General features: G+C 33.8%; 2 protein-coding genes across 2 annotated transcripts; one reads left to right on the forward strand and one right to left on the reverse strand.

Moving 5' to 3' along the window:
- Positions 1 to 12,681: 12,681 nt before the first annotated feature.
- Positions 12,682 to 16,798, reverse strand: LOC132748521 (thymidylate kinase-like). Its single transcript, XM_060738169.1, has 5 exons — positions 16,381 to 16,798; positions 15,563 to 15,671; positions 14,441 to 14,531; positions 13,505 to 13,693; positions 12,682 to 13,243 (listed from the first exon to the last, which is right to left on the reverse strand). The coding sequence occupies exons 1-5, from the start codon at positions 16,637 to 16,639 to the stop codon at positions 13,103 to 13,105; spliced, it is 789 nt and encodes a 262-aa protein (XP_060594152.1). The 5' UTR covers positions 16,640 to 16,798; the 3' UTR covers positions 12,682 to 13,102.
- A 2,621-nt stretch (positions 16,799 to 19,419) lies between these two features.
- Positions 19,420 to 30,080, forward strand: LOC132748410 (E3 ubiquitin-protein ligase RNF169-like; the record flags this gene model as incomplete). The annotated part of the gene is made up of 8 exons (XM_060738021.1): positions 19,420 to 19,640; positions 21,311 to 21,456; positions 22,257 to 22,327; positions 22,717 to 22,866; positions 23,716 to 24,088; positions 24,753 to 24,938; positions 27,201 to 27,478; positions 28,755 to 30,080. Coding segments are annotated over 8 exons (2,556 nt in total), but the record flags the coding sequence as incomplete, so codon positions are not given.
- Positions 30,081 to 72,089: the final 42,009 nt, after the last annotated feature.

Below are 72,089 nucleotides of genomic sequence, written 5' to 3' on the forward strand. Positions count from 1 at the left end.
GTTGAGGAGGGTTGTTAAGAGCAAGGGCAAGGAGAACATAGCAGTGCCGCAATGAGAGCCGTTTACAGAGCTAACCTTCACTCAGCTGTAAAATGTATGTCACTAATTGACAGCTGTTCTTCATGAACAGTGACCATGTGTGTATATATGTTTAAATGTAATTTTATCATTAATAAAGTTAAACTGATCGCTCTATTTAGCATGTAATTGAAATGAAAAAATCTTCTTTTATTATAGGTATGTATATGTGTATTACAGTGTATATCTTTGTGTGTATGTTTGAATGTTTCTTAGTTGCTTTTTTTCACATTAATAAAGTTCAATTGATGCACATAATTAAAAAAAATCTTTTATTACAGTTGTGTAGTATACATGTGTATATATGTTGAATGTATTATTATCCATTAATAAAGTTAAATTGATTGCTGTTTTTATGCAAAAAGAAAAATCTTATTTTTTAAAGGTGTGCAGTTCAGATGTTAAGTTTGTGAAACCAAAATCCAAGAAAAATGAAAATTCTGAGCAATGTGTATGTAGCACACTGTATAATCCAATCAATACACAATTTCCAGATATTGAATTTATGAAGGGGTTACAGTTTATTGTTTCAAATTCAGAAATTCAGTTAAACCAAGTGTTGCCAGACAATTTTGAAAGTATTGGAACAAAAATGACTCCATTTGGTAGTGTTTTAAGTGGTAGCTGTCTGGCACATCAGTTGCCTGAACCAGAATCTGATGGAAGTATAACTCGCATTCCAGATGGACCGGCATTCCCACAGTTGCCATTTTCAACTCATGATTTGAGGCGTACCTAAGTGAAAATGAACAACTGTCATTTGATGGCATACGAGGATGGGATTATACTTTTCACTAACTCAATTAATTCTAGAGGACTTGTTAATAATAAGTTCAGTGATAAAGTTATTGTGGCTATTTTCAAGAATCAAGGATTTATATAAGTTATTTCAAGATGGCATCTTTTGAACTGCCAACGCCAGAGCCTTTCAAAGTTATTGGACAAAGTACCAACTTATCCTGTTCATGGGACGATTACATCAAACGTTTTGAATATTATCTACATGCAGCCGGAATAACAAAAGACGAACGAAAAAAAGCTCTCCTATTACATCTGGGAGGAGAAGAATTACAAGAAATATACAACAATCCGTCAAGACAATTCATACAGCCAAACAGTCAGAGATTTAACGCAATACTTAAATCCAAGGAAAAATATAGCAGACATTACAGACGCAAACATGAATCGGTCTCTATAGCTAAATTTAAGGGGAAAAACGGCAAGACTGTACATAACTGTGGATTATTCATCGCAAGACAATACCCATTTCTAGCCTCTTCACCAGATGGAATTACTGATATTTTTCATTCATCTTAAAAATGCAAATGTAAAATAACACTGCCCAATGAAATGAAATACAGAAAAGACTGCCTTAAACGACTCCCTATCATATGGGATGCCATCGTATGCCTCTATACAAAAATGGTGCAAGTGAAATCAGCTATTTCAACATCATTGATGTAAATGGTGATAATATACACCAAATTAGAGTATATCAACTTCACAAATTTTGTACGATTCGTGTTGACGTAACACTTAAGATTGTAGGGTTAAAAAAAGGAGAAGAAAGCTGGTGGTGTGTAAGCACAAGCACATTAAGTTATGCCGAATCAGTGTGCACGGACACAGCCAATATTCAATTAGTTCTTCCAATTAGTTTAGCCTTCTATTAAGGATGCTTTGGTTAGCCCTCAGAAATCAACAGTTGCGGCAAAGGTCTTGAATGTAAATCTTGCTATCAGAGTTGTATATAATCTTTTTTAAATGTATCATTATATAACTCTAAATAATTATTTGTTTTGTTCAATAAATTGAGTATTCAACCTGTTTTCAATCAATATAACATTTTCCTTTTATTTTAGGTGTCACTTCTGAAATTTCGTAGGGAAGGGTCATTAGCAGTCAGATCTTTAGGATTAAAGGATGAATCTGGAACTCCCCTTAAAGTTTCCCTATTTGACAAGCTAGCAACACAAGAAATTGAAGAATATACATACAGTTCAATTCAACAAGTATTCCTTTATAAATTTTAGTTTTATCAGGATTAAAGAAGTACAAAAAATTGAATTATTTTGAATATGAAGTTAAGAATATTTTATGATCTTTCTTTTAAACTTTGCAAGAAAACAGAATTATTTTTGTTAAAAAGTTAAGAATATTTTAGGACTTTGCAAGTGTAAACAAGTATTAGATAAGTTATTTTTGGTATGTAAAAAGTGTTGTTTTTACAAGCATTACAATTTTCTTATTAACCACTATTCTGTTAACGATTTCCCCTGGATATTACATAATAAAATCCGATATCTTAACGGTGTAAAAGACTGGTGGAGTAGAAAGGGTGGATCAACATCAACTCCTGTAAACAATTACTACTGGAGATCTAAGCCAACCGAAGAATCGTTAACACCGGAGGACGACTTTTACAGCGCCTTACTCAGTCTAAGCGATTTTTCGGATGCTTCTGAGCAAAGTTCAGGAGAAGAAAGTCAAACGGAAGAAGAAACCACAGAACCAACTATGGCATCACAAATTCACATGCAATGTTTCCACGGTAATCCAGGGGAGTCAGCAGAAGACTGGCTTCAGCTATATAATAACTTTGCAGGTGTTCAAAACTTGAACCAAGAGAAACGTAGACGAATGATCCAGTTCTCTCTGAAGGACCATGCATTGGCAATCTTAAATTCCCTGGCAGCAGAAACCAAATACAACATGGCTACTTTGAGCGCAGAGCTAACAAATAGATTCAATGGGAGTGATGTCCTAGGTGCAGAACTCGAACTGTTATCATTATCCCAGAACTAAGGAGAAAGTACTGCAAAGTACTTCACAAGTGCTTCAAGTTACAAACAATAAAAGCTATCTAGAATCACTTGTGCTAAATGTAGCTTTAAAAGGACTTAATCCTGTTACAAAAGAATTAATGGATAGGAACTTATGTCTATCTGTATTCCCAATACAGATAGACATAACATAAGCAAAGATGTAAAACATTCCCACAAAAAAAGTGCTAAACTTACAAATTTTAAAGAAAATTGTCATGTCCCTAAAAAAGTAAGCAATTCAAAAGAGGCTAAATCATCTGTTCAGCATAAAAAAAATTCAACAAAAACTGTAAATGCAAAGGAAACTGAAATCTGTTTTGCAAAAATAACTTATCTAATACTTGTTTACATTCATTTAATCACTGCAAAATTTTAATCAATTTGATTTAAATGTTCATGTTCCCAAAATCATTGAAAAAAACACCCTGATGTACTGTATTTCATTAGTTTTATATTCCACTAATTTGAACATTGCTTTTTATACATTTATAGTATTTTTTTAGATTGGATGGTTTTGAAACATTAAGTGTCAACTCGCATGAATCTTTATTTATACTTGGGTACTTTATTGTTATTGTACCAGCTGTAAGACTCTTTTGATTCAAATGCTAAACACCAAACAGTTGAAATTCTACAATAAATTTTGATTTGTTCATTAGAAATTTCTTATCAGTAATACTGCTCTTTTAAAAATTTTTTTTTTTTAGCTATAAAGACTAACAGGTGGTGAAAAGAAAAAGAAGAAAGGTGACATCAACCCCAGCACCAACTCATGGCAGTGAAGGATCTGGGTGGTCAAGTGCTGGCTTATCATCTGTGAAGTCTGTCGGATAATATTATTTAACATAAAAAGCATTTAAATAATTTGCAAATACCCAGATTTTTTGCATGTCATCTGTGTACGATTCTATATTTTAGACAGCTCTTGGTATATTTGTATCTGTAAGCCAGGTTATAATACTTTAAGTGTTTATGTTAAGGATATTTGCTATAAAAGGGTTTGAATTATAACTTGTAAATTTAGTGTGTATTGAAATGAATTTTTATTTTTCAGTCAGTGAGGACAATTCCAGCCAGTCAATTCAAGAAAAAATTTTAAAGATGGAGGAAGAGAAGGAAAAGAATTTGTCTAGCTACAGAAACAAAAAACTTGAACTGTATCAGAAAATGGTGGACCAGCAAGAGGAAATGTTGAAATTACAAAGATGATCAGTAACTGCCATTGAGTTGCTTGCCCTTAAATTACAAGAGCAATCAAATCTTTCTTCATTCTCTCTATCACCAATCATTAATTTCAACCAATAATAAGTAAATTGATAACTGTGGAAAAAAGTAAAACCTGCCATACTTTTTTCTTGCTTGACTGTGCACAGTTACATACATGTATAATATACATGTATTACCGGTAAGCTGTCCAGATTTCTGATTTAAAGGTTTTCATTTCTGTAACAGATTTCTTTCAGGCGCTTCTGAGCAAAGTTCAGGAGTAGAAAGTCAAACAGAAGAATAAACCAGAGAAACCAACTATGGCAACACAAATTCAGATGCAATGTTTCCATGGTAATCCAGGAGAGTCAGCAGAAGAATGGCTTCAGCTATATGATAACTTTGCAGATGTTCAAAAATTGAACCAAGAGAAACGTAGACGAATGATTCAGTTCTCTCTGAAGGACCATGCGTTGGCATTCTTTTATTCCTTGGCAGTAGAAACCAAAGACAACATGGCTACTTTGAGCACAGAGCTAACAAAAAGATTCAATGGGAGTGATGGCCTAGGTGCAGAACTCGAACTGTTATCATTATCCCAGAAACAAGGAGAAAGTACTGCAAAGTACTTCACAAGAGTGCTTCAAGTTACAAACAATAAAAGCTATCCAGAATCACTTGTGCTAAGTGTAGCTTTAAAAGGACCTGAAATCATACAAATTGTCATGCCACAGAATCATATGACAATAGAAGCATTAAGAAAAGCTTCCAATTTGGCAGAAAAGACAGTAGCGGCTACAGATAATACCGCGAGTGTGGCTGCTGCGTTTAGTGACATAGTCACTAAACAAATTCACCAAATTACTGACAAACTGGCACAGTTGGAGCAACAACCAAAACAAACCTGGTCGGACGATGATGGCAGAAGGAAAGAATAAAGGGACAGACAAGATAACAGACAAGATGATGACTCCTGTCCCAGATACGGTAAAGGTAAAAAAAATTCTATTGAATATTGCAAAGCATATAACTGTATTTGTGCGTATTGTAACAAAAAGGGGTCACCTGTATCTTTACTGTTACAAAAGAATTAATGTTCAAAAAAGTCAAGATAGGGACTTGTGTCTATCTGTATGTCTAAACTTACAAATTTTAAAGAAAATTGTCATCTCCCCAAAAAAGTAAGCAATTCAAAAGAGGCTAAATCATCTGTTCAGCATAAAAGAAATTCAACAAAAACTGTAAATGCAATGGAAACTGAAGTCTGTTTTGCAAATATAACTTATCTTATACTTGTTTACACTATCATTATTTTAAGTTTGTATTTTTCTCTTTTTATGTATGTTTGCCAATCACAAACTTCAGGATGTATCATGCACATGTATTGATGATTTTGTTTTCAATGAGGACCCAGATTTTAATGGTAATGATGAAGATTGTTTAGCAGAAGATATATATGTGATAAGCATTAATGACTTGGCTCTGTATGATACTAATGTACCAACACTGGTGGGAGTAGTTCCTGAATACTATATTGAAATGCTGCAAGTCTGAAATAGTATCATAGCAATGTTATAACTGGTATGAGGTAAGGCCATTTAAGTGTCAGATTAATTTCTATTTTATTCCTTCTTATGAAAATAATAAAATCTTTATTTATATTATTAATAACTCAATTGAAACTATAATTATTGGCTGAAAACCTGGTTTTGTGATAATTTATGTTGCTTGCTTCTTCAGTTTCTGATCTACATGAATACATATACAGAATGGAAATTTTACCACTTTGTTAGGAGTGGTTTGGTATTCGAGTACTGTGCATTTTCCTACTAGTTTTGTATCACTACAAAAGAACAGAGTACATTTTTAAAAATATTTTAATAATTTTGTATTTTTCATTATGGTTTACTCGGATTTGTTGTGACATTTGCAATTTTCAGTTATAATCTATTGATTGTAGCAAAACAGCAGTGAATACAAACTTATTTGATCAGTCACAACCCCTATCTGTTAAAGGTAGTCATGGTTACAGTAGTCATGGTAATGGTGAAAACTCTCAACTTCTGACATTGAAAATGACGACAAAAAATGTAAATTCTTCACCAGTCTGACATGGCTTAGATTTCTTCAATTATTCAACTTTTTGTCACCATTAGTTTGTTAGATTAGGTATTTACTGTTTAGTTTATAAGGCAACATTCCAGCTTTACTGATGGAGGAAGACCTCAGGTGCCCTTCCATACATTATTTCAGACACAAACGGGCATCTCAGCCGCCAGATGTTAATATTAGTTAAAGTTAGTATTAGAATAGAAAAGGGCAAATTTAATTTTAAGTCAAACCAAAAAATGCTCTTTTGATGTCTTTAATGCAACTTCAAAGGGGATATACTAAAAAAAACTTGGCTTATCAATTTTGAGTTGTTGAGACTACTGTTTCTAAAGTTGTGTTAACTTGGATGCAGTTTATGTATAAGCAGTTCCTCCTTCTAAAGCAACTTATGTTTTGTGAAAGGGGTAAATTACAGGAAAAAGTTCCATTGTGCTTCAAAAAATACAAAAACATCAGATGTATAATAGACTGCACTGAATATTTTTTAGTTAACGGCCAGGAAAGTTTCACAGACAAGGTATTTTGTACTCCGGCTTCAAGTCACAAACAACATTATCAGGCAAGACTACAGCCAAGCTGATCATGACTACAGCCAAAAAAAAACACGCAACCTTATTCAGACTACAAAAAAATTAGACTGTCTCGCAAAGACACATAGTATGATATGAGGTCAGTAATGTGATTTCCAAATTATCAGGCTACACTTCAGCCAAATAATCAGGTTAGACTCCAGAACAAACTGATCAGGACTACAGCCAAAAAAAACACGCAACCTTATTAAGACTACAAAATAACTGGATTGTCCTGCAAAGATACATATCAGGTCACCGTCAGTCTATGATCTATCTTTGTTACGAAACAGTTTTGGTACAATATGAACAGTTAGTGAATTACCATTCTTTATGAAACCACGCTGTTTGTACAATAACAATTTAAGCTCGTTAGAAAGTTATATCGAGCTATAATGTAAGGAAACAGTTTATTCGTTAACTTTTTATATGTATTTTCTTTAAAACTTACGTTACACCCTTTATTCTAGTAATGTCTGTTAGAATTTTATGTTTTTTTATGATTAGGTTTCGCCCTGGAATATGTTCGTACTCAAAGGGACGAAAGGCTATGTTCGTACTCGACTAATGTCGGGTTCATCCTCAGCTATTTCGTACCATTATATTTATAAGGTTTATGGACCTTTATGGATATAAATGATTAAAATCTTAGTTATTACTTCACACTGTCATTTTTTGTTAATGGTTAATGTGTTAACTACAGTAAAGACTGTCTTAGCGACCCCCTGTATATAGCGACGTTCTGTCTTTAGTGACCATAGTTAGGTGCGACAAACAGTATTTACTATATAAATGGTCTGTATGTAGCGACTCCCTGTCTAGTCCGTACAACGACCATGATTTAGTTACCCGTTATGGTATTTGAGCCGTGAACAGCGACTTTTGCAAGGGGAGCAAGGCTTGAACTAGGTGACGACTTTGGCGAAGAAGTCGCCTTCGGATCAGCAACTTTGCTTCAAAGAGATTTTTACAATTTCCCGTCATACTTATTTACGCCGCTAGGTCTGTTAATAATTTGTTTATCTCTCAATTACAACCAATTACCGTTAATCCGCTTATTAAGAACGCGTGTCAACATCAACAAACTTCAATACACGCCGCAAGGCAAGAGTTCACTATGTATATCTTTCTCATTACGTATTCAAGCGATTGACGAATCAGAACGCGCGTTGTACATGTTGTATCTACGGCAGTTTGCATTGACCAATCGGCACCACGCTAATACACTGTGGCTGTTTGTTGACAATTACACAAAATGGCGACAGATTCAATCAATTTTCGCCGATAAAATGATTAAAGACACCTGCATATACATAATTGCTGCGGTGTTTTGGCGAGTAAAGATAAACAATGCCAAACGTCTTAAAGGTGTGGTTATGTTTGAAACCTCGATTGTTAATTTTTTTCGGAGCACTTATCTGCAGAAATTATGTGGAGACTTGTATCTAATGATTTATTAATACATTGAACTCCGTAAAGTAAACAGGCTGATTATACAAAATTAAATGTCTCTACAGTAACATCTCATTAGTAAAATTGAAATAAAACATTTTTTTTACAAACAGATTTATCAATATAAATTACATTTTAATGAATATGTAACTTTTAAATACTAATGTTATGGTGTAGTTTATAATCTTAACCAATTATACATGCAATTTAATACTCTCTTGTTTTTTTTTATAAATGATATTTGATATGTTTATTATCAATAAAAATATAATTAAACCCTTAGTATGGTACTGTCCTGCTTTTCAACAAAATTTGTTTTTGGTATGATATGTTCATATATCCGAATTATGTAGAGACTGTCCACAGTGACTCCCTGTCTATAATGACCTTTTTTCTTTTCTCCCATTGAAGGTCACTGTAAACAGTCTTTACTGTACATATCTTCTAAGAAGTTTCATGAATATTGTAAGACCATGAACAACTATGTCATACTTATAGATATTATGTAACCTACATACATGTTAACTGATTAAGTATATGATTATTTTTATTTTGTGAACTCAATTTAACTTATTCTTGTCTTTGTTAGCTGAAAGATTGTAAAATAACAATGTTTTTTGTTTGGTTTCAGCTTTTATGATAATAAACAACGTTCAGCATCATCGGGCTTTGTTACGTTCTGACCTCCATCAGTTACAATCTTTGCCACATTGCTGTAAACTACTGCAGCATAAAACAATTTAATTTCAAGGACAAATGCACGCATCGTCAAATCAATGACAAGGCAGTGAGAGATTTGTTTAACTGTATGCCCTGATGCCACTTCTCTATACTGAATCTGAACTTGTCTCTATTTAAGCTGAACAGGTACAGGAAAAATTACCCACCAGGTACCACCAACCAAAGTATACGTAGTAGACTCCATGCAGAGCTGGAGCAATTGCGGAGCACCGATGATGCACAGGAACTGAATAACATCAAAGTTCCTGAAAGTTGTGGCCAAGATATACTTGTTAAGTGTTAAATCAGGTGTTGTTGTTTTTCAGTAACTGTAAAGTTTCAGTGATTTGTAGCCCTAAGTTTCAAGGCATTTAGTCTTCATCAAGAAAAGGTATCGCCAATCCCTGACAGATAAACAACAAGAAATCGAAAAGACGAAAATCAGGATGAGAGCTTATAGATAGAGACTTAAAGAAAAAGGAAATGTTGAAAAACCATATACACTGGAGCCGCGATATAGCGCTCATCGGTATAGCGCTTATCTCAGTAGAACGCTCATATGCCTTGGCTCCCAAAAAAAAAATCGTATTTTTCGCCCATTATAATTTTTTTTTCATGTATATCAATACCGCACCTTATCCACTATAACGCTTGTTCAATGTGTCAGTCGAGTGCAATAAACAGTCATAATTACGTCACTCATGATAAGAAGGTGTGAAGTCATACACAGGTAAGCGTTAATCCGCTCTTTTGTTCATTTTGAACTGTTGATCAGTCAGGTATCAAACTGTTAGCTAAGACATGCAAACACCGACGAGTTAAGTAAATCACCCAAGCATACAATTAATTTTAAAAAGCATGCACTTTCGATCTATCTGCAAAAAAGTTGTTGAGGATGACTGATTTTTTCACAAGAGACAGCAGGAAAGACGATTAATTTAGTCCCATCCACTAGGTATCAATTTTCATGACCACACATAACTCACGTTAACACCGCTGTTTTACTGGAAATTTATAAACATTCATTCGTGGTTTATATTTTTAATTCGTAAATTTCATGTTTATATTAAAGATATTCAGTAATGCTTTACAAAATAATTAATAATAATATATAAAAAGCTTGGACTGATATCCATTGGAAGGTAAGTAAACAATCAATTCCACTAACAAGCGTTATATGTTTCGGCGGTGGGTGGGGTAATGCGATATTTTCGCTATAATTACAAAATGAGCGTTATAAAAAGTTACTCGTTACAACGCTGTCTTGAGATCATGGACCCCAACATGAGCGCTATATCGCGGCTCCAGTGTACATGGCAGAAAATAACACAATTACAAGAATATTGGCGCATGAAAAAAACAGGAGTATAGAGCACGTATTTATTTGAAAGCTATAATGAACATGTATTAAGTTACTGATAACAAATAAAATTGAAAAACATGTTATATATTTTCTCATGAATCTGACAACAATTTCTTCTGGTTATTTTAGGGCTGTCATTGATGGATAATTTTGTATCAATATATCAAAAGTTAATTATGGACACTATATTAAATAGCTTGTACATATATGTTAATTACACAGCAGTGTATTCTTATAGCCTTTTTATGCGTTCACACATGATAAAATGCATTATTGATATTATTCAAACTGTTGTAGCTGTAAAAACATAGTGGTCCTATGACCTAGGTGATGGCTGCGGTTTCCACAAGGTGAGGCAATTAATGAGAAAATAAATCTATTTTATTTATTTATAAATCTAATAAATTGGGATTTTTAAGAGCTCAGATATATCTTCAAGAGCGAGCTTTATTTAAGTGAAATATCAAGTGTACCGGTACCAGAGTTTGTATTGAACAACATGGAGAATTGTGAGAAATTAAAGATGAAAAGTGAAGGAGGTGGGATTAATTTTAAGAGTAGGGTAAAGAGACCGAGATGATCTAACATAAGCACCGGTAGTTGAGAATATTGCGTTTGCACGGGGCCGAAGTTAGTGTGATATATTTTCGCGAAATTGAATATATTTATCATTATTTTCAATAATGGACAATACTGTTGGGTAATTATGGAGTCAGTAGAAAGAAGTACTCCTGTTTGCATGTACCCTAACCTGAAAAATAAGAAATTGTTCTAGAAGTTACTTCAGTATAGTTCTTATTCAGCACATATACTTCAGATTAATCTGAACCTTGAACTAAAAAAGATATGTTACATATAAACATATGGTACAAATCATCTACAATGACACCATTGGGAACTGTTGAGAAAAGAAATGGACATAGGTCGGAAACATTATTGAAGGGATACTTTGAACCTGATGCAACAAGTTGTAAAAAATGCCAAGCAGTGTGAAAGTTGTGAAACGGAAAAAGATAGTGAGACAGATACAATTGTATTAACTATTCTAAAATATACAGTACAACTAAGTTTTGTTAGCGAACCTCCAAGACCGGTGTCACATGATAATCACAGAATATATTTACTTTAAGCTGGTTAAGTGATCGCCCTTAACTTTTGTTACGCCTTTTGTTACTCCATTGAAAACATTGAATGCTCAATAAAAAATTCATTTAATTGAGACTGATTCATGAGTCAAAGTCCGAATGTGTCAAAGTTTTTGCACAAGTCCCTTCAACTTTGACTCACGGAAGTTCTACTGTAGTTTGAAAAACGAGTAAGATTTTATGTTTTGAATGAATATATTAAACTGATACATAAATACAAATTGATTTTCTATGTAATGGTAAAATTTTGTACAAAATCGCACAATTTCGTAACCTTCAAACTGTCAAAATTTAAAATGTTCTGTGCTTGTTTGCATTGTCTAATATTATAAAGCATTCAAAAAAGCCAAGAATGAAATTTTAAAGTGACATTATGCTAATTTTTCTTTGCTGTCAACTTTAGTTCAATTCAGGTTAGTAATACATTTCAAAAGGTTGCCTATTAAAATGGTGACTGACCATTAATTAGTAATGAAAAATGTGCATGATACAAAAAAAAACCTGCCTAAATTATAAAAATGTCTGCCCCCCTTTTAATGATCGAGCGTTACCAACACATTTTAAGACATTTATAGAAATTTCTGTTGATTACCAATACCTGGATTATTGATTTTTAACTAGGTTTACAATAACCCTTCTTAAATAATTCTCTTTCAATGGGAACTGTCGCCTACATGTATATACCATTTAAAATATCCCTTTATAAATTCACTGTTATAACCAAAGATCTAACGAATTCCTGAGAAACAAAGAGGAATATAGGTACTCCTTCAATCATTTTCCAATAAAAACCACAAAAGAATGAAGATTTGCAACAACCAAACTGAGTCTAAATCAAACAAACTGTAGTAATATCATAGATATCTCCATAAAAATCACAATAGGGAGAATTAGGAAAATCAACAAAATACTGGCTACTACAACTTACGAGAATATTCCCATATACCATATATTTAAGAGTTTCTGAATACTCTATGCTTATTTGTATGTTCATGACATAGAAAAGGTGACGCCTGTAATTTCCTTTTTTAAAGGGAATCCACTGAGGTTTTTGGACTCAAAATATTTTTCCGAGTTTTGTGTACTAATTGATGAAGATCTGGACCAATAACTTGTATGCAAATTTTCTGGTCATTTCCTCACTTTGTTGTTCCATAAAAATCATTTTTATAGCCAAAAATGAGAAGCGTTTCAACACTTTCAATTCAAATCCGTCTAAGCATCACAAAATCAAATTTCAATTCAATTCTGAGCCTATCTCTGTGTAATATGTTGCAGAGTTTCCAGTTAAAGTGCCTCACTTGATATTTCTTAATTTCTAAGATTTTCAAAGTTTATGTTTTTCGGCCTTTGGACCTCAGTTCTAGAATGCAGTCTTAAAATTTTCTTAACCGTGCAAAAATGAAATAAATATCTATGATCTTTCAAAATCTGAAATGATGAATTTCATCACAGTTTGCATATAAACAGTAACACATGCTTTGAAAGACTGAAACCATATCTCAATTCAAAGCTGATCACAAATAATTCCAATAATTCAAACAATAACTGTAAGTGTTAGGCAATGCAATTATATATATATTAATTTAACACATGCTTTGGAATTCTTCTACTATAATTTATACCAAAAACTCAAGATTTCGTTTTGCACTCGATTTCTCCCTCCGTCCAAAGTTTTAATATTGGCTTGTTTTGAACATCTTCGATCGTCTTGTTACAAATATTCTTCAACTCTTTGTGTAGATCGTCAACTGATTTGTCAGCATCTATCAACTAAAACAGACAAAATTTTATATTATTAACAAACATACCCTGGTAAACTGGTATAAATATAATGATGAAGACAGGACTGTCTATTGTTTACACCAGTGCTAGAAAAACCTGTTGAACCAGCCTCCGTGTATAAAGACCAGCAATTTCTAGACATTGGAAACTTAACCCTTTACTGTTCTACATACAACTATCTTTTGAATTCTAATCTCATTTTCTATCCAAAACTTCAATATTTTTTATCATAAATTAAGTTCTACCCACCTGCCAGCTTTCATCTTTTAACAGTTCAAAATTGCTTGCTACTTTTTTTTGAAAGTCGGTTTGTTCGTATCTTTCTATACCAAATCCTCCTCGTTTGGCCGCTACCTCGCTACTCAAGGTCAAGTAAAGAACAGCATCTGGGCGTGGCAGACCTATGTCTGGCTGTTTACACCAATCTATCTTAAAACCCTGCAACAAAAATATCACAGTATGATAATTTTGTTATTAAAGTCATGGGATAAAAGTGATTTTTGTAATTGTGTTTATCTTTTTTCATATGGAAAGGGAATATCAGCAAATATATTGAAATAAAATTAATGAACTTTAAAGCAAAAAGATGTACAAGCAAAGCTTCAAAATATATAACTTCATATTTTAATAATTAAATGACTGTATACTCTAAAATCATTATAATTTATTCTTTGGGTACATTTTTTGTATTTTTGGTGGATAAGTTGATCCATGAATTTACAATCCAACAAAATATCATTTTACCTACAGTAAGATTATTTTACATTACATTATTTGTATTTTACTCTTTTGCACAATTTGACAATCCACAAATCAAAGACCCCACAAAGATGTCTTTGGTCATGAAACAAAGAAACACCCCAAAATTAAGTGAATCTCGGTGTACATAAAACACAATATATGTTATGTAAAAATAGGCAGAATTTTCTACCTTTATCCCCATATTTCTACCAAACTATTAAAATAGGAAGTGCTACATGTACATTTACATATTTTTTTGAGACATACAATACAATTATAACAACTTCCGTTTGATTTGGCATTAGTGGTAAGAGTCTTGACAAGCATGTAAATCAACATTTTACTTGAACAGAAGTCTTCAAACTAAAATGTGAAAACACGTGTGAAAGATGTGATATTTAAAGCCTAAAAAGCATAAAAATAAATCTCTAAAAATTTACTCACAGGCTTAGCTGCAGTGAAAGCAACGCCCGAGAAGGCATATCTATCAATGATAAGTGTGGTGCCTTTGTTCAACAACTCCAGCATCGTAGGCCTGAAATATATATTAAATGAAAATCCAAAAATTACAGAAATTAATACAAAATTATCTCCACTACAGTTAGCTACTGGACCTTATTTTCAGATTAACTGCAAAAATACACAAGAGCTGTCCGAGGCACAGCAGTGACATCAACCTCTGTGATTTTTTACCTTATGTATTGAATGCCTATATATTTATAAGGCCTCTTTCCAATGGAAATTTTCTTTAAAATCAGGCAGTTTTTCCTAAAAATCTGAACTTACATCAGCTTTCTTACTTCCCAAATAATCAATTGTAGCGAAAATTCTTTCCAAAATAAGAGACTTCTAGGCCTTTTTTCCCAATTTTTATAGAGAAAAATCACCGACACTCCTTTTTCTTAGTACCTGATAGTGTGTGTAAAGGGTGGCAAAATTTTGAAAAATTGTTTGGCAGAACTATCTGCCTTTGATGGTAAACAAATGTTTGAAGTGATATCTATGACAATTACATTAATATCAGGATATGAAAGGGAGATAATTAAACAAAAATAACCTTAAGGGTTACCTGAATTCTAACAAGTTTTAAGTGAATATCTTGAATAGTTTTTGAGAAAATAATCTTACAAAAAAATAGGTTAAGCAAAATAATGATTATCCAAGTCAAAAGGGGCATAACATTAAAGTTAATAGCTGTAGTGCATTCTGAGAAAATAAACTATAAGCTATTGCCTATTGTACGGTACAATGACCTTGATTGGACCTCAAAATTGGTGTGACAGGAAGAACCCATCAAGGTGCATTTACACATAAAGATTTTTTGTATAGCTTTGTTAGCATTGAACTTATCGGCTGTATCCGGAATAGTTAACCAATGCAAACGACAAATGCCAGCGTAGTAATGGCAAAACAACCTTTATTCACTTGAAAAAAAAAGAGCAAAAAAAAAGAAACTTTTGAGGGAAAAAAAGACTTTGCTTCACAGATACTGATCTAATCAAGGAGAAGTATTTCTTTTCCAAACAGAGATTATAATGGAGATTTTTTTCCTAAAACAATACTTACACACTCTCCCATCTATTGGCAGAGAAAAGTAAATGGATGGAATGATCTTCAACTTCTTTCTTACATGCAAGGTAGTCGTTTATCATCTGACCTATTACTGTTGTTCTGTCTGTGACAATACAATGAAAAAAATAGAACATACAGTACATAAATTTTACATTAAACTGTAAAGTATAAAACATGGATTAGTTTACTTGATATGATTTAGATTAAATAGGTCCAGTGTTGCATCTAGGCCGCGCGATTGCGCGATTTGCGCATTTTTTATGCAGATCGCGCATTTCAATGAAGTCAGTGCGCGCCAAGTCGCGCATCTGATGATCTTTTCAACTTAATTCAGTTTATCTTCATCGTATCTAAGAAATATCTCAAACACTTCAGCCATGTTTGTTTTCACTCGTGGTTATGACTAAAATACGTACTAAATCGCGTGTAGCAGCCGACTGAGTCATCTCGCGTGTGTTTTGTAGTATTCGTCAATATTTTATTTTTTCTACTTCTGTTTTTGAGCGGACAATAACTGTCAAAAATGCCTGAACGGAAAATAAATGAATTCTTTTCGGTATGTCATATTGTAAGGTAAATGTATGTCCCCCACATTTTTTTCAAATCCCCCACATTTTTCAATTGAGTGGGGGACAATCCCCCATAATTTTGAAATTCTAGATGCAACACTGAGATCTATAAGTATTTTGTGCCTATTTTTATGGCTTTCAGAAATTTTCTTTTAAATTACATTTAGAAATTAGAAAGCATAACGATTCAAAACATATAGAAAGGGTCATATTAAGTTCTAATCTAGAACGTGTCTATCCAACCTGGAAACTTCAGTAGTTGTACATCTCCACCATCAGCATTTAGATTTTTCTGGAGCAGATTGCACTGGGTAGTTTTACCACTCCTGTCTACACCTTCAAAGACTATTAGTGCTCCACGATGACAGCTCTTAATTTCTTTTTCCATATCTACTGCAGTGGATTTAAACCGTTTTGAAATACGCGCTCGAATAGTTTGCGCTTGCGCTTTCCCAGAGTAATCTAATAAGCGTTTATTGATAAAGATGAAACACTTCAACATTCAATAATTTTCAACCAAATTTTAACAAATTAAAAACTTTCATCTCATTTAAAAAGTTTAAACAATTTAAGATTATACTTGTTCGCTTAATGAATTTCAGAGAAATAAATGACACCCGAGAGAACATGACAAAGTGATATATAAGTAATTTCAATTAGCATGCGCAATCGTCAAAACGCTTGCGTAAAAACCACAAGGGTACGCTAAATACCACTAAGAAGGTTGCAAGACTTGACTTGATGTCATTATTGGTGCCAAGTGCACTTATTCAACATATTGAAGGGTTCCAAACTACTTGTTGCTAGTATGGTAATAAAATGTAAATCGTTATTTTTGTTAGACTTATAGAATCTAATTAATTTTAGTTATAATTTAGTTTTGTAAAATTTTAGTGATGTAACTTGTTTCCGGTTAGTATAATAGGCACCTAGTACAATTTGTGAATACAATTCAGGGTATGAAGTGGAAATGTTTTGAATTGTCTATGGATAATACATAGCAGCAGAATGTAACTTTTCAAAATGGTTTAGATATTTAAAAATATCGATAAACATATTTATATTCAATCACGCATACATAAAATATCCTAATGAAATAAAATCTGTGTCAGGAATGAGTTTTATTTCTTTTATTAATCTTTATTTTAGACATTATATGGAAGTAAACTATTTAACAGATTTATTTCTTTACTGCAGTGCTAAATTACACGTTGAAAAAATACATGCATCTTTACAATACACAATCATTTCACTATCAAGGGTTGCTCAATAAGCATTGTATTAATTTAATTTAGATTGACTATATTGTTTACATAGTATACACATGTATCAGGCAGTTATCATTTAAACCAGTAGCTACTTCTATTAATCTCCTTAGTATATGTTAAACTTGTTCATGGAATTTTCATGCATTTTTGTATGAATTGTATATAAAGGGTATGAATTGACGGAAAATGTTCATTTTAGCCGCTGGTTCACAGCACTCGAAAGGTACATTTTACCTCTTGTTAGAACTTTTCTAGTTGAAAATAAGGGAATTATAATTTTTTTTGGCCAGGGTTTCTAAATCTTAAAATGCTAAAAAATCATTGTCAATTATAATACTTCAAAATTATGGCTTGTTAGTTAGGTAAAATAAAGTGTTATATCGTTGTTGAGAGTTTAAAGATGTAAGTTGTTAAATACCAGTTACTTTAGATTAAAAATTAGACTATTAATATGAAATTAATACATAATTGAACCTTATACTTGTTTATTTGTACTTTCTGTTTGAAAATAATTTAACAAAGGAATCTGGGCAAAAACAGGAGGTAATCCTGTTACACTACAACAAAATATGAAAAGCTGACCACTACCCCGGGAAAATATCATTTGCTATTTTTCAATTGTTAATTACGTGAAAGAGCTGCATTTTCTTTTCCATTTGTGTTCGCTATGTAAAATTTTGACTTTGGTACAAGTAATGTCAATTTATTAAACACATCTACTTGTCTAGTTTTAACTGATTCTTATATCATTTTAATTGTAATGAGATCAGAACGTTTGTTTAGTTCCTAATTATTTTTGGAAGTTTCGTGAATTCTCTCATCTCGATGATACTGAACTAGGTTCTAAATTATCGCGACATGTTTTTTTCTTAGTCAATGACTCTGACAAATGTTCAAATTTAAATTGCCTAAGTGAATCTGTCTATGAAGTTGCTTTGAATTTCTAAAGTTGAAAATTATGCTCGAACTTATTTATTACCAAAAGGTAATGAAACATTAAACTTAAGCTAGATGGACAGATATTATTTTTTAATTACAAGTTAAGTTCATATTTTTTTAGCATTTTATTCATATTCCTGGCCATTCTTATTAAATGAAAATGTTAGATATGCCAGAAATATCAAAAAGCATATTGTCACTGGACATGAAATTCAAAATATTGAGTTCTTATAAACACCACATTATTTATAAGCCCCTCTCATCGTTTATGTCTGTTTTCATGCCTTTTGTACTTGGAAATGAAAACAGTGATGACGTAATTTGACTACAATAAAACAGATTAAATCTTATTTTTCCAGTAGATTGCCGAGTACGTGGGTTTGATTGTATTGATTTTACGATGTTATGAGCATTTGGGATATCATATTATCCCACCTGCTAATAACGGCTAAGTAATCTTTCTGGGAATGCCGAGGTATTTCCTGACCATTTTGTTAATTTATAAATGAAATACCAGTTCGTTTTCATTTGTCACAATTTCTTGTGCTAGCAGTTTAGTATTTTATGTAATTCATCTACCATAAGTACGTAAGGAGTTTAAAGAGATGTAGTTCAATTAGATCTGTTAACTGTCCATTGAATGGTTGCTTTAACAATGCTAATTAAATTAATGTTAATTCAAGCAAGTATTGAAATAAGTCCTATTTTCAAACGGAGGATTATATTTAGATCTTTCATTGAGTTTATATATCTGTGGATCTATTTATGTCCCTTGTGTCACTTTTCAAATGTATATGCAAACCGGTGTAAAAGCCTTTTAAGGGTTGGATTCTAAGCATGGTGTATGTCTTACAATTGTCTCCCTAACACACAACAATGAACGTCACAAAGTCGATCGTTTTGCAGCTTTTCATGCAAGGCGGCTACCACATCTCGAATGGAAAAACGAAATAGTTCGCTATGAATATAATAATTCTATTTAACACGAGCAAAGGATATGCATGCCAACTGGTTGAGCGAACACAAACTATTTTGCGTAGTTACTGATCAATGTTTGTAGTTATAAAACTTTGGGTTTAATGAATGCGCGTCATTGATAACTTCCGGTCTAGAAATAAATCAACAACATCAAAATATTGTCAAAATAACCGGAATAATGAAGCTAGAGGACAATATCTGTCCGATATGTTTGTATATATTTATACAACCGGTAACCATGCCGTGTGAGCATGAGCTATGCTTGTCTTGTTTCAAACAAAACGTTGAGGAGGCGAATTTTTGCTGCCCTATGTGCAGGTATAATTTGTTAGTTTGCCGCCTACAAATTATTCAGTTATCTTTACAATGTTTACTATGATAATTTATGCCATAAAAAACATATTTCTAGAAATATAATAAAGATATTTATTTTTAACTTTGTTTGTTTATTGAGCATAATATATGACATAAACAGAAAGAAAAATAATTGGTTTCTGTCAATTTTATGAGAATTATTTCCCCTTTTCATGTTCATACACAGGAGCTTGAAATTCTATCAAAAATTGCCCTAAAGTCAAATTCCCCAAAAAAATCCATACCCTATATATAAAAAAAAACACTTTATATATAGGGTATGGATTTTTTTTGGGAATTTGACTTTAGGGCAATTATTGATAGAATTTCAAGCTCCTGTGGTTCATATGACACATGTATAACTTTTGAAGTCCTTAAAAAATATGTTGCAATGTAAAATCCTTAACAGAAATGTGTCCAACATCTTCATTTTGCTCAAAATTATTGCGCAAGAGAACCTTAATGCCATATATTTGGATTTAATATTCTGTTTCTGTCATGAATACTTTGACAATTCTGTGACACTGAACATTATACTTTGAAGTTTCCTTTGAAATCTGAATGAAATGTATGCTGACAGATGTTGGGGCAATCAGGGTTATCATTAAGATGCGGCAGGAGGCCAAAATGCCTGTCTCAAATGCATTATGGGCCGCCTCAAAATTAAGAAAACACTCTTTTGTTATGCATGATAAAGACAGAAATAACCGCCTCAAGTTCAAAACAAACCTTCTGCAAAAAATGTTAATGACAACCCTGGGCAATGAATTGGATCATAAAGAAGTTATTTAACCTATTTTGTTTTATACTTTGTATAATTATGTATATGTATTTATCAAATGAGTCTTTTGCTTTGAACAATGCATAATTTCCGCAATATTTCATAATTACCAAGTATTTATCAAATGAGTCTTTTTCTTTGAACAATGCAGTATGGCCTTATATCAAGTGAATGCCCCGGCCAATGTCTTTAGAGTTCTATGGACATATTTATAGTTAAAATAAAAGCTTCAACATTTTCTAATACTGTGGAGAAATATCCCCCGTAGAATCATACCAGAAATGGTCCTTCTACGACGTAACATACCTGAACAGATACATGATGAAAAGGTACCATTCATGCACAGATAACAGTAACAGCACATGTTTAATAATTTAAAAAGGTCATATTATCATTATGTTAGGTGATAAATATTTTGGATACATTCCTTGGGTATAATAAATGTTCATCAGTAATTCAGTTATTGGTGACACAGTTCGCCGAACACAAGTCTTAATCAACATTAGCTGCACACAAAAATTATCTTACTTTACTCAATTATTACACATACATAACAAAAAAAACAATCCTATTTATTTACAAACAGTTAAATTTCTGTTGACAGTATGGAGCGGTACGGAAAATATCCAACAAAAATAGCGCAGCCATAACTTGACACAACTAGCAAACTGCTAAAATGTTTTGACTATATTTTGGGTTGAAAAATGAACATGGTTGTTTTATTTGCAAAAAAAAGTTACACAAATCATGGTTACTTTGAAATATATTTTAATACGACCACTCTATGAGTTTATGTTATTTCACACTTCACACATTTAAGCAAATTAATTCTATTTATAATTGTGTTACATAGAACAAGAATATCAACATGGGCAAGAAGGGCAGCTAGAACAAAGAAACTAGTTAACATTGAGAGATGGGAAGAAATTCAGAGAAACTTCCCAGAACAAATCCGTAAACGTCAGGAAGGTGTGGAGGAAGAGGATCCTGAGATGAATGGTGAGTAATACTGGTAGAATCCAAAGCCTTGAATAAATATTGTTTCTTTCCCTCCTGCTAGCTACCCACCAAAATCGTAAATTGGACATTCTGATTAAATTTTGGGACCTGCAAGTCCTAGAACCCACACTGATGAAAATGTAAAAAGAATCACTCAACAAATGTAGAGTTGTTTTTTAACTTGTCTTAAAATGAGTATCACATCTTGATATCTATTTTTGCATTGTGAATAATTATACAAACTGGGATAAATGTTGAAGAAACTTTCATTCTAAACTTAAACAAATTAAAGGATTCATGTTCTTTTTGAAATCCATATTTCAAATGTGAAAAATTATTATGTTCTTTAAAAAAATAATTTGGATAAAAGAAATATTTTACCTACTAATGTATGCTACTCAACCTAGAGTTGCTTTGAATGGAATGAAACCTATCCGGTGTTATCTTTTTACTCAAAACAGTCTTTCAGAGGCTGAATGATGAAAATGGCTTTGGGTTAATACAATATAACAATACAGTAATTAGAGATAGTTGAAATTAAGGTGATTATAAATATGACTTTATTGAAAACTTGGTTCTTTTTCGATCAGTTAAACATTATGTAAACGTTTATGGAAAGATGTTATCCAGAACTCGGCAAATGTGGGTCCAAGCTATCCCACAAAACTTTTACCATTATTACTTCATGGTACACTACCAGTCACAAAAGATGAGTCAACAATGTGTTTTAATATAAATATTATAGGTGTGTAAATTATTTACTTGAATATTATATAATAAAGGCATTGTTATTTTTTCAGCTTTGAATATTTCTATAAAGCTAGCAGAACCTGGTGAAATAAGAAACGAATATGAACAGCAATTGAAAAAGGTATGGATAATTATAATAATAATTTCATGTGATTATTGATACAGGTTTGTTATGGAATGATAAATTTGTAATATTTATTGTAATGTCTAAAAATAGCAAAAAATCACCAAAACATCAATCATTTAAATGGTAGCAGGTGTCCTGTAAAAAGGACATCCATGTTATTGCCTAAAGCTCAGCTTTTGTTTGTTGACCTGTACCATGTTAAATATCCTAATGTCATGAATGAAAACAGGTATTCTTTTTTAACATTTAATAGTCTTTTTGAATGGTGTCCTGGGCCCTTGGAATGGTAAACATTAGTGCTACTATGCCAATGTCAAGAATATAGTTAAATGCGGAAAAAGTTTAAATCACAACACTGTATATAAATGAGCATGTGATTTTAGTTACAGGAGCAGAGAGCAGAGGAGAGACGGAGGGAGCAGGAAGCTAGTGAGAAGTTAATACAACAACTACAAGAAGAGGAAGAGAAACAACAAAAAGAACTTCTGTCCTTACAAGAGAAAGACGAGGAACTTGCCAAACAACTCTCACAGGTTACATACTCATTAGTTCTTTTAATGAAGTTTAAAACAGAGATCAAAAATTCCACTTAAATACGAGTAGAATATAGCAGAATTCAATGCAGGATGAGTAGTAAAATTTTGCCTGCACATTGGATTTAGAAGTGACTCTTAAAATACTTTTTGATGCCTGGAAAACATGAATTGGCCTTTGTTGCCAAGCTGTTTACTTGTTATTCACTACTGTAGGTTTGAATCCCACTAGGAACTTTAGATTCTTTCATTCGACAAAGCTATCTAGCTAGCTTATGGATGGTCTGTGGCTCTACTCATGTGCCTGCTATAATGCACAGAATGGTACCTTAGGTCTTTCTCCACCAGTAAAGCTGGAAAGAGCAATATGACTTTAAACACACACAAACAAATAGAAAAACTTTGGTATTTAACTCACCTGTGCATGCCAAAAATTATGATTGTTTTTCAATTAGAAGTCATACATAATTTTTTTAAATTTTGATGTCACCTCAAATGAAGGACAGACTCCAAATTTGATATGTTTTTGACAATTATTGGATAACTTAAAGTAAATTTATTTGGAGGTTTTTAACCATGGAAGGTTTTAACAACTCCACCAAAGGATTGGTTACAATGTCTGCTTAAAATAATTTTATCAATGTTTTTTTGATGTTGGAAACCTAATTGTTACAGACATCATTGTTTGATACAAACAAATTGGACTTATTTCTATAAGCATATGATTTTGCCTATTTATAAAATATAAGTGGCTCTAGAAATAACGATTAGTCATGTCTAGGAGAATATTTTCATCTTTTACGGTTGTTCACATTTTATTCAATAAAGAAATTTGCCTTGTATTTACAGATAGGAAGTCCAGGAGCTCAGGACGAGTTACGCACACGGTCTGCCGCTAGTAATCCTCATGAATCACGGCCGACGAGCACATTGGAAAACTTCCTAGGCCAGCTTGAAGGTGGTGCAGAATGCCGGAGTCCCTCAAGAAGCCCATACCCATATCCGTGTTTATCACCAATAGGCAGTGGAGCAGGAAAACTATGTGTTGACAAGGACAAAGCTAAGCATATGGAGGAGACATTTCTCATGAAAAAGATAAAAAAAGACAAGAAATTGTTTACGACGGCTGATGTTGAAAAGATGGAGGAACGGTTTACACGCTACAGTAGATCTAAAACGGCTTCCGCTACAGAGATCGCCATACCAGATGTCCTACAGACTGGTATAAGATACTTCCATACTTGATGATATTAACATTGATTTTGATATTTATATATTTATTCTCCATTAGAAATTTTACTCCAGAAACCTATGGCACCATAAATGACAATCCAAAAAAATTAAACATAAAAAATTGTGTGATTTACCTTGAATTCAAAGCATTTTGTTTAAGGCCAATTAAGCCTGAAATTTCAATTTTTCAAAAGCTTTTTATTTAAACATTTTCAAAAAGAATACTCATTTGCTATATAGCTAAGACATCTTTTACTTCTTTAGTATTTTTGCAATTACAAATGTAGTATTGCTTTAGTGACATTGGAAGTCACATTATATGGGTAAAGAAGGAAAAGCATAACATTTTGGAAGTCAGAAGCCAAGCTTCTACTAATTGAAGTCCTGAGTGTGTTAATATTTTGTAGGGTATTTAAAATAATACTTTGTTTACATTTTGCTAAATCTTTATGAAAACTTATTTCACAGTTCAACACTACTATATATACTAGATGATCAGCGTCCCACATATTACATCATCATTATAAAAAAATATGTGTGCCTTTTCTTTAAGAAAAATTTATGTATTCATTTCTAAGGCTTTATGTGCCTTTAAAGGATAAAATTAGTCCTTCCTTTGTTTGTATCAAGATTTTTTTCTGTGTACATAACAGGCATTAAAGTTACTGCATCTCCAACACTTACCAGCACAATGAGCACAGCCAGTCTTCATCAGAGTGAAATCCTTGACCAGATGTCAAAGGAGGTTTGTATCAACCTGGCAGATGATGAGAGTAGTAACAGTAATATCATCAGTATAGCTGACTCACCTCATAGTGACATTAAGGATTTAAATATAGGTAGGTCACCATTAAGTGTCATCATTGCACAAAACACTGGCAGGTTACACAAAGGATTTAAATATAGGTTGTTCACCATCAAGTGTCATTTTTGTACAGTTATCCCTTGTGTGTGTTATTAAGGATTTAAATATAGGTAGCTCACCATCAAGTGTCATTTTGGGACAGTTACCCCTTGAGTGTATTATCAAGGATTTAAATATAGGTTGGTCACCATCAAGTGTCATTTTGGGACAGTAACCCCTTGAGTGTATTATCAAGGATTTAAATATAGGTAGCTCACCATCAAGTGTCATTTTGGGACAGTTACCCCTTGAGTGTATTATCAAGGATTTAAATATAGGTTGGTCACCATCAAGTGTCATTTTTGTACAGTTACCCCTTGAGTGTATTATCAAGGATTTAAATATAGGTTGGTCACCATCAAGTGTCATTTTGGGACAGTTACCCCTTGAGTGTATTATCAAGGATTTAAATATAGGTAGCTCACCATCAAGTGTAATTTTTGTACAGTTACCCCTTGAGTGTATTATCAAGGATTTAAATATAGGTAGCTCACCATCAAGTGTCATTTTGGGACAGTTACCCCTTGAGTGTATTATCAAGGATTTAAATATAGGTTGGTCACCATCAAGTGTCATTTTTGTACAGTTACCCCTTGAGTGTATTATCAAGGATTTAAATATAGGTAGCTCACCATCAAGTGTCATTTTGGGACAGTTACCCCTTGAGTGTATTATCAAGGATTTAAATATAGGTTGGTCACCATCAAGTGTCATTTTTGTACAGTTACCCCTTGTGTTATCAAGGATTTAAATATAGGTAGGTTACCATCAAGTGTCATTATGATTACAAAATACTGGCAAGTCACACTTTTAGTGTGCAATCAAGGATTGAAATATAGGTAGGTCACCATTAAGTGTCATTATGGTACAGAATACTGGCAAGTTATACCTTTGGTGTGATATCAATGATTTAAATAAAAGGTCACAATCAAGTGTCATAATGGTTACAAAATACTGGCAGGTCACACCTTGTGTTTGTTATCAAGGATTTAGATAGGTAGATTACATCATAGTGACATCAAGGAGCAAAATACTGTAGGTTACTCATGTTGATATCAAACAATCAAGTAAACTTGTTTGTTTGATTGTGTTTTACGTGACGCCGACACAGTATAGGTCATATCGCGACGTTCCAGCTTTACTGGTGGAGGAAGACCTCAAGTGCCCTTCCTTGCATTATCTAAGGCACAAACGGGCACCTGAGTAGAACCACCGACGTTCTGTAAGCTAGCTGGATAGCTACCTCACATGAAAGAATTCAAAATCCCTGTCGGGGATTGGAACCCACAGCGGTGAGGGGCAAGCGGTTTGAAGTCAACGACCTTAACCACTTGGCCACAGACGCCCTGCAAGTAAACTTGTAAGTCATATAGTGACATTATTGAGGCTATCTGGAAGTGATACGTCGGAGCAAAATGTATAGGTCACCTCATAGTCACATCATGGAACTATAGATATAGTAAGGCCACCTCATAGTGACATCAAGGAGCTATAAATATAGTAAGGCCACCTCATAGTGACATCATGGAACTATAGATATAGTAAGGCCACCTCATAGTGACATCAAGGAGCTATAAATATAGTAAGGCCACCTCATAGTGACATCAAGGAGCTATAAATATAGGAAGGCCACCTCATAATGACATCAAGGAGCTATAAATATAGGAAGGCCACCTCATAGTGACATCAAGGAGCTATAAATATAGTTAGGTCACCTCATAATGACATCAAGGAACTATAGATATAGTTAGGTCACCTCATAGTGACACCAAGGAGTTATAAATATAGGAAGGCCACCTCATATTGACATCAAGGACTATAAATATAGGTAGGTCACCTCATATTGACATCAAGGACTATAAATATAGGTAGGTCACCTCATATTGACATCAAGGACTATAAATATAGGTAGGTCACCTCATAGTGACACCATGGAGCTATAAATATAGTTAGGTCACCTCATAGTTACACCATGGAGCTATAAATATCGTTAGGTCACCTCATAATGACATCAATGAGCTATAGATATAGTTTAATCACCTCATAAGTTATAAAATACAGACCTGCCTTCTGAATTTAAATGAAATGTTAATTTAATTCAATGCATATTCATGTGTACTTTGTGTCAAGATACTATTACTTTATGGAGGAATAAAGATTTCTTTTTTAATATCATAATTAATTTCTGCCATTTCAGATGACACTGTTTTCCCAAGAAGTGTAAGTTCTCATAGTATAGACAGTATAACTCAAGAATTGAATCATTTCCGCCCAATACGTTCATGTCCCTTAACACCGCCACGACGTCTTCCCAGTGGAAAAGTTGTCGAGCCTAAACTCATCCGTACAACTCCTCGAAATCTAAGTGGATCAGGATTTACATCCCCTGTGGAGACCAATATGTCCGATATAGATGCCGGAAGTCCGGTGATGCAGAGACGACTGAGTCAGCTCGCAGATGAAAGAAAAGATCAGGTAAATGTGTGAAACGTCTTTGATGAAGTCCCTTTTCTAATGCTGCAAAATCATAATTATTCCTGATGCACTAATATAATTGTGTTTTTTCGTGGATAGGTCAATCCAGGAATTTAAGATCCAACAAAATTTCATTTCATCTGCTGTCAGATTATTTTGCATAGCATTTCTTACATTTTACCGTTTGGAAAAATAAACAGATTACGAATTTAACTACCCATGTAAAAGTTTTTTATCACTCGCCACTGATTCAGAAATCATGTGTGAGAATAGTTGTAAGTAACTTGTTGAGAGAAATTGTTAATTACTGGTAAGTAATCCAGGAAAGTTGGTTTATGTAGATATCTTCCGAGATATCTCCCAAGTTTGTGTTGAAATTGGTGTTTAGTTTAGAATTTTAAATATTTTTGTTTAGCCTCGATTGCTAAAACAAGTTCTTGCAACTTGTATTATTCATTTTCCAGTCCGCTTCCTGCAATCAATTAGTACTGGTGTCATGAAGAAACATGGTTATGACCAAAGCAGGACTCAAACCCATGATACCAGGGTTGAGAGGCAGACACCTTATCTTAACCACTAGGCTGTCGTTCCCCGAGCATTTGGTGTAATACCCAGTCTATCAAACTAAGGAGTAAATTTTGTTGTGTGAATGAATTGAATCAGTGACCTCCGACTACTATTGAATCTTCAATTATAATTTAATTTTTAGCATAACTTATTCAGGCTGTCTTAAGTGCCATGTTTTCACTAAGGGCCGGTCCTTGTGATTTTTGGTAATTGTAATGTCTTTAGCATCATAGGTAGAGCAAGTACAAATATCAGTTGAAGCGGCCTTCAGTTTTTAATTTCTGTTGGAAAAACAATGCTGTGTTCTTTCAAACTAAGTATTTCAGTAATTTTATCTTGGAAAAGCGCATCATATCACTGTTAAGCCTTTTTTAAAAGCGTCCTGAGAGCTATTTCTAACGCTTAAGTGATGTTCGTTTCTAAGAATAAAGATCGGGAAACAAATCATCTGCTTTACTAATTTAAATGTAGAGAGAGGTTCGGGAAATTAGAGGCATCAAGGGTTTTCTTTATTGTTTATGTAATTTATTATCGACAAATTTCATTTTCCACCTTAATTCTTTTGATTTGACAATTATACGAAACAAATAATCTAAAAATAACATAGATTACCTTTAGAAAAGCTGAAGGCTGCTTAAAAGTGATAAATTTTATGTGTTTATATATATTAAGTTTTGCATAATTGTACTGATATTTATAATCTTTACAGGTGGAGAGAATGAGTAAATCAACAAGTACTGGTGTGGTAACCTCTCCTGATGAAAATCTTAACCCCAAGAAGAAACAGACATGTGCTCCGGGGCAACCTACTTTATCATACCTTAGTAGCCGCAGTGTCGAACTTAAAGATATATCAAACTCGCCATTAACTACGCACGATTCTCATCCGTCGAGAAAGCTTATCATTCCGTTAGAACCAGATTTGTCGGAGAACGACTGGGGAGGTATAACCGGTAGTTTTTCCCCAGTGAAAATAGAAAGAGTCAGTCCAGTTCAGTTTAGCGAGAGTGCAAAGAAGAGGGTGGCTAAGTTGTCGCGAAGTCGGACATCAAAGTCTAAGGTGCGTTACACGATGGAAGGTCCACAGCCGTCTTTAATGAATTGGGTGAAGAAATCGGATCCCCTATGTATCGACAAGGGTGGTAATGGAGATGGTATCGTTGCGATCAGGATGGATGAAGTCGATGGTGACAAAAAACTACAGGAGAAGAGAATGCTGGGCATGTCAACTTCGGATGAATATTTAGGCGACGATTCTGCGAACAACTACAGCCCCAGATCTAGACGCAGCCATAAAATGTACAAAGACCCTGACTTTGTATATGACAATTCAGTGAAATGTAAGAAAGTGTTGCTAATTGAGGACGATGACTCATGTAATGTGAGTGACGACTCTAGCTTTTCTACGCAAAGTTTTAAAAAGAGAAAATTGTCGTCCACAGACTCGTGTGCTTTGTCTCCGAAGAAAAAATCTAAAACGCAAAGTAAGTGTCAAAACAATCAAACAAAAATAGGTCTCAAAAAATCTAAACAGCCTGTGAAGTCTAGAAAACTGAAAAATGCGCAAAGTCGTCGGATAAAACAAAATCCAAGAGTTGTACAAACTATGCATGACTTTTTTACTAGCATAAACAACAACAATAACAATAGCAATTGTAGTTTTGACGAGGATGTTGATGAAATTGATCAGGAAGAGAAAGATCGGCTCCTAGCACAGGAGCTGCAGAGACAATTTGAGCTGGAAGCCAAATTGAACCTGAGTGCACTTAGGTTCAAGGGCTCATCGGAAGAGTACTCTCTAAGGAAAACTAGAAAACCTAAGGAAATAGCCGATGCATAGTAAAATGTGTATGCATATGTATATTATTAGAATTATCATCTTCATAAGTTTCATTTTGCATATATAGGTCAGTGTCTGATTTCCTCTTTTTGACTGGTCAGTTGCTAGACATAAGTATATTTCTTCATAAATGGCGTAGTTAGAATTACCATACTCAAGAAGTTTCTTTTTTCCTAATATAGGTCATTACTATTTTTATAGCTAAACATAAAATGATATCAAAGTTCACAGTTTTGTTTTTGGTATGATTGTTGAATTTCTTAATATGATATTAATATTTGTTCAGTTTTTTTGTTTTATAAGTATGTTGATTAAGAAATAATATATCCCAAACAGTGATTTTATCACTGTTTGAAGTTTGGATGCAAGAAATTATATCACAAGGGCGTAACTCGAGTGTTATAATGATGCGCATCCAAACTCCAAACAGTGATTTTATTTGGCAATAAAATCACTGTTTTGGGTTAATTATTCGATTCTAACAGGACATCACCCTTGTGTAAAATATTTTTATCACAGAAATTTATTGAAATCTATGTAATTCTTACCGAATATGTCCATTTTGAATAAAACAATGAATAAATTATGTATTGTAAGCTGACTTCCCTATTACAGGTCAAATAAAATTTGTCTTGTCTTAAAAAAAATGTCAGTTTTTTTAATGATACAGTATATTCATATTGTAACTATCTATAGTGTGTAGAATTTAAAGACAGCATATATACTTCGGATGAAGTTAAAACACGTTTATTTTATATTTACAAAAAGACTGTGTAGCAATTATAAATATTTTCAAATATGAAATTTGAGCATAGTATATCTTAAACACTTCATATGCCTATGAAAAGTAGGTCAACTACTAATTTACTTAGACTCTGATAAGAGAAAAGAACAAAACCTTTTACACATTTACAGTGGCACCTATGTCACTTCTTTAAAGCCGTTTGAATATTCCTTTTAAAATAAAAATCCTTATAAGTGTCAAACTATTACCTAACTGAAGCATTACTTAAGTTTGTAATATTTATGTTTATTATCTTACATCCTGAACTATTTTATCATTATTTTTATTTTATTTATTGTTTGTTTATTTGATGTCTTAGAAAAAAAACTTGATTAGTTTGAATAAAGACTGGGCAATTTTTATACTGTGACTTCCCAGTGGATGTATTTTTAAAAAAAATTGTTGAATTTTTAAGTTTATTTTTGTATACATTTTAAATGACTATTATTAAGCAATATATACAGGATTTGCTCAGTAGAATTGTACATCTTGATGATATTTTAGAGTATGCTGTAAGTGTTGCTATATTTCTATGTTTATTTGAAGTGGAAATAATTTTTATATGAATTCACACAAACCAGGGGATGGATATGTATTTGACTTCTTTTTTAGAACCCTTTGTTAAATTTCTTTTATTCTGATAAGTTGCCTAGTCCATCCATTTCATTAGGGACGAGGAGGGGCGAAATACACGAAGTGCATCACACCTTTTTAGGTTTCTGACTTGATAAATATAAATAAATAACAATTTTTTTCATGGATTTTCACCATTTAACATAGTTATTTAAAATAAATTTTCTTGTAATTATAAGATATAGGCTTTCATGTGGAAATTTAATAAGTATCCTTTTTTGACAAAATACTTTTATTGTCACTATTAAACATTTGTATATATGTTAATGCTGCCATTACTGTGGACTTTTGAAATCCTTAAAACTTGAAATTTAGTTTCGTTCAGAAAAAAATATTAGAAAAAAACCAAATAACATGATATGCTGTAGAACATATACAAATCTCTGAGATAATGCTGGCCATATTTAATATAAAACTGTTAATTAAATTTGTTACAATATTTGACCTGCAAAGCTTACTTTGTGCAAAAATACAATAACATAAGTTTCTGTTGAGTCAGCAATTGTGTAAATTGTTTATACTACACTGTAGCGTATATATTTTGTGCAAAGTGTTAAATTATGTAATAATTTTTATGTTAGATATTGCAGCATACACATGTGCTTTGTTTTCCAGACATTGTATACAAGATTTCAAGTATAAATGATATTGTATACAAGATTTCAAGTATAAATGACATTGTATACAAGATTTCAAGTATAAATGACATTGTATACAAGATTTCAAGTATAAATGACATTGTATACAAGATTTCAAGTATAAATGACATTGTATACAAGATTTCAAGTATAAATGACATTGTATACAAGATTTCAAGTATAAATGACATTGTATACAAGATTTCAAGTATAAATGGCATTGTATACAAGATTTCAAGTATAAATGACATTGTATACAAGATTTCAAGTATAAGTGACATTTTATACAAGAATTAAAGTATAAATGACATTGTAAATGACATTGTATACAAGATTTCAAGTATAAATGACATTGTATACCAGATTTTAAGTATAAATTACATTTTATACAAGATTTCAAGTAAAAATGACATTGTATACAAGATTTCAAGTGTAAATGACAGTGTATATAAATGACATTGTATACAACATTTTAAGTATAAATGACATTGTATACAAGATTTTGGACTGAAAAAAGATTGTATAAGACACGGTCTAGTTTAATTCAAGGGTCGCTCAGGCAGTCTTGATTGTATTGATTTGTTGCATTTTGGATCCTCTTTAAAGCAGGAACATTGCAATGTAACTTTAATTGTACATCTGTGTGTCTGAAAAATGAAAAAATAATCAATTATAGCACTTGAGTCTACTGCAGCACACATGATTTAAAATACTGATTTAAAATCTATCTATATATATTGAAAAATAAATTAACTATTAATATATACATAAAGATAATTATGTAAATACCATAGTGTAAATAGTAACTTTTTATCAAGCTATGCAAGTTGTTATGTCTTTTGGAGTGAAGTGTATTTTCAAAGCTGCATGCCTCCAGATGAGCCAAAATATTTCAAGAAAATCAAACTTGATAAAAATGTACTAAGACTTTAATAAAAGTAAAAAGATTAAAGTTTCAAGTTATAATTTACATGTTTTGTGCGATTAACTTACCGATTTTTCAGTATTTATCACCTTGTTTCTATTTTTGCATATTTTGACATTTTTTAGGTAATTTCATTTTGATTGTAAGTGACATTTGCAATGTGAAATTATCCTTCTTTGTTCATTTCACAATATTTAACTTTGAAATACATTTTCAAATTTTTAAAGAAAATTAGCATGAATCTGGAGGCATGCTACTTTAATGGTTAAAATGCATACAAGCATGGCAGCATAGACTTGTATTTGTCATGGGCTGTTATTACATGGTTATTCAACTTATTGGCATGTAATTATTCTTTACAAATTCTAAATTTCTTAAATGAACTTGCCCGCCTTCTATATTTTAGACTGTCCATTATCAATTTTTGTGGGATATCAAGTTGAAAATTCAAAATAAGTCTAGCGAACACAGTAAAGCCAGGTCAATCGGCCGTGATTTACCAACTGTCCTGGGTTTATAGTGTCGGCTAAAGACTTTCAGATCCAGCTGGTTAATGGTGAAGCCCTTACACTCCACTTGGTCAGCTAGAGTGATTTCCCTTTGTCGGCAGCAGTATATAGCAATAGTAGCGTGTACATGAATGCACTCTGACAATACTGTATTTAGTTAGCTGACTCACATGAGTTTTCATCTTGACATCACCAAAGTTGATAATGAACAGTCCCAAAGAAAGAAGCTCTTATGTGCAGGCTGGCCTATGATTTCCGGTAGGTTAAGAGTTAAAGTGGATTTTTTTTTGTGCAGTCATATTCTTGCTGGGTACAAATGTATATCATAGATTCCAACACGATTTACAGTCTTTCCTTGTGAAGATTAGAAGTGTATACTGTTGGAATAAATTAAAGAAATGTTCACACATTTTGCCATTAGGTATTACTTTAAATAATCCAATTAACTTGTAAATTACTTTTCCATTGAATATTTATCCATTATGATCTTCCACATCAAATGTAGTTCAATATTTTTTCCAATGACTGTTGAATATAGATACATATGTTATTGAATGTAGGACAATAAAGTTCCAATAATTGTCTCTTTTTTCCATTGTATGTAGTTCAATATTAGATAATTCCATTGATAATACTAAAAGTATTAGATATTTCCATTGAATTTCTTTGTATAAGCATATAATAATGTGAATAAAATGATAATTAATGTGTGATGTATTATCGGGATAATTGTTTGAAATTGAACTGTTTATCATTCACATTGCATTGTTGATTTAATGAATAAGAGGAATGGATTGTTTGACCTTAATGAACTCTCATTAAACTGTAGCAAAGTATACCAGTTTGTGATTACCTCACATAAACAATTTTTGATAAGAATAAAGAGCAAATTATCTTCATAGGGATTATTATTATGTGATCCACTTTCAAAATTGAAATTGACAGGCTGGACACTAATAAAAAAATAAAATAATAATTTCAGTGATAGAGTGGACCCTCTGGATGTATGTTTGTAAAACTAACATCGCTATTGAAAATGTCACTTTCATATTTGTATTTTGGTAATGATTTTGAAAGAAATCTGGTTAGATCTCTGTCTTTTTAACAGATTTATAACACTTTCCTATTACATTGCGGCTTTAAACAGATGAAATATGATAATCGTTTAAAATGAAGTAAGATATATTTTAACAGCTGCAATGAATTTTTAACCTGATTGCATGTACTTGTTTTTTAATTGAAATTTTAAATTGATTTTTACAATACATTCAGACCTATTTTTACTGACATTGACCATTGTCAGTCTGATTCACTGACATTTATATGCTGATTTACTGACGTTAAGTTGTCAGCTTTTGAACTGTCAACCTGATGCTCTAATATTGAATTACTGATTTTTTTTACACTTATGTACAGTTTGATTAACTGACATTGACCTTTCAACCTGATTGACTGACATTGACCTTTTAACCTGATTTAATGACATTGACCTTACAATCTGATATACTGACATTGACCTTTCAATCTGATTCACTGACATTGACTTTTCAACCCGATTCACTGACATTGACTTTTCAACCTGATTCACTGACATTGACCTTTCAACCTGATTAACGAACATTGACCTTTCAAACTAATTAATTGACATTGACCTTTTTATCTGATTCACTGACATTGACCTTTTAATTTGATTAACTGACATTGACCTTTCAACCTGATTTTACTTTTATCATCCATGGTAAGTGAACTTTTTCCCAAATTTTAGTGCCATTATTGTTTTATGATGTACCTATGTGAGTATGCGTGAATCATATTGGACTTGTAAATATTAAGTATATGAAAGTACATGTATATGATATTAGATCATGATTCAAGTAGATTAGTATTGTTATTTTTACATATTTCCTGCAATAAAACATTGTTAAGCCTTCAACGTCTTATTTATTTCCTATTTGAAACATCTTGAATTTCTAATTGAATATGCCATGGCTTCTGAGGCTAGGTGGGTAAAGCCTATGACATTATAATCATTTGCATATTGCAGCTGTGAGTTTGCATCCAATCAAACTGCTGAAGATGGATTGCTTTACTTTCTTACCCGCTAATGCTGAACATATGACCTCCCAAAATTTTAAAATGGACTTGTCCAGCTTCCAATTTTGGAACTATCCATGATCAATTATAGGGATATCAGGATGAAATCTTGAAGTTAATCTGCCGGCAGTGTAGAGTGTAGGCAGACTACACGGAAGCGTAAGCTAAGCTGGCTCTTTGCTAGTGGCGAATGCAAAACACTTCGTTTTCAGCTGTTTAACGGGTAAACTAATGCACGAAGGGTTACACACCAAAATAATATTATTCTTGGACACTTTCTTTTTGGCCAGAATCTTGTTTTTGTGGCAGAGATATTATTAAAAGAAGATATAACATCGGAGTCTCGAAGTACACTTCATTGGACACGAAATGGCACTTTGATCTTATTTCACCAGAAAATCTGGGAAGTCGCAATGTGACTGTCTGTTTGAATTAAAACTCGACGAAGAACCTAAAAAATAGTGTTTAAGGTCATAAAGATAAATTGATATCAATGCCTACATTGTCAAATGATAATGAGTTACTTATACATCTCGCGGAAACCACTGGTCAGATTAATTTACAATCTCCTTTAAGGGCCTTTTTCAATTCAAATAACCATGATGTATCAATGGGACTATATGTATGAAGAACTCTGTGCCCATGAAGTATTTCATAACGTCAGGCTAACCATTAAACTCTGGAAGGAGTTTGGTTTATACAGAATTTATTTAGCTCGATTGTGTAGGAAGGTTATAGACACACACTCGAACAAACCAGTACTGAGCAATGAGTCTAAAGTTTCTTGTTCAAGGAAACAACGGCTCACCCCTGACGGTAAGAGCTTATAATCCTTTATTTTCCTCTTGAATCATTGTCATAAGGATTTGAAATACATCGAACCCGGGGACTTGCAATTTCTTTAATATGAGAAATCTATCCCGCTAGTTTACAGAACGTTGGTGGTTCTACATAGGTGCCCACTCGTGCTTGAAATAATGCACACCTGGAGTCTTCCTCCACCAATAAAGATAGCATGTGGCCGTAACACACTTACTGAGTCGGTGTGACTTAATATAAAGCAAAATAAAAAAGATGTCAGTTGTTTATTAGAGTCAAATAAGCGAAACGTACAACCATAGGTACAGTAGTTTGGATATGTGTCTCTAAAAGAACCTTTTTTTCATTTTCGTAAAGCGCAATTTTCTCACTTCTCAGTGTAATATATACCGTTTTTTTCTTTAACCTTCATTTTTTGTATCTATAAAGAATCGCTTTCTATGGTTCAAAAATAATTCTTGCATAAAAATTGTAAAGACATTAACAGATATGTTCACGTCAGAGCACAATGTAAATTGTTTTAAACAATCAAAATCCTGTAGAGCTCTACAGTTTTGTTCTATTTTCTTCCTGTATTTATTCTTGGTTACGTTTGAAATGACAATATAGATATGCAATTTAAAATACTATACACGTGACACAATGCTTTGTTTCTTTTCCCGTGATACAGAAATCTCACAAGAACACAGATTCGAAACAATATTTAGACTATAAATCCTGGCATTTATTTTCAGCTAAAATAAATGTAATATATATACATGTATACAGAAGTTTGGTAAGTCTAAGTCCGTTTTATTCGGTTATTAGCTCGACTATTCGAAGAATATGAGAGCTATTGTAGTCGCCCCGGCGTCGGCGTCAGCGTCCGCGTCCGCGTCTGCGTTGGTTAAAGTTTTTTGTAAAGTCAAATATCTCAATAATTACTTGAGATATTCAATTGAAACTTACAATACTTATTTATAGTAACAAGGTACATCAGATTGACAAGTTGGATAACTCTGCCTACAATATTGACAGAATTATGCCCCTTTTTAACTTAGAAATTTTGGTTAAAGTTTTTTGTAAAGTCAAATATCTCAATTATTGCTTGAGATATTCAATTGAAACTTACAATACTTATTTATAGTAACAAGGTACATCAGATTGACAAGTTGGATAACTCTGCCTACAATATTGACAGAATTATGCCCCTTTTTAACTTAAAAATTTTGGTTAAAGTTTTTTGTAAAGTCAAATATCTCAATTATTGCTTGAGATATTCAATTGAAACTTACAATACTTATTTATAGTAACAAGGAACATCATATTGACAAGTTGGATAACTCTGCCTACAATATTGACAGAATTATGCCCCTTTGGAACTTAGAAATGTTGGTTCAAGTTTTTTTTTGTAAAGTCAAATATCTCAATTATTGCTTGAGATATTCAATTGAAATTTAAAATACTTTTTTATAGTAACAATGTACATCAGTTTGCAAAATTGCATAACTCTGCCTGCAATATTTGCAGAATTATTTGCCCCTTTGAAACTTAGAAATTTTGGTTAAAAGTTAAAGGTCTTCAAAGATATTTACTTGAAACTTTACACATGCACTTAGGGTCATAATTGGAGGGCCATAATTGTATGTCACTGACCAAGTTCCATAACTCTATCTTGCATAAAGGCTGATTCATATCCCCTTTTGGTTAATGTTTACATGCAAGTTTTACATATCTCAATAACTATTAAAGATATTTATTTAAAACTTCACATATGCATTTAGGGTCATAATTGTAGGTCACTGACAAAGATCCATAATTCTATCTTGCATTTAGGCTGATTTTTCTCCCCTTTTCAACTTAGAAATTCATGGTAGGGTTTTGCTTGTAAGCTGTTATCTCAATAACTACTGAAGGGTTTGTGCCTTTTTTGGGACACTTTTATGCATTCATAATAATAAATCAGTGATTTACTTGATAAAACATCTTAATAACAAGCCTTTGTACCTTTTCTGTCAAATTTATGTATTCATAGGTAATTAGTATTATTATACTCAATAAAACACCCTTGTGACATTACCTTCCGAATAGTCAAGCCAATACTGTATAATTCGACTCTCTCTAAGGCCTATAACATGAATTTATATAAAAAAAATTAGCCCTTTTGTGAACTTAAAAATTTTAACATTATCAAGGCTCCTTTACTATCAAGCACTAAGAATAGTCGAGCGTGCTGTCCTACCGACAGCTCTTGTTCGTGTTTCGTTATCTGATGGGTTTTTTTTATATTTTTTTTCTTTTAATTTTGACAGTGAAACTTCTGGGGCCACCATTACAACTAGTAAGCTATTTTTAAATTGTGCTCTGACGTGAACCTATCTGTTAATGTCTTTACAATTTTTATGCAAGAATTATTTTTGTACCATATAAAGCGATCCTTTATAGGTACAAAAAATTGAAGGTAAAAGAAAAAAGACCCCCCCCCCAAAAAAAAAACAAGAAGAAAGAAAATAAATGAATAAAAAACATAAATATAAAATAAAAAAATACCCCAACAATAAACAAAAACAAACAAAAAATACCTTGAAATAAAAAAAAAAAAAAAAAACAACAACAAAAAAAACAACAAGCAAAACCACTTTTCTGAAAGTGATTCTTAAATATAACGATGACACTCGTGCACGGCTGACTAACATTTTGATGGCTCAAATCGTATGTTACTGACGTAAAATAGTTAAAACAGCTGTTATTGCCTGTCATAACAAGACGCGTGAAGTGATGACCTAGAGGCCCAACGGCGTCAAGTTCCCGGCCTAGTAACCCACGGTCTAGCGTAGTAAAATTGGCGGCCAAGCGGCGTGACATTGACGGCCTGGAGGTCGAGCGGCGTGAACTTGGCGACCTTGTGGCCTATTACCCTAAACACTTAAATTTGTGGAAATTTTGTATAAAAAATTGAAACCGCTATTAATGAAGTTATTAAGACATATCTTGTCAAAAGTAATAAAACAAACAAAAAGAACACACTTTGATTTGATCATTTTCAATTTTGTGAAGTTGCCTTTAGAAACTTTTAAAGTTGTAGAAATTAAAAAAAAACAAGAGCAATTAAGACGGCTATTATGGAAGATCTTAAAGCATTTCTTGTCATTTATAGAATAATAAACAGAAAAATCACTTTAAAAGAACTTAATCATTTCGTGAAGTTGGCGGCTCGGCGGCCTATGGCCTGCCAATGACAGTGCTAATTTGATGTACAAATCGGAAAACGGACAAAAGCCCTCCCGTCCAAAAAATGACTAGGCGGACAAAAGCCCTCCCGTCCAAAAATGACAAGGTGTACAAAAGCCCTCCCGTGAAAATAACAGGGCGGACAAAAGCCCTCCCGTGAAAATGACTGGGCGGACAAAAGCCCTCCCGTAACAAAAATATATATGTATGTTAAATACCTGTGTTTTTTCAATGCACTCAACATATTAAAACTTAAACATATATATATATTTACTGTTGTTTTCAATTTTCCGAAGTGTGTGTATGAGCTAGAACCACCTTTTATTCAGAATATACCTTTCTGAAATGCTTACGAGTTAACTTTTTTTACACGAATGTTGTTAAAAACAAAATCACTTTTAAAAGTAATTGACTCATAACAAGGCACATTATAAATGTCTTGGTTTAAGTTTTAAATTTTAGTTAATATAAACTTCTTGTCATCATTCATTACTCTATTAATCTTAAGTTATCATGGGAGTAATCCCTTCATATTTACGTAGAGAAATATCATTACAGATTTTAGCACTTATTATTCAGATGCCTGTCAGAAATGTGCTCAAGCTCATACAAACACGCTTAAGCCAATGTATATATGTATTTGTTGCGGGAGGGCTTTTGTCCGCCCTGCTATTTTCACGGGAGGGCTTTTGTCCGCCCTGTCATTTTCACGGGTGGGCTTTTGTCCGCCTTGTCATTTTTAGACGGGAGGACTTTTGTCCTACACTCGTACAAATCTTCCACGATTGGTATGAATACTATGTAAGAACTGCATCAGGGAACAGGGTCTTTGGCGCTGTGACCTTGGATGTATTACGTATTTTTTGTATTTGTACAGAATTCCGTTACACGCATTAATTTTTCCAGAATTGGAATCTGTGACCCAAAGGTCAGGAGTCCGATGCTCTATCCATTGCCTACTTAATTTTATTAAAGAATCTGCTGAATATATTATCACTTCTTCATAGATAGAAATGTGTGATATATATTTGATCATATACAAGAAAAAAAATAGATGTGAAAACTTAGATTTTATGACATCTGAAAAATTCAACAAAACTCCCTTCAGATGTGACACATGTAATGCGTGCCAAATGTGCTCTTACATTCTGGAACTTCACACTTTAGGCGCTTTATTATATAGAAGCTTCCAAACGTAATCAGTACATTTGTACCAGAAATGTTGACTTTTAAACAATATAATTGTACTGTTAATATTTGAGAGCTGGATGATTGGTCATTGTTACAAGACCCTAAATACGGTGTCATTTAATAATTAATGGAAAGCTAATGCATACAAATGTGGATCTAAATTAGTGTGACTGTAACCGAATGTGTATTGTTCAGAATATTTTGGATCTAATTTCATATCTTTCGCAAAACTACGTATGTTCGTACTTTATGACCTCCAAATTGAAGGAACGACAAACTTTCCCCCCATCACTCCCAAGTCAAAACTATCAAACTACACACACTACCATTATATTTTTGGAATTACTTGCGTATCAGTAATGCTCACTTTAGGAGTAGGCCCTTGATAAATGATTTCAAACTCGTTACAAGTTTATTTTTTGAGTTGATTTCTATATTTCCTATCTATTTTGTACAAAATCTTCATTTTTTATGTTTGTTGTAATCTGGAGAAGGAGAGATCCCTCAAGAGCAATGGTAAAGAGCAACTAGTTGACACATTCTATGCAAATTTTGTTCAGGTGAAACCTAGTTTTGGATTCAGTAGACTGACCTTCTTGTAGACTCTCTTTTATGAGTCTGTTGATGCAAGATAATTTAATTTTCAAAATCTTTCAAGCCCCTTGCACTATTTCCTATGTAGGGCTGTCCTCAAAATGTTTCTTGAATTATTCTTTTAAAAATTGGTAGTACTCTGAAGAATAAACCTAAAAAGAAAAGTGATATCGTTAGTTTGGAGGACACATACTTTTCTGAAAGTGATTTTTCTTTGAAATGACAAGATACGTCTTATTTACCGTTTAAAGAGCCGTTTAAATTGATTTTACAAAATTTCTACAACTTCAAAAAAGTGTAGGCAATTGGACCGTTCAATAAAGAGCTTTTCTGAAAGTGATTCTTTAATATAACGATGACATATTTTGATTAGTGGCAAAAACTCAATTCTACCAATATTTGCACGTGAAAGTACATGCATAATATACCGTTGAAAAGATTATTGATTTTTTAATCAATAGTCTATTTTCGCACGATTTACGCGTGCAATAAAATTTTAGCAGATATTAAATACATGTGGTTTTGTATACGGGTTGTAAACATGGCTGAGTTGCATTTATTTGAGAGAGGAGCAAAGAGCTTATTACAAAATTCGTGGGTTATTGGGTAAATGCGCGTCAGAAGTAAATACGGAACTAGATTTAGTTTATGGGGAAAATGCCCTTCAATATCGTACAAATGCCAAGTGGGTATCAATGTTTAGGGAAGGCAGTACTAATGTTAAGAATGACGGCCTATTTCCACTACCTCTGAGAGAAATTGATACAGGGGATGAAACGTGACTTTATTTTTTTGAGCCCGACAATAAACTCAGTCAGTGAAAACAGCAATCGCCCAGTTGTTGCTCGACGTAGCATGCAGGAGTGTCAAAAGAGTTATGTACGCCCTATTTTTTTACAGTGATGAAATAGTGGGCCTGAGAAGTAGTAGTAGGGGTAGTGTCACTAGAACATTTTACCGTGACCATGTAGTTAATCACGACATTACAAAGAACCCAAGGTTCGGGATGCGCAGGATCAAATTACTCCATTAAAATGAACATGCGCAGCTGTTAACCTTGGTTCAAGCTTATGTATTAAGGTTTTGCTACATCCCGCTTATAGTCCTGACCTCTGTCCTTGTGACTTTAAGTTGAATCTATACATCAAATCTTGCCTTCGCGGTCGCCGGTTCGAAAACCGTAGTGCCGTCCGAAGCGCTCTCTACAAGTGTATAAACAGTATAACTAAAGATCAGTTCAAAAATGCTTTTTCAGGATGGATTCTGAGGCTGGAAAAGTGTGCAGAGGTACATGGTGAATATATTTTGAAGGACTCTGCTAATCATTTTTCACAGGTGTGACTTAATTATAAAAATGTGCTGCCGTGGGTACTAATTAAAATATGCCCCTCGTATATTCTATATGATAAGTTTGAAGACTTGTTTTTAAAATAATACAATAAGAGCCGTTTTTATTGGTTTTTAATCTAGTACTTAATTAAAAAGGTTAAAAAGCTATTTTAATTGTTTATAAAAAAATCTACAACCTTACATGTTAAGACCACAAGGCTACCATATTCACAAAAATGATAAAATCAAAAACTTTTCTGAAAGTGACTTTTACTGTTTTTATATCTTTGAAAGGACAAGATACGTCTTAAAAACTTCAATAAGAGCCGTTTTAATTGCTTTTACAAAATTTCTACAACTTCAAAAGTGTAGGCCGTTGGGCCGCTGGGCCGTCAAACTCAATAAAGCCCCGGTCACATATTCACGGATAATGCCACGGATGAGCTACCGCGTAATCGTTCACGGATTACTACGGAAATGTGAAATTCCGTAGTCCGCTACGGTTCTAGTACGGACACACAACGGTATGAGTACGGAGTCTGAAGGATTTCCCACCAAAAGTCCCCGGAGAGACCGGATTGTTACAGACCGTCACGGTTTGATACGGAGCGACACGAATCAGGACGGACGTACTATGGATACACTACGGTCTGCTACGGTATAAGCACGGGTTAGTACGAATAAGTACGGTCTGGTTCGGAGAAGAACGAATTGATACGGAGAAGAACGAATTGCCAAGGATCTATACGGCCCTAATACATCCGTCCACAACCTCTTGCATGCTCATTTTCAAAATGCCTCAAAAGAAAAGAACACCTAGAAAAAGAATTGCAGAGTTCAATGATTTTGGCGGAAAGGATCCGGCCTAATCGCGTCCGACCCCCGAGACACATTAGGTCCGATTAAAGTGAATTTCTTGAAGGACCCTGGATCCTCAACAAGTTCGGCCATGAGAGCCTCATACTTAACTTGAAGCGGTTTTCGTAAAAGCCCATCTTTTGTCCACCATCTCGTCTGTCTTCTTTTACCTGATAAGATATGGACTAGCAATCATTAATGAAAAATGTTGATCAATACTGCTTCTTTCGTAATTTTAAAATTTGCTGTTCATTTTACAATTACATTAATTATCGTGAATGTTTATGTGTTAAAAATATGAAAAAAGCTTGTTAATTAATCTTATTATCACTCAAGGGCCGGCGTCCGAGGCTTATGAGACACTTTGTTTTATGTACAAATTAACTCCAATTTCACGATCCAATGTTCGTAAAATATGTAATATTAAATGTTATTCTATTACTTATGAATTGTAGTACGATATTATTATATAATAACCTCTATGCATGTCATCAAGTCTCCACATTCTGAACCATTTCAATATAAAGTTGCAGCCAGTAAATGACAATTATCATTTATTGAATGTTCCGGCAAATATGTCTGTTTTTAACCAGAAGGTAGTATTTATACCCCTGAAAAAGTACATGAAACTTAATTCATCCGTACTAAACAGTTGTGGACCGTACCATTCCCTACCGTTTTGTGTTGCAACGCAATAAACCGTATAAGACCGTGCTAATCCCTGCCTCTCCGTAGTACAACGTATTTCGATCATGGCTAACCGTGACAATGCCGTATTAATCCGTATTAAAACCGTAGCTGATACGTAGGGTAACCGTACAAATACGTAGTTTTCCGTATCAAACCGTGGAAATCCTTGACAAGTTTGTGGACTACGAATCAGTACGGACTAGTACGGTTTTCGTACGGACCACTACGTATCAGTAAGGTTTAATACGGACTAGCAGGGATACGCCACGGTTGAATTTTCCGTAGCAAATTTTTGTGCATGTTCAAAAATTGTCAAGGATCGCTACGGATATACAAGGACTACTACGATTGATTACGGTTACAATACGGAGAGCTACTGACCAGTACGGGTAGCTACGGACGATGCCGGAATTAATCCGTGGCTCTTCCGTGTGCGTATTCCGTGAATATGTGACCGGGGTAAAAGGGATAACTGATCTTTTTTTCTGTTAATATATCTTTCAAATAACAATTAAAATATGTCTTAAAAAAAGCTTCATTAAAAGCTACTTTTTGTTATATAAGTTCTAAACAACTTTAAATTATCATAGTTTAATCAAGAGATATACGTCATATTGAATTACATATTGACCTACGTTCGTAGATCTATTAACACCAGGTCTGTGTGCTTTTGCACCTATATTATTTCACATTGTCATGTATGTGCTGTTAAGATAATTTGTTAATTAATACCTGTTATATATTATTATGATTTGGGTGTGTTTGTCACTCTCCTATCACATTTCCCAAACAGATCACGTACTTTTATGTTACGTTGCGTTCTTTAGATAAAATTAAATTCTGTCTGTTTGATACGGTGACATAGAGGGGACATCAGAAATATTTTCTAAGACGCCGCTTGCAGATATGCATATGTCCATACAGCAATGGGGAAAACTTTTAGACTTGATTTTGTGTATTTTTGTTTTGTTTTAATAAAATCACACTGTTTTCATTTTTTTTATGCAAATAGCTTTTCTGATGTACAACATGTAAAAGAGCTTTAATGGATAACTGAAGTGATAGTGCCATGTTTGAATATCATATTCTTTTTATTATCATTATTTTATTTTATCTAAATTACGTGTCAATGAGCCAGTCTATAGTGGATCGTTCTAAAACTTAACCGTTGAGAGAGGTAACGACTGAGGCAATGTCACTTCCTTTATTTGCCCCGCCTTTGTTGAAGTTCGGCTCCGCCTTAAATTGTCCCCTTATTTAATATGATGCTCCGTGTGCTTGCATTTACTCTTCCGACTTCCCTTCGCGGCGTGCACGTCGCTCGGAAGGCATAGGTCACACCAGATGGGTGACCTAGTTAGGTCACTTAGCTGGTGTGACCTAGCCAACGGCGAAGGGTGTAGCCCTAAAGACAGCTGCTGCTCCCGGAAGAGGTGCCTTTCCAACCATTGTTCAAGGAGCGAGGAATTGGGTCCTAGAGAAGGTCTACGACGAACGACAGCATGAAAAGATCCTGTCGCGGCTCTACGATATCGACGACGTTGCAGGCGATATAAGTCTTCCGTTGCAGGCTCTACGACCAGCAATCGTAACAGAGGCCGATAGTCTGGGACATATGGGAAACCGGTGCCCAGTATAAATAAAACTAAAACAACAAAATTGCATTTACTTCTCCAAATCCCTCCAGAGGCGTGCACGTCGCGGGGAAGGCACACGCCAGGTCAAGGTCAAGTCACCTTAAGTACCAGAGATGATTGGTTGACCTGTCGTGACTAACTCTGGAGGATTGGCGCTAACGAAGGCCGTTTTTGTTATCGTCGGTCAGGAAGCTGAGGCCTCGACAGTATTGTCGCCTCCTTTACCACCACTGAACGAAGAACGGGCTACAAAAATTCGGCATGAAAAAGACGTCCCCGATGTGACTACCGTGGCGGACCGACAAGGATGCTATAATCTCGGACATATGGTTATTCCGGCGCCCAGTAAAAACAAACTTATAAACACACAAATAAACACACAAGCATTTTGTCTTCGTTGACATGGCGGAAGGGGAACCAGGACAACTATTATCAATATCACTTGTCGAATCATTAAATTACAAGTTACAAGAGAGCGTCCGTGGTCGAGTGGTTAAGATCGTTGACTTCAAACCACTTGCCCCTCATCGCTGTTGGGTCGAATCCCGACATGGACTTTGGATTCTTTCATGTGAGGAAGCTATCCAGCTAGCTTACGGAACGTTGGTGGTTCTACTGAGGTGCCTGTTCGAGCCTGAAATAATTCACGGAAGGGCACCAGAGGTCTTCCTCCACCAGTAAAGCTGGAACGTCGCGATATGACCTGTACTGTGTCGATGTGACGTAAAACCCAAACAAACAAACAAAACAAAAAACAAGTTACAAAGCTCAAACCAAGCCCACTATCAGACAGACCGTTAAGAAAGTACACTGGTTACGCTACGGCCATTTAGGGGAGATCACTGCAGAACAGTTCGTCCTCAAAATCATTCGAACATTATGGAATTCGTACCAATATTTAAATGGACATATTATCGGCACATATTGTCTTGAATTTATTTTTAGTGTATCAATCATTTCAATTTTACTTGTTATCCATGAATTTATTTTGCCTCGACCAGACGTTTCAATCTCTGTCGCAACAGACAAACATTTAAGAATTTCAGACATGGCATTACCTTTTGAATTGATACATTAGGTTCTATTTTTTCACAAAAATATGAAACATAATCATTAGACATCGAGCACATACCAAGTACATGGAGAAAAAATTGATTTGTGCTTCGGATATTCAACTGTAATAGAGAACGATTTTCAATGCTGACTGACTGTTCACATCATTTGGCGGCGTCTTTGATGTGCAGCATTAACATTTAACTTGTCTACTACTACTATAGCTAGTACGTGCGCACGTAATAGCTTGTACGGATTTGAAAAAAAAAATTACACAAAGTAAACATATTTCTGGAAGTAGGTGTATTGTTTGTTAAGTATAATCGTAAGTCATTTGCGCTTGAAATTTTGAATTTCATTTGTCACATTTTAATTATTTTACACATATTGTAATAGTACGTATCTGTTTTCATTCATTGCTATATATTCCGTCATTCAGCACATAAATTGTCAACGGTTTTGGCAACTTTATCGTATTTTCGTGTTTCTTTTTCTCTGGCACCCCGCCAAGAATACGACATGGCACAAATCAGCCACCATACCCATTATGTCTATATTGATGCAAGAAAAGCGATGGTAATTTCTGATTTAATTAGCACAGAGTAGGTCACATTGTTCTTCAAACCGACGTTATAACAAAACATTTCCCTAACACATCATCTGTTTCCATTTCACAAGTTTGGGAGACGAGAAGATACGTGAATAGGATACGTATCAGTTTGTATAGTACCTCGAAGAACACTAACTGAAGTGGACAAGATACGTTTTACTTCGATCAAAAATATAATCCAATGCACAAGAAGAAGTAATTTAGGTAAGAAAAAACAATTTCTAACTTTATTTACACCGTTTCTTTCTTATTCGATGTGCAATTTTTATTAGTATATGGCAAATACTTGCTAATGCGAATAGAATTGATTTGAAAAAAAAAATGTCAGAAAATGACGAGGGATTCGAGAAACCAAAACATAAAAAATAAACAAAAACAAAGAAACAAATAATAATAATAAAATAATAATAAAAATAATAATAATATAGCTACTATATTGAAAATAAGGTAAATTTTTTAAAGCACTAAAAATCAAAAGTACTCTGTGTCTATATGAATCTGTTTAAAAATTCTAACACGGTTTGTAAAATTGATAGTTTCCTCCAATTGCCTCCAATTTAACTAAGATTTAATATTTTTAATAACTAAATAAATAAATAAATAAATAAATAAATAAAATCGAAACATTTCTCCATTGTTTATCCTTCTTTATTTAATATTCAATATAAAACTTGCTGAATGTGGACTTGAAATAGCTTGTTTATGAAATTTAAGAATAAATTATTATTTTACAAGATATGGGCAATTAAAGCGGCACGCCTTCAGATTAATGCTAATTTCATGAAAATTTTGAAAATGTGTTTAAAAGTATTATTTAGTGAAATTACCAAAAGGAAGCAATTTACACAATATCAATGGCACTTACAACCCACGTAAATCACTAAAAAAAGGTGAAAGAATGCAAAAAATCCCTTACTGCGTTAGTAACGCTGTAGAAATATATTTATAAATACTGAAAAATAGGTCATTAATCGCACATAACATTTAAACTATTACTAAAAAATTTGAATATTTATACTTTTCCTAAAATCTAAGTATGTTTTTCTCAGGTTTAATTTTATCGAAATAGTTTGCTCATCTGGAGGCATGCAGCTTTAACATAGTTGGTTTGAATATTGATATAAAAGGTCTCCACAGAGGTCAAAAGGTATAAAAACATAGCATTTGATTTTTCACATAGATCAAGTGGGACACTTCAGCAGAAAGCAGAATTTAATTTTTGTTTAATTTGAAGCTCAATTTGAATGAAACGCTTTTAATTTTTGGGTATTTTTTCATGATTAGAGTATATATTCTGTAAAATGGAGTAAGCGAATGATCTGAAGTTGCGCACACAAGTTATTTGTCAAGATTTAAATCAAATGAAATATAAATCTATAAATGTAAATCTCTAAAAAATCATTTCCAGTCCCGTCATGTCAAAAAACCGCTCAGTGGAGTGACTTTAATTAAACAATTGGTTGTAATTTTGACCGGATTATGATTGGAAGTGTTATTTTTCAATTTTATCCCAAGATAAGTTTGTTTCTTTGCATATCAGCAGTTTTTTACATTTAGTTTATGTACCTCTTAACGATCAATTTTAATTTCATAATACAATGAAAGAAATGAGGGTCATTTAATCTTGATCCAGGCACGGCATTTAATTTAATTAAAGTCCGTGATCCAGGATTTTCTTAGAAAACACGGGGCCTGACTGCTATAAATAATTGTTTAAGGTAGAACGCGACACTGCGAACTTTCGAGTAGCGTCTTCAAACTTGGCATGTTAAAAGTTGACCATATATCTGATTAGATTCCGTTTATTTAATTCCGATTGTTTCAGCCATTTTTTTCTTCACATGACGTCAGATTTGACCATCAAATCCCGTCTTTGAACATGACGTCGCTGCGTATCCTTGGTACTATTACGGGTACAACAACGCCACCGGCGAATAGATTATCTTATATGGTATCCGACGGAAAATACTTGTACCGTCATGCTGATATAAAATTCATCCTTTTACGCCGGCAAATACTTGAAAAATGGAAAGAAATGTGTCATTTTTATGTAAAATGTGACGTCCAGGTTAGCTAATTTCTTCGGCTTTAAAGCCGCTTATTAAAAAATTCCTGAAATATGTTTTTAATTTTTTTTTGACAAAAATACTTTAAAATGTATTTTGAGTCTAAACGACACAAAAAATAGGGGTCACCGACTCAGTGTTTTCGGTACACGTGATTTTATTTCCCCCACCCCCTTAGACAAATTTCACGCTATCACAGGGTTTTTGTTATTTTGTTTATCAATGAAAAGATCGCCCTGTGTTAAAATTCCATTCATACTCACAAAACAAAGTTTGATGACAAAAAAAAAAAAGAAAAAAGATTTTAATACAATACCATTTTTGTTCGAGAATCAGGCATTTTTTTTCTCAAAAAATCAATATATCTAATTCTTAAAATTTAAATAAATAAAATTATTACTAAAACAGTAGGTCTATATGACATTCATGGCAATATCACCGAAAGTGTATGTTGTCGCCTTTATGTGAAAATGGAAGAGCAGAGGGGACAAAGAACATCCTTGTCTTAATCCTAAATTTACACAGAACTAGTCGCGTGCATAAGATGTTTCTTTACAGAATAATGAACATATATATGACTGTTAACCTTTTCTCAGGAATATGAGAATCTCGTAGTTTTTTTTATTACTATTGTCCTAGGCTTTTATAAAAAATATAAATGTGCAAAATGTTGTTCGGTTATGTTTCTTCATAGTATCTATAAAATGACAGAATGAGGAAATATGATCAATATTTGTTCGCTTTGCACAAAAAACCCATTTTGCTCGTCCACCAGTTTTCTTCAGCACAGGCAATACAGTTAAATATAACTGCTGGCTTTAAAGAAATATTTCTATAATTAGGGTCTGCAGATGATGACTTTGGTATTGGGCAAATAATGTATTACTAATACATAACGTTACAACTGTGAAAACACCGTTTCTGAATATTTTCTCTCCGCTTTTTCCCCCGAGTTGGACCTCAAGTCCTCGTGCGAAATTGCTGTGGTTTTTTCACTATTATGAACAATACTAAATACGAGTATATATAAAAATACAGAGTTTAAGCATCATGTATAAGTTCAACATTTTAACTTTTATTTCGATGTATAATTATAAAGTCGACTTAAAGACAGTTTGTTGATTAACACTGTCCGCAAAAACACAATTAAGCGAGCTTTGCCTTACGCGCGCGTACGTGTCTGTGCGTGTCTCTCTCTTATTCATTTTCTAATTTTTCCTTCAATATCTTCAATATTAAATATTTTTGTTTCATACATCAAAGGCTTTAAAAAATCAATACCCGGCACCATTCAAACATTACTTTGACCTTATCTTTATCTACAGAGCGGCGATGTTCCTACTGGTGGCAGTATTAGCTTATTTGGTTTTGGGATGCGGCCAATCGAGAGGAGATTCCGCGCTCTACAAACGAATACCAGACATTATTGGCCATCTTTGCCCCGGAAGTGACGTCTGCTCAGGAAATCGGACAACTAATCACGCAGATGATATTGATTTCGACCCAGGAAAAGAATCTTGCTGTGCTGGTAGGTTTTCTATACATGTACATCATATTATAAATATTATAATGAATATTATGATTATGTGAACAAGTTTCTCGAAATTTAAATTGTTTACATGCTCTATCTCATTTTTATATATATCGTCAACATTTTTTATCCCCCTAAGCGCCCCCTCTGCCTCTCAAGTCTCAAGGTATATGAGTAGCACGCCCTTAGCAACAAAATGGCTGACATCGGTCGCTTCAATTTATTTGTAATGATAAAGAAGTACCATTCATGTGCCATTTTACGATATTTTGATTTTGAATAATGGAAACTGACAAATGACATCTTTTTTCTTTTTCCTAAATGAAATAAAACTGGCTATTCAAAATCATCTACGCTTCTTGTTTGAAGTTTCTAGAAACAAGGGGTTCTAAACAGTCACAATCTAAACAGGCTAAACTTGACATTGTATTTGCTTATTTTGAATGATGAAAAATGAGCATATATTCTCTGATATAATATTTAACGCTATTGATGTAATGATTATTTAAAAAAGTTTATTTTAGCAGGTAGGCGTTCATTATTAAACATGAAGATAAACAAGAAGAGTCTTTACTTAGTCCAAATAAAAGTGGTAAACTTGCATTATGTTATGTCTAAGTTTTCGATACATGTAGAAATGTTAGCAATACTTACATCACGATGATATTGTTTTTTTTATAGCTAATAATAGAGATCTAATAATAAAAAACAACAACATTTTGTAAACATAGATGTCTCTTCAAAGTAGGACAACTTATATTTTACAATATTTATATAGTTGTCTCTTAATTGGTTTATTAGAGACATAGATAACATCTACATCAATGTTTTAACGGTTTACTTTATTAATTTTGTTATTACATGCATTTTTGCAGTATTATCAAAGATCCTGTATGTTGTAATAATGGTTGTTACTACACTTAAGTGAAATTTTATACATATATAAGTATGTAATAGGATGGGTATTTATGGTAATCAAAGTAAACAGTTAATATATATAAGCTATGAGTTACTATCTTTCATATTTATTGCATGGTATATACAAAAATATAGTCAACCAATCCAATTGTTGCAGTGATTACTGAATGGAATAAATACGTTGATTTTGGCAATAATAGTTAGGCTTCTCTTTTCCCCTCGGTACGTGTACGACGTTGAGAAGACACAGGGCATCGGCATATGATTGAAGAACCAATGCTACGTTTAAGGCGGCAAGCTCGCATGTTTTCTACAGCTACGAATAAAACGGCACGACTTAGCTTGCATGAAGTTAACTGCCGATGTCCTGACTAAAGCCGAGGGGAGAGACCCTACAAAGTAGACTCAAAGTCGACGAGGATGGTGTGCTAGGGTGCGTAAGCCCCTAGCAAGAATAGACGGGTTCTCATAGACCACCGTACAGAGACCTACTTTTGGATCAAAATTGTATCTTTGGCTAATAATCCGTGGAAATTGCATGGAGGTAAACTATCACAACTTTGTGCTTCAAAATTAACTTTTTAAGGGCATGAATGGCGACATGTCCGGGTTCCGTACTGATTGCATTGTATTTATACAGTTGACTGGTTACTAAACAATAAGATATGAGATGAATAAATGATGTAAGTATTCTTTGTAAAAAGTATGTTAAATCATTAAAGTTGTAAAAATGTAATAACTTTAAAAGTAAATAATAATTCCATAATTTTATTCTGAATAATGATTATTTTTTTATTTAAAGTGTACACATGTGACATGGACATACTAATATTTAAAAAAAAATGTATCATTAAAGTATGTTATACGTAAATATACATAATATGTTATGTTTGTTTGACAGTGCGTATTAAATATTCAAAATATAATGAATATATAAAAGTACTGGTACTGATAATTAATTACTTCCTTAAAAAGTACTGGTACTGCAGTACCGAGCTAAAATCTAGTACTGGTACTGGTACTATATCACTTGGCAAGTACTGGTACTGGTACTTAAGTATTACACCCTTAGTACTGATGCAACTCTGGCTGACAATGGCGATTTCTTTTGCTTGGGAAATAGATACCTATAGCAGATATGTCAACTTGACGGCGTAGAGAGTATATACCTACGTATTAAGTTAACAAAGTACTGTAATTTCATCTTACTCACTGAATTAAGGGCGCGTTCATGGAACGCCGCCCTTCCTTGGTTTCATTTTACACAAATTCATTTAATTCTACCCAAATATACACATGTTAAATCTGATATAAGTTGTATTCTTTATTTATTTATTGTTGAAAAAACAAACGTAAAAAACAAACATAAGTAGAATTAACAATACCGCGAATAAACGCAAAGAACTCGAAAATTATTGCAAAAATAACTCTTTCGAGAATGTGAATAAGTGTTCAACAGAACATGAACTTTTTTAGTTAGTAAAATAGAGAAAAAAAGGAATCCATAAAAAAAAAAGAAAAACCCAAACGGGAAAAAATATTGCAGGCACGGTTTGATTGACTCTGTTCATGGTAAAACGCTAATAAAATGTATAAATGTATATGAATTCTAGGCTTAATGAGGGTCCATCTGCCCTTTCAGGCACTCTTAGTACAGTCTACGGACATGTCACCATTCATGTCCTGTACGCTCATAAGAGAAAACAATTAAACGATCTATACAGCTCAAAAGAAGCGGCGTAGGAGCGACTGCAGCGATATGCAATATTTGATTCCAATGCACTTGCTATGTTAACTACCTCCTGAGTTTCTAATTTAACAAAGATAAAGATATTTTCTTAAAATTCCATAACAGAATGTTCTTGTTCACCAGACTGTTCCCAAAACCGCTCAATGTTGCTTTCCGAATACATCAGTATCTAACCAGGAAATGGTAGGAAAATTGCACAATTTACAAAACAGTCACACATGTCTATATCCAATGTCCCCACAGCCGACAACGAATCAACATTTGTACCAGTCGTTCCTGATGGTTTATTCTGTTCAAAAAGAAGTCAACACAAACCGTCAAGAAAGACAGTCTAATATATCATGTGGCGATATAAAAGTTGCACCTTGGGGTAGTTTATATCCTGTCTATTCTGCAAAATCGAATCAGATTTACAAAAATATAGAATGCGCACGAGCAGATGGTGAATATATCGATGTCATAATATGGGATGCCTATATTAGCTGCAAAGACGTGGCAAGTATTACCTCAGCTATAATTGGACTCGATACAGAAACAATTCCTGAAAACTGCAATATTAACTTCATATTCCCTGGAGATATTAATGTTCTACAACCATTGATATGTTACAAAAATCTTATTAACACCTGTTCTGAGTCTGATTACTTCAGGGTACCAGAAGGGATAAATGTTTCGAAAGATGACATAAGAAAACTATGTACAAACAGTGGTATTGTCTCACCATATCGAGTAAAAAGCATGTATGCAAACGTCTTTTGTCACATTTGTAATGGTGAGTTTTTTCATCAAAAGACAAAATGTACAAAATACACTGGAAGTATGTTTTCGAAAATAAAGTTGGTACCTCAGGGATTTACAGCATTGATAGATGTGAGGTTTATAACTGGGACTCGCCTTGTTGGGAGAGACAAGGTTCCTATTGCGTGCTCATATAACAATGTAAGTTGTTTTATTAAAGGTATTTCAGACTATAATATGAGCACCATTGTTTTTAAATAATCTTTTCTTTTTCTAGTATTATAATACATTTCTTTCTTCACAGATAAGTACATTTCACGGTCCATGTTTATATCAAAACTTTATCTAATAGTGAAATATTCCTTCTTCCAATTTTCGCCTCAATTTTAATAACAATGACACTTTTAGGGAAATTACTTTTGTATATGGACTTTGTTTTTACAGAAATTGTTTATGTTTTCGTTATCATTTAGTTGTTTTTTGGTTGGGTTTGAAGCTAGGTGGAAAGCTTTCTAGCAAAGAAATACAAAGTCCCTATCGGAATTCGAACCCACAGCGGTGAGAGACAAGTGGTTTGAAGTACACGACCTTAACCATTCGGCTAGACGACTCGTCTCAATTTGGACCTATACAACTATGAAAGTAATCTTTAGTAAAACCGGTTATTGCTTTTAACATTTAAAGATCCTGTATGTTGTAATTAAGGTTGTAACAATGTGCATGTATTAGGTTTATTTACCCTCGCCACTGGAATGTGCGAGCAATAATTACGTGATATTTTATATAATTATGTACATAATTATGCTTCTAAGACAATTTTCAAACATCAAAGAATATGTAAAATATGTAATGCAAATGTTTAAACGCATTGTATTTAATCATTAAAATATTTGCATTTATTTCTTTTCGAAAATTTGGCTTAGATACTTTATAGAACACAGTTTTTTAATTACCTCCCTTTATTTACATAAAATGTAAATTTGCTAATATCAAATGATGCTTTTTGGAACTTACAATATTGATAAATCTTAATTTGAGCATCATATTTATGATATAATACAAAAAAATTGAGTTACAGGATCTTTAACATTTAATCAAAAGCACCGTTTATGTGTAGGTCAACTAATAAGACTTAAACAGCTGCAAAGATATAATATATTCAACAAGTTGTATCAAAAGTTGTTCCAGACAGCATTATTTGATACCATTATTTGATATCAAAAACTTTTCTCGTTAAGACTTTTAGTGTCAACTGTTTGCATAAAAATATCAGTATGCGTTAAGGCATGACCCCCTTTTGGGCAGTATAGGGAACTGTTAAATTGACAACATATGTCAACTATATGCCTTAAAGCAGCACGCCTCCAGATTCATGCTAATTTTCATGAAAATTTTGAAAATGTATTTGAATGTATAATATTGTGATATAACCAAAAGAAAGCCATTTACACATTATCAATGGCACTTTCAAGCCATGTTAATTACCAAAAAGTGGTCAAAATATGCATAAAGAGCCCTTACTGCGTTAGTAACGCAGTAGAAATATAGTTGTAAATACTAAAAAATCAGTCATTAATCGCACATGTAACATTTAATATATTACTTGAATCTTGAATTATTTTATGTTTCCTAAAATCGTAGTACATATTTCTCAACTTTGATTTTATTGAAATATTTTGACTCATCTGGAGGCATGTAGCTTTAACCTTTTACTCATATAGGCGTGTTTTGACGGCTTTTCAACCCCCTTTGAGGCCCAAAGTAGTAAAAGATGCCCTATTTAGACCCCAAACACTGTTTTTCGTTTGTTTGCTTGTTTGTTTTGGGTTTTACGTCACATCGACACAGAATAGGTCATATCGCGACGTTCCAGCTTTACTGGTGTAGGAAGACCTTAGGTGCCCTTCCGTGCATTATTTCAGGCAAGAACGGGCACCTGAGTAGAACCACCGACGTTCCGTCAGCTAGCTGGATAGCTTCAGAATCCAAAGTCCCTGTCGGGATTCGAACCCACAGCGGTGAGGGGGCAAGTGATTTGAAGTCAACGACCGTAACCACTCGGCCACGGACACCCCGTGTTTTTCGTTTGAGAAATGTTGTTAAAAAAGGATCACAAGGGGGGCGGGGCGGGGGCGGTAGGCAAAAATCATCGCTAAGAAAAATTTCAATTTGTGGGAGTCAAAAATGGCCTCAGGTCGATTTTAAGGTAATGTGTAACCACCGCTGAAAAGCCTTTGACTCTATCTCAATCAAGTAAGAAGTTGCAGTACTTTGAAATCAGTTTTGATGGAATAAAACAACGTAAAATAGTGATCTTTGGCAATTGTGAGACGTCCCCGTTGCCATGGTAATAGGAAATTAAGATTGAGCATGACATACTGTTACAAAGGTTATGGTCCAGTCAACATTTGTGCCAGTGCCAAGTTTGATTAGTACTGAAGCATTTTTATAGTTTTATAGCAGTTTGAACTTGTAACAGGAGGCTTTTCAATGAAATGCCATTTTTCGCAATATGCTCATCGATCCCCGGGAGATGCTTTGGAAGTTTAGCGCGAAGGAAGGTAGTCTAGTACTGGTGTAACTCTCCAGGAACGATGGTTAGGAAACTACCCGCCTATATGACTGAAATACTGGTGAAAAAAAGCGTAAAATGAAACAAACAAACAAACAAACAAACAAACAAAATTGCTCAAAATGTTTGAAATTTGAGTGAAAATGTTATCCTACCTTACCCGTTATAAACACTTGTTTAACTATTTACCTTTCTTTGAGAGTCGTATTAAACATCCCTAAAATTTACCAAAATGTTTGTCTTCAATTTCTTAAACGAATATTGAATGATCTGGTCAAACATGTAATGCATTTATCGGGTGGTTTTGCTTTTATTATATTTTGAAAACATCTGGTGCTATATTTGTTATTTGCTTTACCTAAAATAATTTTAAAATTAAAATTATACACTATTTTTTTTCTTAAGGGAATCTGAGGATTACACAAATACTGTTTAAAAACAACAGAAAGGAAAAAAAGATGATTTATTAAATAGAACCATAACCTCTCAGTTGACAGTAATACTTGTATAAGGGATGTCATACCTTTAACATCTTTTTGTTGTGGCGATATTGACTCAAACTAGCGAACTCTTGTCTAATATTGCTTTGAAATATTTTATATTAAGTTGATTTCGAAATGAACGCTGTTTAGAATATATGTTTAGAAATATCCAATATGGTTGAAATCATTCTAACATGTGTTTTAGACCTAATCGGGCATTTGAATTTATATTTTAGGTAAATAAGTGCCGTCAAATCTTTTGCCCGACTGGACAACTCAGAGACAGATCAAGTAAGTGTGTCTATCCGAATAAGATTTGGTACGATCAAACCTACGCTGTATATGTTAACCTTACTTGGTATAACTCCATTAACGTATCAGAAGCGTTCAATATCAAGCATGAGGAGTGGCCCGTACACGTTTTACCGCCTTTTAGGTCGGCATGGCTGAATAACTGGCATGTCAATAGCATATACTATAGAGTGACGGAAGTGCCGCATATTTCAAACAATCTACTGTTTATAATGAATAGAAAAAAATTGACTGTTGATCCACCTATGTTTATAGCAAGCATAATGAAATTGATCGGACACTCATGGTCGTTAAATTTAGGCAATGTCACAGAAGTTCACAAATCATCGTCCTTTTCTGTACGTAATTCATTTCTGTCATCCTCGAATAGTCAACAACAGACAAAAGCAAACGTTCCTCATAACCAAACAAAGAATATTGAAATACCTCAGTACAAAGAAGTATATTACCAACACTTGAATATTCAGAAAAAACACATAATAACAAAGTTATACATGTGCGACCAAGTTGAACTTGAATCATCAGAATTTTTGCTCATCAATGATCAGCGTGTTCTCTACAGCTACGCAACAAAACGATTTTTGTTTGACGGCCAGTTTGCACTGATCCTTAGCGATATATCCGGTCAATTACATGCCAGAATTTGTATTGAGGACTCCGGACTGTTCAAAGCTCCCTTCAGGAATGTAGGCGTAATATTCAAATCCTTTTGTAATTATTTGGTCGTGCCAACAGTGTTGCTCAAACTTCTTTATCAACTTATTTACTGAAATAGACGTCTTTCTGTTGCTTTGGAGTTGGAGCATAATGCCTCATCTAATGCAAATATGGGATACGACTACTTCTTTTAAGCGTATATTGTCATTTGCACATAAATTAAGGGGATGTTTTACTTTTTAAAAATGCAGATCGTAGTGATAACGATCGGTACAGTTTAGTCAATAATGTTTTATAACTGACTGAGGTCATTGTTAAAGTGTAGTTCCGTTTCACAATTCCAGAAATGCAGTCTCAAAATAACCCCCCCCCCCAAAAAAAAAAAAAACCACGCAAAGACAATTCATAACAGACACCTGTAAATGTTCTATTCAAGCAATGGAAACGTCGATGGACATAAATTCACACAAATGTTAACAACACAAGTTATGTTCCTATCAAATGCGAAAGACACCGGTCAATAAACAAAGGCTGTACGACCAAAAGGGTCTAATTTTAGTAACAGTGACCCTGACTTTGAACCCAGTGACCCAAAATGGGACCTGTCCTAAGTTAAGTGGACCACTCATGTAAAATTCCTACCAAATATGACAGACATTTGCCATGTAGGTTGTATAAAATTTCATATACATTATGTATTTAGAAACCAAATTTTTGGGTTGGATTTTGCGACACACCAAGACGGTACATGTCAAATGACGACTAGCTCAACTGCTGGTGACCTTCCGTGCATTATTTCAGGTACGAGAGAGCGCCTAAGAATAACCACCGACGTTTCGTTGCTAGCTGAATAGCTTCTTTACATGAAAGATTACAACGTTTCTGGCGAGATGCTTACCAACAGTGTTGAGGGTCAAGTGATTTGGAGTTAACAACCTAAACCACTTGGCCACGAACGTCCCGATCACATTCATCCACTTCGACATCAGTCAATAAATAAAATAGAGAGAAATAAGAAAGGCTGTAAAAGTGAAAAATTCTATTTTTACTGGTAGCCCTAGTGACTTTTACCCTGTGGCCACTAACACAATCTAACGGTAGAGGACCAGTTGCCTAGACATGTTCCAGTTATCATGAAAGACATTGGTCTGTATAGGAAAGTTTAAAAATGAGTTTTAGCTCTTTTAACCGTGACCCAAGTGACTCAAAATTCCGTCCAAAGGTAAAAGTCAACTATCTACCTACTTAGACCATTGAATGTTGGTTTCGGCTGACGGACGGGCATACAAATTAATAAATAACTCAGCGTTTGATATATTCTTATGTTATTACAAAAATGGGTTCATTTTGTTGACGACGTGGTCACGATTATTTCTTTGGGCTACATAACATTTAAAAAAAAACACTTAAAAATTCCGGTATTTCATGTCTTTGAAACTTTTGAGACAATGGTAAAGTATGTGATCTGTTGTATTTGTATTTACTTCCTGGATATACACCACCTTTGATGTATCTATTTGATAGGGGATGGCGCTGGAAAAGTCCATTTCTCAAATGCAAACAAGTGTTTTGAGTCTAAAAAGGACATTTTTTTTCAATATGTAAGGCCTCAAGGGGGGGGGGTGGTAGGGGGAGGAAGACGTCTATATGAAGTAATAGGTTAATATATGGCTGCTTTTGGAACACATTTTTTCTATTTTCTCCACATATGTGTCTGCAAACATGTGGACACAGTGTGGGGCAACAAAAGAAAAGATCTCATTACGGAAGAGATTATAGACTTCATCATAATTATAGAGTTTGGTATAAGACATTGGCCCAAAGTCTTCTGACAGCAGGACAGACACTACCACAGAGTCAGAAAAGCAGATTTTGCTCATCGTTTTTTCTGTTGTATTATATTGTATTAAAATAATAAATAAGTTGTTTGTAGTACTAACACTTTAGTGATTGTTACAAGCTTTGTTTATTTTTATTGTATGTGTAGAACTTGTCCAATTATTTTCTATAAATTAAACATAAGCAATGAAATCCTCGGGGCAATAAAGAGACAACAAAATAAAATTGTTATTAGAAAATGACATTGCACCCGACAGGATATTACAAGTTAACTCATTTTACTAAACAATTCTGAAGAAGTATTCTAAATGCCGAGATTGAGTAATGAAAGTGGTGATTTAAATAAAGCAAAATTCTGCACGGCATAGTGCATTGAAATATGAAAAAATAAAATTAACAAGAAAGGTGGCATTCACCGAATGCATTCCCCAACACAGGTTCACAGGGCAAGGAGCCCAGCAAGACACCGGACAGCGCACACGTTTCTCTAATAATCTTTTTAAACGTATGTTGGGTTGCATTAATACAGCGAATACTCGTAAGAGGGGTTGGCAGTATCCAGAGATAGATAGATAGAGGGACACATGCTTACTTGGGACTTCTCAGAATTTTGTCGAGTATCTTTTTGTTACAAGTGGAAAATCAAAGTACCGATAGTTCAAATTATTTGTAAAATTAATAGTTAATAAATAATTGTTATATAAAGCTTGATGTGTCGTTTGTTTCCTTAATATTCAATAATTTGTTGATCACTTATCGGTTTCCAGACACGTAGAAGCCAGAAGGAAAAAATATGTTTTGCAAATCTCTTTTGTAGCTTGTTAATGAACAGCAAAACTTGTTATCGTCAACATTTAAAGATGCGAGAAAATCTTTCAGAATTCCATGACAACTGTTTTTCTTTGAGAACGTAAAACTGATTAAATATTTCTATTAATTAGTTTGTTGATGAATGTCGGTTTCAAATCGATATTCAGGGCCGGCAAAATCAATTGTCCGAGTTGCCCGAGTCGTACAATTGTAGGTCCGGGCAAGTAAAATTCTGCAGTTTACTTGTCCGTGGACAAGTAAATTTCGGCGGTTAATACAAAGGAATGCTGCAGAAAAATCCAGTTCTTTTAAAAAAAACAACAACACACAAACGGATGTTTACGACTTTGAAAACGAAAGCGGAAATAGTTTAATAGTCGGCCTAATAATTTTATGCGGTCCTTACGTTATCTTCGTATCGTCTCGCGAATTTGGTAAAATTTTAGAGCATACCCTTTTTTTCGTTTCCGGCGAAAATTATAGCAGACGAGATTTTAGAAATTTATGATATTTTTCTTCGAAATGGAACGTTTTCTTATAAAATCACCTTATCTAAGCCTTCTAGTAAAGTAGAAGAGCCTCCCCTTAAAAAGAGTAAGAACGATTATGACAAAAAATATGATACTTTGAAAAGAAAACGTGCTTTTCAAGACGCTTGGTTAAAATAATTACCATGTCTTCGAGTCGATGATAAAGGCGCAGGTACCTGTAAAATTTGCCGGCAATTTCCTATGCTTGCAAACCAGAAATGTGGCGTTTATATTGGTCAAATAATTAGTAGAAAAGACACGCTGTATGCTCATAAAAAAAGTGCAAAACATGCATCGTGCAAGCTGAAATCTGACAGAGAGAAACTTAAAAATACCAACACTAAATTTGAGGGGGATTTAGATAAGACCGTACAGAAATACAATGAAGGACAAACTGACAAATTTAAAATGTTATTCAATACTGCTTTTGGAGTGGCAAAAAATCGGAAACCTTTCTCTGACTATGAATATATATGCAGCATTCAAAAGAAAAATGGCCTAGATCTTGGTTCTGACCACCTCAATAGGAAAGATTGTGTTGAATTTGTGAAATAGATAAATACAGAATCCCTAAAGAAAGCCCAACACGGCAAAATTGAAAATGTTGCAGGCTCGGTTTGATTGAGCCTGTTCATGAACGGTACTGGAAAGTGCAAGTTACCGTCCACGCCCCCTAGCACCGGCTTAAGCAGAATTTGTGAAGTCTATTTCTGGATCACTTCATGATACATTGGTATATAAAGTGAAGCAAGCAAAGTTTTACACTGTAATGTCTGATTCAAGCACTGACTCATCCATAGTTGATCAAGAGTGTGTCCTTGTTCGGTTTGTAGACCCAGATACTAAGTCTCCAGTAACCAGTATAGAGGCACTACATACCCCTGATGCAAATGGCGTGTTTTCAAAAATGGACTGAAAACTATTGACATTGATATTAAAAATGGGGACAGAAAAGCAGTACTTGCATGTATAAACATGGACGGTGCCAGTGTGAATATGGGTGCCAAAAACGGTGTAGCTAAAAAAATTTCAGATTGTGTTAATCACAAAGTGATAATTACTCACTGTGTAGCTCATCGTTTGGAACTTGGAGTTTTAGATGCTGCTAAAACAGAATCTTATCTTGAACAGTTTGAAAGTACCATTAAGCATATTTATAGATTCTATTCTCCAAGTCCCAAACGACGAGCACACCTTTGTAGTATTTCTGAAGTTCTGGACAAAGACCTTATTATGTATTTTGACATAAAATCAATTCGTTTGGTATCTAGTAAAAGTCGTTCAGTAAATGCTGTTGTACAGGACTATGAGGCTACAGTGATGCATCTTGAGCAGGTGATAGAAACATCTGAAAAAACTGACGAAACATCACAAGCTAAGAAAATTCATAGCAATATTACTCAAGTTAAATTTGTTAAATACATGCATTTGATGCTTGATATACTTAGACATGTAACCTCTGTTAGCCAGTTGTTTCAGTTGAATGATCTGTTGATATTTGAAATTCAGGAAGCTGTTAAGTAATAGATATACCATTGCTGCGTTGACGATTTCTGGGTTTGCGTAAATTATACCATAATCACGTGACCTTTCTTATGCCTTAACCTCACGAGACGAAGTCGAGTGAGGTTGCATAAGAAAGGTCACGTGATTATGGTATAATTTACGCAAACCCAGAAATCGTCAACGCACCAATGGTGTATCTGTTTTAACCTATAGCTCCGCCCAGAAACACTTACTCCTTCGATCTTCAAAACTGAAAATTATACCATAGTCTGGGTATGGTATAATTTACGGTTATTGGAAATTATACTTGGGAGAATTTTACATAAGAAGCGCTGAAGAGCTATAGGTTAATACCTAATATACACATCTTCATGCAATGACTGTTACTCCTGGAGATAATCTACAGGAGTTTTATGATACATTTGATACTGATGCCAGGCTCTACAAAGGGGCCAAGCTAAATGGTCCTCTGCCAAAAGTCTTTGCTGAAGACAATGATATTATAAGGGTTTTACGTAACATCAGTCAGGGTATTTTGCATAGGTTCAGTAACCTGTCTGATGTGCCTTTTGTTAACTTTAGTGTATTTGATTTTAGACTTCGGCCAAACTCACAAGATGTCTTGTCTGTATATGGCAATGCTGATATTGTTTTGTTGGTTCAATGCTATAAAAACATTCTGTCAGAAGAAGATAAAGCAAACATTCCTTCTGAGTGGTAGCAATTAAAGGTTAGGTTGTCAATGCAAAAGAGTGATCATCCTCTGGCTGTCCTGACACAAGTACTTCAGTCAAATGAGAAAACCTTCGTATTATAGAAATGTTGTTTGCTATATCTCTTTCCACAGCTGAGTGTGAGCGGTCATTCTCATCTATGAATTTGATTAAAACCCCAAGTCGTAGTTCAATGAGCCAAGCTAATCTTCTTAATCAGATGCGTATTGTAATGTCTGGTTCTAGTCTCGAAGAGTTTGACCCCAAGGTGTGTGGTGTACTGGTTGGGTAGCAGTAAGGGCAGTAGGCATCTTACACATAAGCCCAAATCTAAAAAGCCTGTTGAGCCATCAGGCAGCGGTGCTAATATTGATATTGAGCCTGAGCAGCAGGATACTCAACTGTTAGATGAAGTGATGGACAAATTGGGTGCAAGTGACACAAGAGCAAAGCTGAAAGAAAAGCTGGCAAACGACCAATGTTGTGTGCAGTAAAATACACCCAATTTGTCCATCACTTCCATTTCACATTAATCTACTCAGTACGGCTGTTTATATTTTATAAATATAAGCTATATAATCCTAATATATTAATAAATTTTTAAACATATAGGTTAATGGCATAAAATGTTTAATAGCATTGAAGAAAGTTCATATTTGCTTCTCTTTATTGAATATTACATATAAAATACGGAAAAGTGAACATAGAGTACGGAAAGTAAATTTCTAAAATTACTTGTCCGTGGACAAGTACAATTTTCTGAGATTTTGCCGGCCCTGATATTGCTAAATACGAATTTATAAAAGACCCGGAGAGGTAAAATATGATAAACAAGATCAACAAGGAAAGGCGGCGTTCAATGAACGCAACCCAGTTCAATGAACGCGTTCAATGAACGCAACATATTTCCAGTCTTTGTAGTAGTTTGTTTATAAACAATAAAACTGATGTCAACATTTAAAAATACCAGAAAATCTTTCGAAAGTGCATGACATCATTTCTATTTCAGATCTTTTAGATCTTTTTTTTCAGTCAATAACTTTTTTTTACAACTGTTCATTATTTTAAGAAATTACAATGTAGGGTTCAACACATGACTATCCGCGTCGAAAACAGCAATGTCTTTGCAGATAGTTGCTACTATTGGGCCTTTTTCAACTTGGGTGGTTCCAGTATTCCTACTTAAATACTGTATAATCACCCTTAGGCTTTGTTGCCTGCCTTTACTTGTGTCCTTTGACGTCTTGTCTGTGATATGCAGGGCTTCACAAAATTAAGATCCCATTTCAAAATTCTATTTTATTTAGTTCCGCCCATTGTTTTTCCTTCCTTTTATTTGGGGACCATATGCTGCTTTTCATGGAATGGCACTTCTGTGTCACATTGAAGGTTACATTATAACCGCCGTATGAACACATGCTTCTAAATTCAAAATTTCACCGTTTTCGTGATTAAATGTTTAATTCTGCTTAAGCCGGTAGGGGGAATGGACGGTAACTTACACTTCCTAGTACCGTCCATGAACAGGCTTAACCAAACCGAGCCTGCAAACATTTCAATTTTGCCGTTTTGGGATTTCTGTAGGGGTTCTGTTTTTCTCTATTTTAATTAATTATACCTTTAATAACGTTGTAGGTTTCTATTTATTCCTAATTTGAATGGTTTATAATGACATCCGGTCTGTATTTTGCCCGAGTGCCCTGTCCTGTGTGGTGTCCTTTACGTTAATTAAATACCGTCCTTCCCTGTTGATTTTCAAATTGTTTTGTTGATACCTCATAAAGTGCAACTCGTACAATTCACAAAATAGATAAATACAGAATCCCTAAAGAAAGCCCAACACGGCAATATTGAAAATGTTGCAGGCTCGGTTTGATTGAGCCTGTTCACGAACGGTACTGGAAAGTGCAAGTTACCGTCAACGCCCCCTAGCACCGGCTTAAGCAGAAATAATCATTTAAACGTGAAATAGATAGTAAAGTTTTGAATTTAGAAACATCCGCAGATGTGTTCATACGGCGGTTATCATGGAACCTTCAATGTGACACTTCCGTGCCATTCCGTGAAAAGCGGCGTATGGTCCCCAAGTAATAAAAAGCATGTGCCCTAAACGAGAAAACAATGGGCGGAACTAAATAAAATGGAATTTTGAAAGAGGATCAGAGGTTATGAAGCCTGCAAATCACAGATAAGACGTCAAAAGACAAATTTAAAAAGCAGGCAACATATCCAAGGGTGATTCAACATTATTCCAGTTGGAATATTGGAACCACCCAACTAGAAAATGCCGAAAAGTTGAAACTAAAAATACCACTAGCACAGCAATAATGTCGTGCTGAACGATCTTCAAGGATCGAAAATATAACATCATTGGTTAAATGTACGGGGAGACTTTTTACAGCCGCCGCACGGCACAAATAACACGGATGTGATCATAAAATAGATAAATACATAATCCCTAAAGAAAGCCCAACACGGCAATATTGAAAATGTTGCAGGCTCGGTTTGATTGAGCCTGTTCATGGACGGTACTGGAAAGTGCAAGTTACTGTCCACGCCCCTAATTTGAAAATGGGAAATATCCACGGTAGAGGCATACCCCGTTTGCTGACTGATGAACAAAAATAGACACATAGACAATGTGCAAAGCTGTTGCTTAAAAAACGAGAATAAAGATCAACAATGCAAAGGCAAAGTTAACAGGACGCAGCCCCCGACACACCCAAGCAGGGCACCCAGAAGGCACTAAACAAACGCCGGGAGAGGACGTAAGGGCGGCAAAAAAACATAAATTACAATGTATAGTATTTGGCAAATGTTGTTGCTGGTGAGAACACAATAATTAAGTTATAAGCCTATAATAAAATAAAAGAACAACATATCGCCATCGAATCCTCATAACTTTTGCTTGCAAACCACCGGTTCATAAGTGTCAAACAAAATGTGTATGTCAAATCACATAGTACGCAGCGTCAGAAGACTCCTGACACCCAGGCTGCTGTTTATCAAAGCAAATCAGTTAATTTATGCTAAGCTTGAAACACCAAGTTTCGAAAACACAAGAATTATGAAAAAAATAAGAAAATAGTATCATAGTACTTATCATAAAGCTTCATAACTTTATCATTTTCTTATAACTAGATGACTAATAGATACTTGAATTAGATGTTCTGTGTCCAATAATCTTATTTTTCTATAACACGATTCATTAGTTGCTCATACATTAATTCACATACATGTATTAAAAAACTTACCCAATCTTTATAGATGCATGGTTCATTGACATAAGCCTTCATATGTATGATGATCTAAGCTAAATGATATTCTACCTGTCGGCAACTTTTCTAGGTGCAGAAATGTCTTTATTTACCGTGTGACTACTTTTCTGTTCTTTTTGAACATTTAACAACAGCATGTCATCTAACTTCTGGGAGTTGTCAGGTTCCCACCAGTCCTGTTTGTATCTGGGATCTTACATTGTTGCTAAGACATTTTATCTTCTTTTTTATAATTTGCTAATCGAGAATGTATTGATTTTTCTAGGGTGTCACATGAAGCTTATTGTTTGTCTTTCAGGCGGCTTTCTGGTGATTTTCTCTGATGAATCTGTCTTTCCACACTTCATATTTTATGTTTATGTTTGAGTTGCAAAGTTGTGGGAATAGCCAAGCTAGCAGACACTGATTTCTCTTTTTGTACAAGGATTGACTCAGATTCAAACGGCTCTAGACCTTGACATAGTTCATTCAACAGTGTTCTTTCAAACTGAGTTAATTTTGTTGGTATGTGTATTTTGTCTAACTTATCTTGTTCTAAATTTAGAGTAAATCGTATCACCTTTAAATGATTCTTCCATCTTGTTACAGTGGCTGTTTGAAGTCTTTGCTCCCCTTCTAATATGTTTGAGGCTGTTGTTTATCTTCTTACATGGTTAACAATAATAACTGTCTTTGATGAAGCCTTTTGTAGTTTCCGTCCACAAGACTTAAAACCATCCTTAAATACAAGTTGAAAGCTATGTGCATAGCACACAAAATGCTTTGGAAAAAATGAGTTTTGTTCGTCATCCATAACACCGTCTTCTTCAGCTTTATTTAAACTATCAGCTTCAGGTTCTCCATCAATTAAACCTGAGTCGTCATCATCTGGTGCATCTCTGAACTCGGGCATATGAGGGTCGTCCGGAATGTTCGTAGACACCTACATACAGGTATCTGGCATTAAAATTAAGTGAATTTTTCTCTAATCACTCAACAATGCTCTAAATCTTATGCATGACAGACAATCAGGTTTTCGAAAAAAACATTCTTATTATACATCATTACTTAGATTAATTGATGCCTGGATCAAAGATATTGATAATTGTAAAATGATAGATGCTATTTTCCTTGATTAAAGAAAAGCGTTTGATCTTGTCGATCATGAAATTTTGATGCACAAATTGAAATTATAAATTTTTTCTGAAAAGGCTTTAACTTTTTTTCATTCCTACTTATCAAACAGAAAACAGACAGTTCAAGTAGGTAATTTAAAATCAATCATACATTTTATTGGTTTAAGCAGGAATTACTCAAGGATACATTCCTATGCCCTTACTTTTTTTTTATTTATATCAATGATATATCTATACTGCGTAATGACCTTAATATAGGCTTGCGTGCAAATGACTCTACACTTTACCAATCCGAGGGGTTAGAGTCGATGACTTCTAATCCAGTTACCTCTCTGGCGTGGGTTCGATCCCCGGAAGATCCTTTGGTAGCTTAGCACGGAGGAAGGTAGTCTAGTACTGCTGTAACTCTCCAGGAACGATGGTTAGGAAACTACCTGCCTGTATGACTGAAATACTGTTGGGAAAAGGCGATATGAAACAAAAAAACAAACAAACCAATCCGGTGACTGTTTACTAGAAATACACGATGATTTACAAAAAGATTGAACTTATATAAATGATTGGTGTATCCTTAATAATATGTCTATGCACCCAATAAAAACAAAGCTCTTCAAAAAAGGTTAAGAAATGTAATCCTCTCCTACGGGAAGTAAATGATACAACTCTACAAAATGTTACAGTTAAAAAGATATTGGGCATTTATGTTGATAATCCATTAAACATTTAACAGGTAATATCAAATAGACTCTGTTTGCAAAAACAACCCAACTAAATCTTCAAAAATATCGTTTTTTTACCTTACTGTCGAAGTAAAAAAGATATATTACAATGTGTACATCCTTCCTGTGCTTGATTATTGTTGTACGGTATGGGGGAAAGGAAAGTAAGGCCGATACGTTCACAAACAGCATATTTTTTAAATAAAATTAAATGTCTGAAATTTAGTTTAAGAGTGAAATACTACGCAACAATTATGGTGTATGAATCTTTAAACAATCTGGCACCTTTGTATATGAGTGAACTACTTAGTTTCTCTCGCAACGAATTACATAATTCACGCTCAGTCGCTCATGAGGAATGAAAAGTATACATCATACTAATTATTTAAAGGATTCTTTTTGTTATTTCAGTATTGACGTTTGGAACAAATACCCTTTTACTATCAAACAATGTTAGACTTTATAATCTTTCAAAAACAGCTGTAAAATTTAGTTTCTATGTTTATTATTATTATCGATGCTACAAAATTTTAAACCTTTCCGTTCTGAAACGGCACAGTTTAAATGTGTCTAACAACTTCTTACAAATGGTTTTGTACGTTAATAATAATTATATATGATTTTAACAGTGGTTAATTGTTTGTTGGGCTTTTAGTCTCACTGACAGTTTGAAGGTCAAATAGTGTCTTTCTAGATTTACTGTGGAGGAAGACCTTGGTGCACCTTGGTGCATTATCTTGTATCAGCACATGAGTAGAACCAACAACTGTCCGTAAGCTAGCACAATAATTTTCTTACTTGATACTTGAAAGAATTCGATGTTCCTGATGTGTTTGAAACCCACAGCGGTGATTTCAAGTCGGAGACCTTAACCAGGTATGCCCCGTCTTTCAACCTTTTTATGTAATTTGTACACAGATGAGACAGAAATGAACATATGCTCCTCTGCTGCTGCTGTTGTCAAATTTGCTTCTGTTTCTGCTACTGCAAATACTACTACAACTACAACTATTAACCCTATTTCATGCTACACTGTATGGCCGTTACCTTATATTTTCATACTTATTTTAATAGCTGTTTCCAATATAACAACAACAAAACAAAACGCAATTTAATTTACTGGCATTATATGGCCTCCGACACAAACACAATATTTACAACACATAATTGTTACGAATATCATCACGCATAGGGCATATTAAGTGATATTCGACTTCCAAAAGGTTTCACAGCACATACATTTACGAAAATCTCTTTAAATATTATATTGTCTTCTTTCTCTAACATTAAGATATGTTCTAACTTCTAAATAGTTCAACATCGATAACAGTGATACCTTTTTCAACCTCAGAAAAATAATGCAACTTCACATTTTGTCTCAACCTTAAATACCAGTTTTGTACATATTGCCCTTTTAAGTTTATTGTCCCCCGCCTTTTCGAAGAAAAAAGGGGGATATAGAAATAGGCTCCGTCCGTCTGTCCTTCCGTCCTTTCATGAACTTATGCAGTACAAGTCACATGTTCTGTTATGTTTTTTATGATTTTTTAAGGAGCGTTCATGAAATTCAATTTCATCGATTCTTTTTTTCAAGCATAAAATAAAATATTAAAAATGTATGAAATATCTCAAGTATGAAAGTACTTACTTATGATTGTTTGGTCTGGGCATGGATGGCTTTGGTCAGAAAATACTCTAAGGTCATGGATAAAAAATAGAGCTTCTATGTGGAGGAATTGTTATTTTGAAAAATAATTCAGTCGCCACAAAACAGATACACGTAACCTCCGGAATAAAGCAAAAACAAAAGAAAGAACAAAAAAAACAAAAAAACAAACAACAACACCCTCTATGTAATACTAGTATTACTATAAGATTAATTACGCGCTTGCACTTATATAATAAATCTATTGCATATGTTGCATAACCCGTTGATTAAACAATCGGTTGTATACACGATTAAGGATTGTTTATCACTTTTCCATCGCATTTCGTAATAGATCAACGCAATTTCCGGTTCTGGTTTCAGGTACGTATAATTTACACTTCACACCAAAATTGTACAATGGTGTCACATTGCTATAATGTCAATAAGTAGGTTTTGTATTATATGAGATAATGTTCCCGATTATGGGAATAAAACATTTCGCAAATTGTAAGTGTTCGTAAATTTAAGTCAAATTATGCCCCAAAGTGCTTTTATATTTTCTTTTTAAACGTTTATTTTAATACTGGTGTACTTTTAAAGTTATTAAAAAGATACTCATTGGCTAATTACTGGACCTTACTTTTTCTTCTGTTGCTTTTTGACAATTAGTCTAGTTACAGTGTAGTATTTTGTAGTATTTTGTACTTAAATCAAAATAATACTTTGTTTACATTTTGTTAGTTTTATGACAAATAATTTCACATTAACTGCTACTTTCTTCAGGTAACAAACATCTAACATGTTCTATAACAACTATCTTAATGTTGTAAAATCTATGTTTGCCCTTTCTGAAGAAGCAAAATTTTGTTCGTTTCTGAGGCATTATGCGCCTTTATTTGTTTGTTTGTTTGTATTGGGTTTTACGTCACATCGACACAGTTTAGGTCATATCGCGACGTCCCAGCTTTACTGGTGGAGGTGCCATTCCGTGCATTATTTCAGGCAAGAACGGGCACCTGAGTAGAACCACCGACGTTCCGTAAGCTAGCTGGATAGCTTCCTCACATTAATGAATCCAAAGTCCCTGTCGGGATTCGAACCCACAGCGTTGAGGGGCAAGTGGTTTGAAGTCAACGACCTTAACCACTCGGCCACGGACGCCCCTTAATGCGCCTTTAACTCTTTCAATTAATAAAGTTATGTCAAACATGATATGTTTATTACGCATGGTGATTTTCTTTGAATTTGCTTAAATATATGTTTTATTGAAAAAGTATTAATGGCTAAATGTAATAATATGTGTAAAACCCTTATATAAAAACTAAAAGTTAACTGATAAAAATACTGAAAAAATAAAAAAAGATACCGTCAAATGAATTTTTGAAATTTGAAACTCTAATACTGCTTACTAATTCTGCGAATATCATGCAGAAGGTGTATCAAACC

This window comes from Ruditapes philippinarum, unplaced genomic scaffold (genome assembly GCF_026571515.1).
Source record: "Ruditapes philippinarum isolate M1 unplaced genomic scaffold, ASM2657151v2 ctg1938_1_1_1_1, whole genome shotgun sequence".
Lineage (NCBI taxonomy): Eukaryota > Metazoa > Mollusca > Bivalvia > Venerida > Veneridae > Ruditapes > Ruditapes philippinarum.

Bases quoted from the DNA above. Each gene is read 5' to 3' on its own strand.
- LOC132748521 (XM_060738169.1), bottom strand. From the start codon at position 16,639: ATGTTGAAGTGTTTCATCTTTATCAATAAACGCTTATTAGATTACTCT. The intron at 13,694-14,440 runs GTGAGTAAATTT...TTTTTGTTGCAG, and splicing joins CTTTCACTGCAGCTAAGCCT to GGTTTTAAGATAGATTGGTG. The intron at 13,244-13,504 runs GTGGGTAGAACT...TGTCTGTTTTAG, and splicing joins TAAAAGATGAAAGCTGGCAG to TTGATAGATGCTGACAAATC.